Genomic DNA, 69,918 nt, shown 5'->3' with positions numbered 1-69,918 from the left:
AATGTACAATTAAAGCCCATAATAAGACGTAAGATATACATTTTTTTTCATTAAGTTTTGTTAAAAGGTTTCCAAGATATAGCACTTTAAAGAAAGATATGTATGACGTTTTCTTAAAATTTAAGTTTAGTGTAAATAGGCAACCCTACGTCATATCGACAAAATATTCTGCACGTATATTCATGTCACCTAGACCCTCAATCTCTTCAACTTTCATCCAAATCCTGAGAGGTCGAGCACCGAGTTTGCCGCGGGGACATGAAATGCCTCTTATGTTACATTACCCATAGTGTTTGTTACCTTTATTTGGAATATGCGACTTTTTAAACGTGGTTTTAGCATCGGCGGAGTTTCAGTGGTTGGCAAATGATTTGTAAAATCGCAGTTTCAAGTAAGCAACAACAAAAACTTTTTAAAACAACAAAAAATTACACCTTGCTAATTGAATCAATGATTTCGACAACCGTACAAGTCCAACGGTAACTATTCGTACTACATAAAAACAGCCGCAATGACTGGAATCAGGAAGATTTCGGGTACTTGCAGAGCTTAAGTGTCTTTAAGGATGGGTCAAAGATGGAATGCGGGGTTGGTGCTGGGGTTTTCATTGAGCAATATAACCTAAAATTATCCTTCCGCCTACCAGACTATGCAAGCGTTTTCCATGTCGAAACGTTTGCTATTAAGGAGGCAGTAACGTACATCAAAGAGAATGTACCAGCGAGAACGCAAGTGAACATCCTCTCGGATAGCCAAGCGGCTATTCAGGCACTAACTCTGTTAAATCTCAGCTAGTGGATGAATGTAGGAGGGAACTGGCCAATATTTCTGATCAATACGAAATTACCCTTATATGGGTCCCAGGACATAGGGGCATCTACGGAAACGAGGCAGCGGACGAACTAGCAAGGAGCGGCTCCGCACTGGATGTGTCTCACGCGGTGGACATGGGCGCCTCGCTTAGTGAGATTAAGACAAAAATTACCGAAATTTATCATTCGAAGCAAAGGCAGAGGTGGAACTGCACAGGATCCTACAGGATTGCCCGGCACTTCTGGGTGTCCTACGACCCACTCAAAACCAAAGATCTCTTAGGAATGAGCAAAACAAATGCCTACAAACTTACTGCAGCATGCACAAGGCACTGGCCCGTTGGGGTACATGCCGAAAGGATAGGACTGCCCTTCAATAGGTTCTGTCGCAGCTGCGATGACCCGGGCTTAAAAGAGACAGTCGAATACTTGCTGTGCGAGTGTCCAGCCCTCGTAAGGATGAGGCTAAAGACACTCGGCAAACCATTCCTGCAGAATATTTCAGAGTGCAGCTGCCTCTCCCTGTATGTTTTCACATAACAATCCCCGATTTGAACTTTCATACAGGAAATGCCAATAGTTTGACAAAAAAAAAGTTTCTTTCTTGGAACCAGTGCATCGCGTGCGACACGTTTTATATAGTAATCAGGTCACCAGAATTTGCCTCACAGTAAATGGTTGCATTTACGTTTCTGAAATTCCGTTTTGCGCAGCCAAATTCACGGTCACAGGTTATACACGAAAAGTAATTATAGATTTGGTTGAATGTCTTAGTAGCCCGTAATGCTAAGACGAAATTCCGCTTGCTTGGTTGTTTTTCATATATATTTATATAGTGGCATAGTCAGTGTAGCTTCACTAATTAGATGTTCACATCAAAAACCGTGCAAGTCCATGACATGTACGGTTTTTCTCATCATTCCTCATTTCTTGCATGTGCAATCAACTTTGGTACGTTAACGGTCAAGTATTTAGTAAGGGTTTTACAAATTTTAAACAAAATTTCTATCTTACTTTAAATCTCAACTTTTGAACTTTTACGGTTGTAGAACTCACCGATTCAATTATTCTGTGTTAAAATTGACCGATTAATTGTTGAACTTGATATTTATTTTTCCTTTCGTTACCTATGGTATAGGCTTGGGGAGCTTTTGAACTAAATAGCGAAAGAGCCAGCTCTTTTATTTGAACTAGTTCATTAGTTCGTTCATTAAAGTGAAATAAACCTTTCTGAGCCAACACTCCAATGGAAATGGAAATGTAATTTTAGCACATATGACATATCGTTGTAATGGCATAAAGATATAAGTGAACTAATCTTTAAAGTGAACTAAAAAATCCAACTCTACTATGGAATGATATTATCTCTATTTCTAGTGTTGGGCTGTATCGATACCAAAAGTACTCAGAAATCGATTCTCAAAAGGATCGACAGCACCCGATTTTAAAAGTAGCGATACTGAGTACATACTTCAAAGAACTCAGTACTCTGAAAAGAATTCGAAAGTACTCAGTACTCCAAAAAGGAACTCGAAAGTACTCAGAACTTAAAAAAAACCCGAAAGTACTCAGTACTCAAAAACACTCTGTTGCAATAATCGCTTTGATACATTTACTCAGGATCGATTCAAAGTGCTTAGTATTAAGTGTCGAATAGGCTAAAAAAGTACTGAGTTTTATTTACATTTACTGGTATTCAGAAATGATTGTACTTAATTTACAGTTTCAATAATTTTCAATTCCAATACTTGTACCCAGTATCTACAGTTAGGCATACATTTCACGTAGTTTGGGATTCATATATTAATTTGAATAAAATACTGGCAGCTTGTGAAATTTCTACACTAAGAACTGAAATGTTACCAACATATGTATATTTAAAAAAGTACTCAGTACTCTGGAAAATACCCGATCCTTAAAGGTATCGATACCAAAGAACTCGACCCTCACAAGTACTCGATACTTCCCAACACTGTCTATTTCTATCTTGGATTTCAAACCACCGAACCACATTCTACGAGAATACAGATAAGAGTATTTATTTTTCAAAAGCACTGACGAAGTATGTAGTGAGATCGTCGAAAATTCGTTTAAAATAACCTTTTTTTTGTGCGCTGTACATATTTACCACCAGGCTCGGATTTTCTCCCGTACATAGTCACGATTTAGTATCGGAAAATAAGTTTTTGTTTTACAAATTCAACGAAACAATTACTCATTGATTTTGGGGTAATCTGCGAACAGAGTATATTGAATCAATTAGTCATCCAAAAAGTGCAAATTCTTCTCTCTATTTAATTCGGAAGAATGTTATTTAATTTTTTCTCCTATGGTGATAGCGAGCAACAAATAGTATTTAAATTGTATTTGTATGTATTTGTTTTTTCTTGATAAGTGACGCCTATTTTATTCATAGAAAAATGAAAACAAAAGAAAATGCAAATGTTTACAACAAAAATGGTAGACAAGTGCAACAATTAAAATGAACTTCCATGAATTGAACTATGCGAAATTGCATACTTAATGAATATAATTCAAACGTATGTAAGTTTACATATAGGTATATATGTAGCATGTTATAGCATGTCATTGCTTCTTAGCTCAGCTGTTGTTTGCTGTTGTGTTTCTGCAGCATATTTTTAATACTGTTTAATCCTGCCTTGTATAAAAATGTATATAGCAGGGGTGGGCAAGGCCGAGGCCGAAAAGAGCCACATCTAAGTTCTAAATGCTACAAAGAGCCACAAAAAAAAGAGCAAGAAAAACAAAAATTTTATTTTTAAATAAAATTGTTATTAGAATTGAAAAACATTAATTTTATTATTATTCTATTGTACGTAAGATAGATATAAAAGAAAATTCAAAAGATCCCTTTGGCGAGATTTTCAAAATCTGGTTTTAGGTCAGTTAAAGCCGTTCGTAACAATTCTGTTAAATGTTGGATAGTCAATAGGTACGTTCGTTTAAAATCTCCAGTAAAAAATGTCCAACAGCGAAATTCCGGCGAAATATCATCTGTTCTCTTACAAGAGAAAAATATCCAAAAAAAGTACGCGAACAGAAAATTTGCAGAAACTTGCAAGTTAGACGAACAGCTGATAGAAATTTTGTTTACATTAATAGGTCTATTCTGCACGTTACCGAAGATTTTGTGACCGGAAAATTCTATTACCAAACAAGTAAGAAAATCTAAGTTCGGGCGGAGCCGAACATTAAATACCCGGCGCAAATATTAAATACATATATGTTTTTCACCTTTCCGAAAGCTACCGCTACATGGTAAGCCGGGGTGTATCAATTTTGAGTAAATTAGCGTCCTTAAATTTCGAAATATTGAAGTTTCAAGCACTTCTAAAATTTAACGTTATATGAAAAGCCGTAGTTTTAGTCCGATTTCAACGTTTTGCTTTTATGTGGCAAGCACAATAACCATACCGAGTTTGGTACAAATTGGTAAAACGGTTACCGAGATACATATATGTGATCATAAGTGGGCGGTGCCACGTCAATTTTGCGTAATTTACCTTTTATATTTACTGATTTATCGAAGACTAGTGTTCGCCCAGCGGTTGAAATTCAGCCGCCAAAATTAAGGATAGTTTATGTGAGTTGAGTTGAACTGAAATAACATTAGTTGGAATGGGTTAAGTGGAGGGGAGTTTAGCTTAGTACTTAGCATAACATAACATACCATAACATAAGATTAAATAACATAACATATGTAGCATAACACACCATATATAACATCGCATATTCTTCAGTTGCATTTCCTTTTTATCCCTATCACTTTCTTCCTCTCTATCTTTGTCTCTATCGATTTTAATGTTTATGTTTATGTTTATCTTCACCTTCATGTTATGTTTATGTTCATGTTCAAGTTCATGTTCATGTTCAAGTTCTTGTTTATGTTCATATTCATGTTCATGTTCATCTTCATCTTCATATTCACCTTCGTTTATATTTAGGTTTCTTTACTTTTATTCTAATCTTTACCTTTATCCCTTTCTTCTTCTACATATTCAACTTTACCTTCTTCCGCTCCAGCCATGTACATGTACGGCATTAGTATTGGTGTCAATTTTGAATTGATTTTTCGCTTTATGTTAAACCAATTTGAAATTTGAAAAATTGTCTGCACATCTGCATCAAAATACCTTTCTAATGATACATAATTGTTTATACCTTTGAGGTATAGTTTAGCCGTAAAAGGGGTGTAAAGAAAACATGATTGCCTATTTGTATATAAGATAAGATACCAAAAACCAAAAAACATATGGAAACATAATTATATTGGAATATATTCGGGGTCTTCATCAAAAGTGATAAACTGATTTAATTATCATTTTATCTCGTTTATCCGAAGTTTATCAATTTATATGAACGCCGCTATTATTTTATATTTCATTATATAAGATTAAAAATCGTGTTTATTTTGGTTCACTTGGGCCAAATGATGTTGTCATTGATGCCACATCAAGTGATATCATGACAAGTGGTGAAATTGGGTGTGGTGAGTTGCGGTGCGGTGGAATTGGGTGTGGGAGTAACGGTGTTGTGAATTCAGGTGGGGTGGGCTTAAGAGGTGTGGTGAATTTAGTTGTGGTGAGTTAAGGTGTGGTGGATTTAGGTGTGGGGAGTTAAAGTGTGATGAGTTGAGGTGTAGTGAGAAAGTTGAGGTGTGGTGAAATAATGTGGTGAATAAGGGTGTGGCGGATTTAGATGTGGGGGTTAAGGAGTGGGGAGTTGAGGTGTGGTGAATTAAGGTGTGGTGAATTAATGTGGGGTGAGCTCAGGTTGAGTAAGTTTTTAAGCGGTGGTGAGATGAGTTGAGGTGAGTTAAGTTAAGTTAAGGGGTTATGATCTTTATCCTTATCTTCATCTTCATCTTCATCTTCATCTTCATCTTCATCTTCATCTTCATCTTCAACTTCATCTTCATCTTCATCTTCATCTTCATCTTCATCTTCATCTTCATCTTCATCTTCATCTTCATTTTCATCTTCATCTTCATCTTCATCTTCATCTTCATCTTCATCATCTTCATCTTCATCCTCATTATCATCTTCATCTTCATCTTCATCTTCATCTTCTTCCTCGTCTTGGTCTTCATATTATTCTTCATCTTTATCTTTTCCTTTATCCTGATCTAAATATGTCCATTATTTTCTTCATTTACATATTACACCATTGTTATTAGGTTAGGTATTTAAATTTTCCTTCCTCTTTCTTCTTCTCCATACTCAACTTTACCTTCTTCCTTGTTTGAGTCTAATCTATTCATGTATATACGTACATACATACATACATCTTATTCCTAAACTGCTGCTTAGCACGTTTCTGTAATTCAGTATCAATATTAAAGCATACATTTAGGGGGCATTTCCACCCCAACCATGTACATGTATGGCATTGGTATTGGTGTGACTTTTGAATTGATTTTTTCGCTCTATTTTAAACTAATTTGAAATTTTAAAAATTGCCTGCACATCAGCATCAAAATACCTTTCTAATGACATATAATTGTTTATACCTTAGAAGTATAGTTTAGCCGTAAAAGGGGTGTAAAGGAAACATGATTGCCCATTTATATAATTGATTTCGTATTTCTCCAAATTACCCTTATATGGAATATGGGCGTGGTTATTGTCCGATTTTAAAAATTTTGGTATGCCGTACCAAAGCCAACAACTGTGCCAAGTTTTGAAGAAATCGGTGCAGCGGTTGCCAAGATATACACATGTAACCATAAGTGGGCGTGGCTACGCCCATTTTTAAAAAATTTACAATATTCTTATTTTTCGTCTTAAAATTATTGCAAATATAAATTTTGAGTGAATAATCTTCAGTAGTTTTTAAAATATCGCAGTTTTCGTATTTCTGAAAATTACCGTTATATGGGAGGTAGGCGTGGTTATTGTCCGATTTTACCCATTTTCAATACCATCCGTCCTACGCCCGAAAGAAGTACACGTACCAAGTTTCGTTAAGATATCTTAATTTTTACTCGAGTTATCGTGGGCACAGACGGACGGACAGATGGACGGACAGGCAGTCACCGCTTAATCGGTTTCTCTTTTCATCCTGATCATTTATGTATACATTTGTCTATATCTATCTCGATTCGTTTTGCCTGTTACAAACAACCGTTATGTGAACAAAGTTATAATACCCTTGTGCACAAGTGCGCTCGGGTATAAAGATGTTACCACTTCTTGTCACCGCGATTCTAGGTACGTTGGTAATGCAGTGAAAATATTCAGCAACTCAGCTATGAAGATTTGTGGAAATTCCTGTATTGCATATTTCGCGGGGCAATATTTTGTTACCAGCTTATGAGATGGTAACCAAATTTACCGGTTACAAGAGAGCACAGAATGCGAAAAAGGTTTAAAAATTGACAGACACTTTAATTAGCGGTTATAGAATTTATGTTACCAGCGCAGATTTGCGTAAATTCCAACCAGCTCTTCTTGATCAGCTGTTTTCTTGTTGGCAAATTGAGGTGGGCTAAAATATGTATAATATGTATGTATGTAAAATATGTATGTATATGTGTAATATGTATGTATATGTGTAATATGTATGAAATATGTATTTTAAAAAGTAAAAAATTATAGTTTAAAAAACTTAAACCTCCCTATTATAATTGCCATTCGTACTGTCATCAGGTATGTAACTTGAGAATAGAAATCGCTGCATCTTTTAGGCGCATCAATATTACATAGTTACATCCCGAGTTAATAAAAGGAAGGTAAAAAGAGCAAAAATGTTCTAAGCAAGGAGAAAGTAAAAAGAGCCGAACTCTGCCAAGCAAAGAGCCGCATTTGGCTCAAAGAGCCACGTTTGCCCACCGTTGGTATATAGATTTTTAATTAGATAATTGTTTAATAAATTTTACTAAGTAGGAGCTTGAAAATTCGGAAAATATCTTCCCGTATATACAATGTAAATAATAATGCTGAATATGTTGCATGTGCTTTTTTTGTTGACATGCATAAATTTGATGCATGGTTTGATTTGAATTTATTCGGTAATGTCTTCATATATCACTTTCAAACATGTATAAGCGACATGATATAAACTGGCACTTGCATGATGTGTTATATGTCGCTATGTTTTGTAGTTCAGGCCTTTAGTATCTATATATAATTGCTCAGTCATACGACTTAGTTAGGCCGATCTGTAGCAGCCACAGAATTGAGCTATATATCAAACTAAAGTGCAAGCTGCAGTTGCAGTTGACCGTGTTTATCAAGAAAGTAAAAAGCGGCAGAAAAGTCGATAGTGAGTAATATAATCTATTGAAAAATATTAACCATATTTCCGTGGAATTGAGATTCGGAAAAGTTATCAGGTATTATTCATAGTTTTGAAATATATTTCACGAAAGCAAAAAATAAATATAGCTGAGATCCCTTTCTTTTTTAAACACCTAGGACCCTGAATGGCCGCAAACCTCAAAGCATTACACATTTTTGTATGTGAGTTTTAAAATGAACGATCCAAAATTAGCCGGTATACATATTTAAAATTTTTTGGAACCAGTGGTTGAATTTTTGTACTGAAAGGGTTAACCCCAAAAGTATAATCTACGTCTGCGAGGCGTATACGGAAATGGGCTTTTTTTTAATTTTAACACGAAATTGACTTTTTATTTTGTTGTTTTAAATAAATGTGCTTATAGTTTTTATTAATAAAACTATGTTTTATTATTAGTCAAACTCACAACTTCAATATTCTTTAAAAAGTAAGGCAGGACTAAGTATATTTTAACTCACAGGTTATCTTTTAAGTAAATAAGCCTCTACGGCGTATGTTAAGGCTTTACGTTACTCCCAAATAGATTAGGCTTCTAGGGTTAAGAAAACTTTAGTTTGAAAGTGTGATGAAAAGCATTTAATTTTCACCATAAACGGCGCCAATTTTCAATGATTATTGCGTTTCAGATTAAGACTAATACCACATATTGTGAAAGGTTGGACTATACCTTAAAGATGACGGTTTTCTCATGGCCCACTACACGAAGCTTAGAGTAGAGTAATGTCTTTTAATAACTTAAAAATTATCCTGGGTTATCAGGTGTCTTGCAATACAACAATAATTTCGCGAAGTTCTTTGAATAAATTTTGAGTTAAGAACTCACCTGTATTTCGGGGGTTACTACTAGTTTTAATAAATTGTTAGTTTAATTTCCTATAAAATTTACCTTAAGGTTTATACATTTTAAGAATACATCGAAAATTTGTTTTAGAGACTCAATGTGAAATAATTGCAGAAACGATTAACCGGTTTTCTGAGCAACCGAGACGTCTGCTTTTTAAATAATTTTTGTAAAACAAATCGGCAAGTACATATCGTCCCCCGCATGCCAGAAACATGAATGTGTAAAGATGAAAATTTTGGGATTTTTTTTATATGTCGGGCCCCCCCTAAATTCGATCCTGGCGACGCCCATGATTTCGAACTTTATACAAAAATTGTGAAAACTCCACAAATTTTTCGTCCCAATTCCAAGAATTTAAATTTTTATTTTTGGAATAATTTTTGGTATGCGGTAAAAAATCGCGTTGATTTGTGATAATTTTTTTTCTGACGGTGTTATGCACTTTTTTCCATATAAAAAATTACTTTGTATGTCGTGTTCATTAGGATGGTCCAAAATGAGTAAAATAGGAATTTTAATGCTCTCACCCATTATGATTTTTCTATATCGAAAGAAATATACCCGTATTTTTTAATTTTGAAATCAAAAAAATATTTACAGGTCGCTCAAAGCGCTCAAAGTTTTCCATGAATTTTATGTATATGAGGAAAAAAACAACTTTTCGCAGAAATGGTATGAAATTCTTGAAAATCAATATTTTTCGATCGAAAACTCTGGTTCGCTTCAGGTCTCCTGACTCCAATAACAATACCCAATTGTTTACTTAACGAACTTATTAAATAATTTGAATGTAACTTTTTAAACCAGGTGGCAACTTTTTTCGAAAAAATAAAACCAGTTTGCACATCTACAGACCAAGCGCTTTAATTTGACACCTCATTTTTTAAAATAGAGCGAACGGTACAGATCTTTTGTCCTGCGTGTTATACATATACATAGATAATTTGTTACGAAATAAAAAATCACAGACTTATTATTTTTGAAACGTAAATCTTAATTTTAATGTTCGGCTTCGGCTTCGATGCTCGGCCGAATATTGAATAGTACCTAATATTCGGCTTCGGCTTCGTCCGAAATTCCAGCTTCGGTCGGACAATAGAATATACTTATTTACATTCATATATAGTCCTGATGCAGTAATTTTTCTGTAAAATCCTGTAAAAATATCAAACAGCAAAATTACTCTCTGTATTGAGAGTAAAAAGGGGGTAATAACAAAAAAGTACGAGAACACAAAAAAAAAAAATCCTGTTAAAAAGTCAAAGAGTTTTCTTTCAGTTAAAAAAAAAAAACGAAAAAATTGAAGGCAATAAATTAAAAGTTGATTGCTCGCCAGGAACATTAAATCGCATACGAAACGGTAATATTTAAGGTAATACTTTTATTATTTCGCTATCAGCTTGACAGCGTACAATCTTTGTTTACACAGTTGATCGCTTGACCCTTCATGATTTTCCTAGAAGAAAAAGTTCGGATAAAATCTTGCAACTTCATTCCAGGGGTTCCCAAACTTTTTTCACCACGGCACCCTTGTTGTGCTAAAAAAATTTCGCGGAACCCTTACTCTTCATATGTCTACGAAAACAAAAAAAAACACAATGCAAATTTTATGCTTCTTTAGCTTTAATGTGAGGACTGAAATTGTTTTGATGATTTCATTATTTCCTTTAAGTTTATTGGGAGCTTTGACAATTTTACTCTGAAATCATTTGACGATGAAAGCTTGCTGGTGTATTTTTTTTAACCGACTACTATAATTCTTTTTTTACAGGAAAGGTGTTACCTCAGAGGTGGCCCCATTCTAACTTAGTTTAAATCCGATTATTGGAATATGAAGAGATTAACGATAATCTTAAATTTGTATATGTGAACTGAAGTCGGTTTTGTTTTTTGCTTAAAAATTACTTGTTTATGTAAGCATTTGTTGAAAATTAAGTCTCATAGAAATGTAAAAGTAAAAGTCACTAGTATTTTTAATGAAATCTTGCCAACAGCAGTGTTTTCTGCATAATCTTGCATCCAGAACTCTCTTGGCTCCCTTCGTAGTATTTAATATTCAAAGTGATGTCCAGAAGGTTTCCAAAAGCTTAATTTGCCATATCAGTAGGTTTACTTTTCGGGTCATATGAAAACGGGTTTGTTATCCAGCTGTAGACATCCTCAGAGTCAATGTTAGGAAAATATTCGACAATGGTTTTTTCTAAACCTTCCAAGTTAACGCTGGTAATGCGCGTTAACGCTAAGAAAATAACTTTTACAGCCAATTTCACAATTTACGTGAAAAATGATTTTAGTTTATTGAATTTTATATGGAAAATGACAGAAAATAAAAAATCATTTTCCATTTGAATTGCAAGTGAAACCGGCTGTTATCGATTTTCTTAGAGTTAACTTCGAAGTTGCATACGTTTTTCTGATTTACTTTGTTTATTTATGGGGTTTTCATGCAAATTGCTAGAAATTCTAAAATATACAGTCCCCAATAAAAAAATCTCGACGTGCTAGAAAAAACCAAAGATGTATTTTAATTTCGCAGGCACCTGCTATCTCCGCAGTGTCATTCAATACGGGTTTTAAATCTAGTGGCGGCATCTTCCCAGTCGCCAGGGAATACAGACGGATCATACAGTGACTTCTCGTCGCGTTTTCTGTCTCTTGCTTCATCCTAGACATCGCTCCTTTCGTTTTTGCAACCACTGCAAATATCCGCACACTTGCTCCATTTCAACCCATTTTTTTGTACAAATTTGTCGATAGCTTTAAAAATTTCGTCGCCAGTGGTGTAAGTCTTAAGTACTTCGCTTATCAAAAGTTCTTCTTCGATTTGCATTGCGAAGAACATTAAGTCCCACTATTTACGTTGGCACTTTCGTCAAAAAATTTACAAGTTTTAAAACTTCTTATAAGTTCGTTCTCGACTGCCTCTAAAATCGTGTTGATTCGCTCTTTCACAGTTTTATTGTGAAGTTCCAAAGAATAAGTAACATATACACTTGCGCGAAGCTGCTGCGCTTGTTGCGAGAACAACACAGTCAGCAAAAAATCCGAAAACGGGAAGAAAAGAGGATGAAACGCGATTTAGGTGCTTTTGTATACACCTAAAATGGTTGTGAAAAGGGTACGTTTTCGGCGATTTTTCGGAAAATTGTCTGATTAAATTTTTCGTTGACAAAACGTACTGGGGAACTACGCTTAAGAGTGAAATGCACCACCCAAGCAGCTTGACAAATCAAGCGAAATATCCCTTTGCTGCAAACCATTTGTGTTTTGTATGGGGTTTGACGAGCCGCTGAAGGTAGTTTTAATAAAAATCAAAATTTTTGATTTTCTGGCCGCCATGTTGAAGTTTGATTAAACCGCTTGCGTTGTATATTGAAAACTTAAAGAATTTGCCTGCACCACTAGTATACTCTAGCCACTAGCGGCACCCCAGGCATACGCTCGCTACACCCCAGGGTGCCGCGGCATCCACTTTGGGAAAGCCTGCTCTACACAACTCTCTAAAAATTGCTCTCATTTATAGGATTTTGCAGTACGGAAATATTTTTTCCTGTAACTCCGTGTAAAAACCTGTATGTTCATGGAGTACAGGAACAGAACTTATGTATGATAGAAAAGAATGTCGCGTACAACGTTCTATACATTACATCAATACCCTATATGTAATATGTACTCCTATATTGGCAGTACGAAGTATAACATATCGACTGCTGAGTGGAAGGCCGATCTATCTCGGCAGCCAGTTCGAAAACGCCCTATTTGAAAAAAACTTTTTAAAGACATCCCATTGCAGAATTTGGTTGAAGAACGCCCTATTTCAGAATTCGTTTCAAAAACACCCTATCTCAGCACATTTTCAATATATTTTGAAGTGAGATAGGGCATTTTTGAATCCAATTCTGAAATAGGGCGTTCTTCAACCAAATTCTGAGATAGAATGTTTTTCAATAAAATTCTGAAATAGGGCGTTCTTGAAAAGTTTTTTGAGATAGGGCGTTTTCGAACTGGCTGTCGAGATAGGTCGATCTTCCACTCAGCAGTCGACATATGATCAATACTTTCATATTTACATTAGGGCGGGTCAATTTGTATGGGAGAGTTTTCCGACTATGCGCGTATAGCACAGAAGAATTCTACGTGTAATTGAAAGAAAATTTGCCTAAGAAACCATAGGTATAAAATCAATTTGGAGTTTGAAAATTGCGAAAATAGGTTACATGGCATTTTGCTGTAGCGTCGTAAGGAAGTGCTTAAATTTTATTTAAAAACATGCAATAAGTAGTTTTTTGGTATGAAGAATCCATTTCTGCACTTATCTTTTTCTTAGGGGGCGCCAACGGTGGCTAACTCCAAATTGATTTTCTTCGGCTTTCTTTGGTTTCTTCGGCAAATTTGTTTAGAATTGCATGTATGTAGAATCTTCATATGCTATACGCGCATAGTCCAAAATTGACCCGCCCTAATGTACATATGTATGTATGTGACTACATCAAGCTAATGACTGGATTCCAATTAATGAGGGTATTCCAATTGCTAATGAGACAGAGTAGTTTCATAGGAAATATTTCACTATTTGAAGATCGGTTATTGTGCGTCATTTGATTGCAGTTGCACAATCATTTTCTTCTAAATAAGCATCGGTTTATTGCTTGGAATTCCATGATGATTTTAATGTTGCAGGAGGAGTTCACAACGGTTGCAGTGTATCTCCTCTCAGCCTTATGTCCCTCTTGAATGCCTACCCGATTTTGGCTGAGGCTAATAAAACACGACAGTCGTTTCTTTTCTGTACCAAATGGCGCCAATTGGAAGTGCCAAGTCCTTCTCCACCTGCTTTTTCCAACGGTTTTCTTCTTCTGTTACCAGCATCGTGACCCGCGTTGAATACTTTCAGAGCAGGAGCGTTTCTGTCTATTTGAAGGACATGACCTAGCCAGCGGAGCCGTTGAATTTTATTTCGCTGCACTGTGTCTATATCGTTGTAAAGTTCATACAGTTAAATCGTCTGCGGTATTCGCCATCGTCCACGCGTAAAGGCCCGTAAATCCTTCGCAGAATCTTTCTGTCGAAAATTCCAAGAGCCGCTTCATCACATGGGCTGACTTCCAAAACGTATCAATACAATGTTTGGAAACTGTTATACTGCGGTATTCAAACTGTTTTTATATGCAGAGCTGCGCAACATTGCAACCATATACATTGCATATTTTAAATATTCAATATAGCAATGAACAATTTTTCAGAATTTTCCATTTCTAATACACCAATGCTAACCAATAACAAACAAAGCATCAACTCTGTTTCTGATGCGCTGATTGCTCTAGCGATGCGTTTCGATAACTTTTCGGCTGCGTTTTGGAACAGTATACATTGTCAATATTTTGTAGTTCGACGTTATGGAACCCTATACTTTGTACGTATGCAAAGCAATTGACGTTTTGGAATTCAGCCATGTTTTCATTTTCCATACCTCCGCTACACACCAGAACAGCCATGATGAGTGACTTATAGAGTGTAATTTTTTACGACGAGAGAGGACTGTACTTCTCAATTGCCTAAGTACTCAGTCCAAAGTAGCACTTGGTGGCAAGAGTGATTTTCTGTTGGATTTCTAGGCTAAAATATTAATGGTGTTAGTGCTGGTTACCAAATAAACGAAGTCGTCTACTTTTTCAAACTTGTAACTGGCTGAAAATTTCTCAACTGGACCTCGGATTTCAGTCAAGCTCGAATTTTTGCGTGAAAATTTGTGGGTAGAGAGGTTTATAGATGTGAAAGGGATTCTGAGAATTTTTTTGAAAACTTTTAATTTTTAAAGTTTTTATAAGCAAATATATTTTTAAGCAATTTTTTTTTTTAAACTTATTTTCTCTTTAAGTATTTGACGAAAGTAAAAGAATTTTTTTTTGCAAGCGTAGTGACATTACAGATTTAAAAAAAATATTTTCATAATTTAGATTTTTTTTTATTTAAATTTAAACATTATAAATATTCAACGGCCTAGAGCTCAATATAAATTGTTAAATATAATTGATATAAGGCCAAAAAAATAACATAAACAAATAACTTAATAACGAGCACACCTAAAAGTTAAATATTCTAAAATAGAATTATTAGCAAAAACCAACAAAACCAACAACCACATGATCAAGTGAATTGCAGCGGAATAGCTGCGCTTGATTGTGTTGGCATAACAAAAAATGAAAATAGTGGAAAAAAGCAAACGATAATTTACGAGGCGTACTTAGCACGGTGCATAGGCAACTGGCTGGAATCCTACTGAAAGAAGTCTGATGAGGAAATGTGGTGATTTCCGAAATAGCTATCACTTCTACCATTTTTTCAAATTATTGTTGCTTTTCCACAATAAATTTTCATTTAAAAAACGGCCTCGAGCTCAATATAAATTGTTAAATATAATTGTTATAAGGCCAAAAAAATAACAAAAACAAATATTCAAGTTGCATTAAAAATATATTCTCAATGGGTGTTTTCTATTTCGTTTATATTTTCGAAAACTGCATTTATTGAAGAAAATATTTGTAAAAAAAAAATTGTTAGATCTTTTCTGTTTTTGACTAACAGCAATATTTGTCACAGCGCGCACGCATCGTGAACCATACACGCTCACCGCCTATGCACGCAACGAGTTAACTAGAAAGCGCGTACAGGAGCAACTAACAATTGGCTCATATTTCCGACTTTTAACGTAATCTCATATAATAATGATGGCATTTATGGTATTTTTAAGGAATTTTTAGGTTAAGTTTTGCATAGGAGGTATGTGGTAAAATAATCCCATTAATTCCATTTTTTTGTAGTTCACACACAACATTATTACCAGGGAACGGATTTTTAGGACCTAAAAACCTACAAAAAAAAGGGCAAAAAAGAAAATAGGCAGGAAAAGGCACTAGAAGGCAAAATAAGGCACTAAATAAAGAAAAAACCAAAAAATAATCAAAAAATACATTTATTTTAGAAATGTTTATTTTACAAGTAAAAAGAGAATAACTATGAACTAGTTTCATTATGGCTGCATTTCTTTATTCATTCTGAATGTTTGGAATAAACTTTTTTGTTTACTTATTCTTTAGAACGTTCCTGATGATATGTTAACGTATATTTCAAACGCATTCTGTTTATTCCGGTTGTGAAATGGGATTATCCGGAATGTATAAAGAAACGCAGCCAATATGAAAAATTTGTACTTTGAATCTTTGACTATTTTATCCTTTCGAGTTTCTAACTCATAAAACTTTAATCTGTATAGTTGTAGTAACACTGAATCACAAGATGCATTTTGAAGTTTTCTGGCAGCATTTTTATTAGATGTTCGCGAAGAAAAGCCTTGAATGTACTAAACGTGCGCTCTACGTGAGTGATACAAGTGGCGCCCAATTTAAATATGGAACGTTTAACACTTTCATATTATCAGGAATAAGGGCTTGCCTTTTACAATTAAAGTTAGTAAAGGCGAGAATCTTAAAAAAGGCAACTTCAGATCTATATCTGGAATCAGGGAAAGCTAAATCGTGGTCATTCTTAATCGAATATACTCTCTCTCTTTAGCAGAAAAAATGCAATTTCCATAAAATCCGTTCCCTGATTATTACAAACATATGGGCAAAATTTCGGAGTTATATATGCATCAGTGCACTTTTTATTGCATTTTTAAGACATTTTTGACATTTTTCCAAAAAAAGGTATGGGGCTGTACCACTGTGCGACGTTGAACACTTGAACAATCCCAATAAAAAAAATTATTAGACATAAAATTTACATACTTATGGTTGACTGATGACGCTAGAACCATACAGTTGCGTGTGAACTCCAAAAAAATGGACTTGATCAGATTATTTTAACACATTCCAAGCTTAACCTAAAAATATCTTAAAAATACCACAAATGTTATCATTATTATATAAGGTTATGTTAAAAGTCGCAAATATGAGCCAATTGTTAGTTGCTTCTGTACTCGCTTTCTAGTCAACACGTTCCGCGCATGGGCGGTGAGCGTGCATGGTTCACGATGCGTGCGCGCTGCTGTAAGTCAAAAAAAGAAAAGATCGAACAATTTTTTTTTCAAAAAAATCTCAGAATCCCTTTCACATCTATAACCCTCTCTACCCACAAATTTTCACGCAAAAATTCGAACTTGACTGAAATCCGAGGTCCAGTTGAGAAATTTTCACCCAACTGTTAACGGTTTCGATTGTTTTTATGATTTTTTAATTTTTGTCGCTTAAAATTAATAATTACTATTGAGTTTTATTTTTTCGCTCATAGATAATAATTATGATTAAGTTTTATTTTTCCGCTTAAAAATAATGATTATTTATAAAATTCAAAGGTTCATAAAGACGCAACCAACTTTAAATTTGGCCTGCGAATTTTAGGACTTATTCCTTTTATTAGGGTGTCGCTACCTCTGAAAAGGATACGTCGGAAATTACGCTGGTATAGCTTTTGATTTTTTTGAATAATCGTTATTCTTAATTGAAAAAATAAAACTCAAATATTAATTATTTTCTTTTTTATCTTTATTGGCTAAACTCGAAAAAAAATCATTGTCGGCATAGTTAAAACTGTTTTACGACGATTACAACTTGTTGATTTTTTTGGTTAAAAACCAAGGTTCGGTAGCCAGTTGGCAACGCAAATGAAAAAGAAATTTGTATTACGAATAGCAACTATCGTCAGTCGCTGTAGAGTTATCGATAATCGAAATTTTACAGTACGGCAACCAGCAAGTGGTTGTAAACAAGCTGTGCTCGTAAAATGAAATTATGAAAATAAAAAGTTTTAAATAAAAGTTCAGTGAACTATTTTTTGAAGAGGGGGAGTAGCGCATGAACCAGCCGACATTTAAGGGATAATTCCAATCGTCTAGACTCTAGAGCTACTTCCTGCACTGTAAGCAACAGTTAATGCTTTGAAGGTTTTTCATTTATTATCTGTTTCTGTTTAGATGGAAAGCATATTCCAAACTTCCAAAAGAAGCTGTAGCATGATGTTTAATACTAGGGATGTTAATGGTAAAAACACATCGATGTATTTCTTCAACTCCATTCATGGAAATGTATCGAATTGCATAGGACTTTTCAGATATCATTTAACAGCAAAATATCCCGTTACCAAAAGAGTACAAAATTTCAAATTAATTACCGTAATTGAACCAATTATGTTTCCAACGGAATTTTATGGAGCCATTTTAATTTTCACTTCAAACTCATTTCTCTTTTTTGCACAATTGAAAAACTGCAATGACTGTTCGATGTGCTAGAGATGTCAGTTTTCAAAAAACATCGATGTATCGATACATCGACTATTTATACATCGAGTGGAAAATATCTGATGCATCGAATCAAAATATCGATATTTTCAATGCTTTCCCGACATCCCTAGATAATATACAGAAGAACGAATTCGTTCAACTTCAATACCTCCGCTCCTTAAATGCTTCCGCAGCTCTTAGATATTTCGCAAAAGGAAGTCCCACGGCGATGACTTCAATTTTGAATATGTCGGTAGTTTTGAAAGAGGTGCCTGAGTTGATAGAGGAACAAATTTTCAATCAGTGTTCGCTTTTGTTTTACCAAAAGCGCGTACTCCACGAGACTAAAATTTCAAGTTATTGTTTTGTTGTTATTTTTACAATATTCTGTAAATGCAAACTACATTGCAAAATGTTAATATCGTTGAAACTATTAAAAACTAAAATATTTGACAGTGTTTTCAATTTTCGTTACTAAATATGCTCAAGAACCTTTCCAGCAACCATCAAAATGTAGTTGCCTGAATACACACTTTGCGGCAACTGCAGTTGCCAGTTGAGAGTTGCCAGTTGCCATCTGTAAAATCGTTTCGGCAACTAGCAACGCAACTGACGTTTGATTGCTATCGATAATTAATCCATTAAAAAATAATGATTATTTTCCGTCCCTACTATCTAATCCCGAGAAGGCAGAACGTTTGTACACATGTATATTATGGCGTTGTTAATTGACTTGATTGGAAAAAAACTGCAATATTTTATTAGCCACATATACACACAAACATACTTATGCGTGTACTAGGGATGTTAATTTTTCGGCTTTTTCCGATCCCGGGATTTTCGGGAAGGCGTTGTCACAATCCCAGGATTCCGGGATTAGTCCCGGGATTTAGATATTCATTACTTTTCAACAACTTGAATCGAAAAAATTGCTTCTATGTTGTTTGAGAAGCTCTCCTACCATGAAATACATAATAAATAAATGGGTTTGAAACCTACTTTTTTATTTAAAGTGGCGTTTTTATTTTTTTTTTCTGTGACTGCTGGATTTATTTTGAAGGACTTTGTAATTTCAAAGATATGATTAATCCCAAAAATTATTTAAAAAATTCAATGCAATTTAGAATAAAAAATATGGGTAACAAATGCAATACGAAATTTCTTTAGAATTTAAAAAATTTAAATTTTTTGGATTCACAAAAACGAATAGGTAATTTTTTACCTGACAAAGTTAGAAGAACGAAATTCGAGGATGCTATCGAGTTTATATAAGCCCTTAACATATAATTTTTTCAAAAACAAATATTGCCAAATTTCAAGGATGAAATTTCAAAATGATATTTTCAATATTTACCAGCCCTTCTCCACCAGAAACTTGGATCTATTTAAATTCTACAGGCTCTCCTCATTAATTTTATAGCCATACTTCTTCTCTTAGCACATTTCTCTGAATTTTTTAAATCATTTTTGAATTACTGACGTCAAAGTGAAAAACTAAAAACGCAATTTTACTATATTTGGTCCATGGTTTCGCGAATATATTTATATTTGTGTATAAAATTTACTATCGTGCGGTGTTAGGGGCTGTCCATATATTACGTAAGACCTTTGTGGGGGAGTGCGGGTCTAGAATTTTCTTACTTTTTCTTTTATGGGGGGAGGGGGCGTCCCGTAGATTCTTACGTAATATTATTTTTCTTGTATTCTTATTCAAAATTGTTCTTTATAAAATACAATTAAAGTACTAAATTGCATTGAAATGAAAAATATACATTAAATACGGAGGATATTACAATTTTTTACAACTTTTGCTTTAATATTTCTATTTTTCTAAAAAAAAAAAACGTTACTCTTCGGTGTCTATTATAACCGAAAAATGCAGCTCGAACACAAACAGGCGAAAACTCCCTTACGTAATATATGGACAGCCCCTAAGCATTCACAAAAAGCTTCACTTGATCTTTTCTGAGCCTCAGCGTCGAAGAGCAAAGAGGATAATTTCACGACGCGGGCGAGAGCTATTGTGTGTCATCACAGAAAATGAAACAGAGGATATTGTTGAGTGGGTGAATCAAGAAGAAATTTCAGTGGACTGTGAAAATGAAATACCTTTGAGTGAAAAAGAAGTACGAGTTATCCCTGTGGCTACTCCTCTTTCAGATTGGCTGGCTGGACCGTGGGCCAAAGAAACCGACAACAAAGAATGACTAGTATAACTATGTAATGAAGTTTTTAAGACTTACTAGGCATACATCTTAAATTTGTTTGATGGAATTATATAGTAAATATTTTCTAATGTTTAATTGAAAAAACATGTCTAGGGGATTTTTAACCTTACGTAAGATCTGCAGCGGGGGAAGGGGGATTAATTAAATCTTACAATTTATTACGTGAGGGGAGGGGGGAGTTCAAAACAGGCGAAAACTCCCTTACGTAATATATGGACAGCCCCTTATATGTATAATGAGCTACACGTTTATAAAAATATTAATTATTAAATAAAAACAGAAATATAGCCAATACTGGTCAAGAAAAGGAGTTTATATTATTGCCATCAGTGAAAATTTCAAATCCCGAAAATCCTGGGATTACTTGCCATGAATCCCGGGATTTTTGAGACCTTAAAAAGTCCGGGATCCCGGGATTAACATTCCGAGCGTGTACATATGTACATACTAGGGATGTTTCGAATGTCATATTTTTCACATTCGCGAGTGCGAATGCGAATGGGAATGTTCGGGATGCGAATGTAAATATAGGGAATAACATTAAATCAATCATTATAATCAACTTAGTCATCGTTTTTATTACTAAAATTTTTTTTAAATTATTAGAACATTGAACGAGTGCTTAACCTATGCATGTAGTAGTCGAAGTTTAAAAGGGGCATATTATATTTTAAATAAGTAATTTTGCTGCTTTTTCTCCCATGAGGCGATTTCTTAGAGGCTCGTATATATGGCCGGCTGCACTGAACAATTGCTCACTTGGAACGCTGGCGGGTGGAGCGCTCAAATATTTGCGGGCCAGATCTGTCAATTTGTCGTATTTCGGTTTAGTTTTAAACCAATCGAGAGGATTTTCATCGAGATGAGCTCGTTTTTCTTTAAGATAAGCATTCAATTGAGCTTTAAATGTGAACATTTTTTAATGTTTCCAGATTCTACATCCTTCGCTTTCGCTGGAGGAATATAAATTATATCTAGGTTGCTTATAAGACTTTTAGCAGTACTTGTTGTATGCCCATCAATGTTGCTTGATATACTACTTAACCGTTTAGCGCCGAAGCTAAAAGCCGGTTATTGTCCGCACCCTGATTAGACAGACTTACCGCTCAATTCTGTGTTTTCTTGATTAATTATATGTAAAGAAATTTTTTCAAGATTTTTATCAAGTAAAAGCGCCCATCGCATTCTGTGTCAATATTTATTAAATAAAAAACTCTACGATTTCCACAAGAGGGGAACTGATTTCATTGTCACATATGAAAAATATGAATTTAAAAGCAAAACAGCTTTTGACTGCCGTAGCCGAGTAGGTAGAGATGTCGGCTATAAATTCTGTGTGTCGCAGGTTCAAATACCGGCACTTGCAGTGTTTAAATGATAGAAACAAATTGTTTAATAAGCAAAATCTATAATTTTCATATGAAATTTCAAGTTGTAAACACTTGTCAGTAGCATTTCCAATCTTGATCATTTATCAAATCAAGAAAAGAGCTTCTGATTTCTGTGTTAGAATTTCAATTCTTGATAAATAATAAAAAATTTACAAATTATAGAAGTGTTGTATTTATCAAGTGCACAGAATCGGGCTGTTAGAGCCATTTCGACAATATTAGGGTGATGCGAATGCGAATGTCGAATGCCAATGTGTAAAATGATGAGAATCATTCGCATAACGAATGCGAATGCATATATTCGCAACATCCCTGGTACATAGAATGTGTATACATATGTATACATACATACATATGTACGTGTGTTCACATTTTTAGTAATTAACTCTATATTTTTAATAGATAACTCAGTTGTCCTACTACTTTTAGCATGTAACAACGTCCAATTATTAACTTATTCGATTATAAATTGTGGATAAGAAAATTCAATAATATGATTTATATTTTTAAAATGTTTATCAACTGCAATTAATACAGCTATTAAAATTGCCATGACTGCGTGACTTTTATAAAAAAAAAACCGAAGCAGTAGACAAATTGCGCTCCCTAATCTAAAACATTGCAGTCATAAATAAAATATAATACATTTTTAGCGCACACATCGGACACCGTCTTCAAAAGAGTCACAACTTAAAAATTTACAAAGACCTTCTATTTACCTTTTAGCAAAAGCTGGAGCAAATTTTTGTTATAATTTGTTAAAAAAAACCTAAGGCAACGTCACCTTAGCCCATATGATTATCATGTGCTTAGAAATAGTTTTTCGCATTTTCTGACGCACGTGTAATTTTGAGTTGCGACGCTTTTGAAGACGGTGTGCGACATGTTTAGTAAGGGCCGGTTGTTCAATGTCTGGTTAACACAAATCGGAGGTAGAAGCTCCGGTTAAATACAACGACTACTTTATCGATCACATGTTATATGCATGATGTCGAAATCGTCGATTATTAACATAATTATGTTTAACTGGGAGATAGTGATACCAGACTTTGAAGAACCGGCTCTAAGTGTGGCTTGGTATTAAGTTATGAGAAGTTTTTTCATGGAAGAAATGCACTTGTGCTTTTGCCCAGAGATGTTAAGTATTTCAAATACAAGTATTTAAAATACACAAACAAAATACAAAACATGTATTTGTACTTTGTATTTTGAAATACTTTTTTCCACTCTTCATTATTCGTCATATCATATATATCGGTGGCTGAGTGGAAGATCGACCTATCGACCTAGAATTTTATTGAAAACACCCTATCTCAGAATTCGGTTCAAAAACGCCCTATCTCAAACGAAAATACATTGAAAATAAGCTGAGATAGGGCGTTCTTCAACCATATTGTGAGATAAGGCGTTTTTCAATGAAATTCTAAAGTGGGGCGTTCTTGAAAAGTTTTTTGAGCAAGAGCGCTGTTGAATAATTTTCTGAGATAGGCCGTTTTCGAACTGGCTGCCGAGATAGGTCGATCTTCCACTCAGCAATCGATATATAGTTTACCTTTTCAACAATGTCATTAATTTTATTGATATTTGCAATTCTCTTATTCGGTTTTCCAAAAATGCTAGGGCATGCAAAGCGCAACACAAAAATTGGTGCAAGATGGCGCTCCAATTTAACATTTTTTTTTCTAACAGTGTTGAACATTATTGAAATTTTTACGAAAGTTTTTGAATTTTGTTTTAAATATTAATAATAATAATAGATTGGCGCTTACACATATGTTAGTGTTTGGCCGAGCTTCTCCTCCGATTTGTGGCGTCCGCCTTGATGTTGTCACACAAAGGGAGGGACCTACAGTTTTACGCCGACTCCGAACGGCGATTGTATTTTTATGAGAAGCTGTTTTTCATGGCACAAATACACTCGGAGGTTTGCCATTGCCTGCCGAGAGCCGACCGCTGTTAAGAAAAAACCTTTTTTCTAATTTTTTTTTGCGATGTTGCTTTGACCAGGGCTTGAACCAAGGCGCTGCGGAGTGGAAGCGCGCTCTGCCTACCACTACACCACAGCGGCCGCAAAAATTAAATTAAATATTGCTCAAAGTTTTAAACTTGGATTCATAGATACGGTTTTCACAAAAAATGAATTACATATCGTTGTTACCTTAATTCAAAAAGGCCCTTACCAACAATTTCTTTGTTTCACATTATAAAAAGAGTATCAAATTTAGAAAGTGGCACGTAACTCTGTTGTTTTTGGTACTAACACTTAAAAATTTTTATTGAAACTGTACTTTAATACATCCTACCAAGATCTGTGAAAAACGCAGTTTTGAAAAAAGTGTTGGTTAGGGCGTGTGTCAATTAAGGTGACGATATGTATACATATGTATTTAAATAAAGAATACATATATATATGTATATTAGAGAAATTAGAAATTTCAAGACCCCACCTCCTAATTTTATTCGGTTTGATGAGAAAAACTTATTGCCTATTTTTATAGATTTTTTAAAGGGCGACCTGTCGATTTAGGTCAGAAAATACGATTTTGTAGATTTATGAGTTTTTGAATGACTACTTTTAATTCGATTTCAAAGATCGAATATGATCTGAGAAGAGGATATATAGGCCTTTAAAATGGTATATAATAATCTATTGTCGGACTTCGCTTGTTGGGATTTTTTATCGGGTAAAATAAAAACCAAAAAAATATTTCTCTTAATTTTTTAAATTATAACCATCGATAATTTTCTCAATTTCAAAATGTGTAGTACTTTCTAAAATAAAATATAAATTTTAAATAAACTGATAGCTCATTTATTGCAAAAGCATAAAAATTGTCGAAGTTAGGCGACTTTTCTTAAATACGACCTAGAATTTATATTGTGTATGGTAAAGTGGTTTTTCAAGAAATTTTAGGAATTTTAGGGCTGACACCGCCCACCTACATATATAATAAATGCGTATCTCAAAAATTACTTGACCGATCTCGACCAAATTTGGTATACACAGTATGCTCAGTAGGGTGATCCAAAAATGCAGGATTGTTCTATAACGAAAAAAATATACCCTTATTTTTTTATTTTGAAATCAAAAAATATTTATAGGTCGCTCAAAGCACCCAAAGCTTTCCATGTATTTTATATGGAAAAAACAAATTTTCGTAGAAATGGTATAGAATAGTTAAAAATCAATATTTTTACCAGAAAACTCTGTTTATCTGAAGGAGATTCCAAATAATACTTGCCAATTATTTATTTAACCATTTTTTTATTGCAACTATAATTTATAGGTTCGCCAAAAACCCACAAAAACCCCGAAAAATGCAGTGGGGCGACCAATAAAAAATCGTTTGTATTAAAAAATGGTTAAATAAACAATTGGGTGTTATTATTGAAAGTCTCCTGAAGAGAACCAGAGCTTCCCGATCGAAAAATATTGACTTTCAAGAATTCTATACGAAATAATTTATTTTGCCCATATAAAAGTACGTGGAAAACTTTGAGCGCTTTGAGCGACCTCTAAATATATTTTGATTTAAAAAAAAAAAAAGAGGGGTATACTTTTTTTCGATATAGAACAATCCTAGGGGATGAAAGCATTACAATTCCGACTTTACTGTTTTTGGACCACCCTAATACTTAGCCTCCTTAAGCGCCATATTGACAATTTTTGAAATCGGACAAAAACCACGGGCTATATCTCAGGTGGAGTAGGTGTTTTCCGATTTAAAAAATATTCAAGATAGTACTTAAGGAGGCTAAGCGCAATGCGTATGCCAAATTTGGTTAAGATCGGTCATAGCCCGACCACTTTAGAATAAAATCGACGTAAGAAGAAAAAAAATTCCAGGAAGAAATTTTTTGACGCAGTTAGGTGTTTCCTGTTTAGGTGAACACAAAATGAAAATTTTTCCCCTAATTGCGATATGGGAAATGTCCGCCATCTTGGATTTTGTGTTTTTTACGATTTGCGCGCGAATTTTGCATTTCTCTCGGAAAAAGGTAGAGAACAAATTTGTAGAGAATTCGATTCCCTACAATACTCATGTGCCTATAATTTTTTAAACAACTATTTATTGCTAATAATATGCAAAAAATGCCCAAAATTAGGTAAGCGGCGCGGTTTTTTCGAATTTTGAGCGGTTTATATTTGAATTAAGTAGCACATTTAAATGGCAAGGTTGTAGAGGACAAAATTTCCAATAAACGCATTATTTATATGTTCGCGTACAGCGCACAGTGGAGTAATTGATGTCGATATTGCGTATTTATTCAAAAAATGAATTTCAAAATACAAAGAAGGGTTTAGTACTAAGAGACAGTAGATAAAATTCTACATCAGTATGCAATCAAATATTTGCCCAAAAATTTACCGTTTTCTTGCAATATACTCTTAAAGGCGCCACTTTTTCCTTTGAGTGCGCGCGAAGTGAAAAACGTGACTTAATATTTCAAATTTCCAAGCTATATCTGAGCGTTCTTTAAAGATATATCAAAAACGGCAACGGAGCCTTCTTGTTCAGGTATTTAGGCAATACAAATTGATTTTAGTCTTCTTTTACTATGGTTCTAAGTATTTTATTTTATTTTTTATCGTAAGTCTAAAAATAAGAGGTTTTTGGCTATATACGTAGACATATAGTTGAGAAGTAGGTGCGATCAAGCAAAAGTGTAATCATTTACATATACCTTGGACCTTATAGTGTCATTCTGTAAAAAAAAGTTGCGGCATGTCTGCACACTTTCAGTATATCGATTTATATAATATAACCTCGTTGGTGAAATATACATAATCTTTACCTACTCGGCTATGGCAGTTAAAAGCTCTTTTTCTTTTAAATTTATGTTTTAATATCACAATGAAATCAGTTCCATTCATTTCGAAATTGTAGAGCTTTTTATTTTATAAATATTGACACAGAATGCGATGGGAGCTTTCACTAGATAAAAATTTTGATACAATTTCTTTACAAATAATTTATCAAGAAAACTTAGAAATGGGCGATATTTCTGTGGTCATAAGCAATAACCCCGATGACGAAAAACTTGAATTCGAGTAAAAACGCGTAGAAGATTTGGATTGTAATGTAGGCCTTATGGGTGTTACAAAATAAAAACGATTTTGTCTTGGGCAGGACAGATATTAAACTGGCGTAGAACGCTTTTAAAATCAAATAAGCTTTCTAATGTAATGGTTTTCCACAGCAATATGTAAGTGTTTATATGTATTGTTAACGTTCTTGTTTTATGTAGGAACTCGTTTAATTCGACACCTGAGTGGAAGGTCGACCTTTCTCGGTAGAAAACTTTTCAAGAACGCCCTACTTCAGAATTTGATTGAGAATTATATTGAAAAACACCCTATCTCAGAATTTGGTTGAAGAACGCCCTATCTGAGCTGCCCATTCAAAAACGCCCTTTCTCAGCATATTTTCAATGTATTTTCAGCTGAGATAGGGCGGTTTTGAACCGAATTCTGAGATAGGGCATTCATCAGCCAAATTCTGAGGTAGGGGGTTTTTCAATAAAATTCTGAAATGGGGCGTTCTTGAAAAGTTTTCTGAGATAGGGCGTTTTCGAACTGTCTGCCGAGAAAGGTCGATATTCCACTCAGGTGTCGATATTTAAATGTATTCGTCAATTGAACTATATTAACTAAAGAACTAGCTTACTAAGGTGAACGAACTACAACTGAACGGTACACTCAAAAGAACTAAAGTGCCCAACACTAGTACATACTATAAATAAATATAAACAAACACACTTTTATATGAAATTATTTCGAAATACATATTCCGTCGTTCATGACTTTGTACTAAGAGCGCCAAAAGCGTTGCAGTAACGCATCTCTTAAAGCCATCAAAAGCTTTATTACCGCTAACAGGGTCAATGTGAGTGGAATTCTCAGTTAGCAGCTGATTATCTAATATGTATACAGTTATATGAACACACATATTTGTAAAGTGAAACATGTGGAACCAGTCTCATTTACTACTAAGTAGTTCTCTCTTACCGGCCTTGACTTTGTCTCTCCATCAATTACTACAGCTTATTTCTGTATATTTTAGCTATGTATATAGTATATATGTATATGTAATTGTTTACATACATATTATATATATATATAATTATTTACATATATACATATACATATATATATATAAATATTAACGCCTCGGCATGTATATAAAGTAGTTTTCTATATGGCATCAGATTGCCTGCGTTGGTTAGAACTTTTGCTGGGAAACATTTCAGTACACTTCCGAGAGTTCTACCGGTTAGTCATGACGAGTTTTAGTGCTCTGTCTCAGTGTAATTTTAAATAAATTAAAAAATAATTAATTGTTCAATATATATAATTAATATAAGAATTTATATTAAAATAAATCCATTGAATATATTGAGTAGCCGGTTCATAATAACAAGCATACCGTATTCCAATACTCTTGTGCGGCTAAAGTGATTCACCTGTATTTCGCCACTTCGTCATTCTCAATGAGCATGCTGAGATTTTTTATTTAGTTGTCAGACTGGCGATTACCATAACAAAAAACAGAAGAAAAGTGAAAAACAAAATCGAAGGCGTCAGTTGCGAGCAGTTATTGCTGAATTTGCGTGAATTGTAAATAAATAAAAGCGGTTCGAAGTTTAGATATGCGTGCAAATATTGAAGTAGTGAATTCATAACGCTCAGGGTGGTTGCTAAAATGCTGATTTTATTCAATATTGTGATTATTGATTTGTTTTATACTACATCGCTCGGTGAAATAAAGGAATAGTCCTGGGAAAAAAGTTCAGACAGGTAATACAGTTTCCAATATTACATTTTACTGTGCAAGGCCGTATTTAGGGAGGGGGGGAGGGGAGGATGTGGGGGTTCTGACCGCAACCTTCCCCCCCCCCCCCCCGCGAAATATAGAGATGTAGGTTTTTAAGGCACTTAAACTTGAAAAGGGCAAAACGAGCTTCAAAAAAAGGCAAAAAAGGCATATATTTTTTTAATTTTGTTATGTACTTCCTTTATGTACTATGTGAAGGTCCAATTAAAGATACAAAAAAATACATACAGTGGTCAAAAAATTATAAACGAACCACTCTTTGCCAAGTTTTAACGTATTATATTTGTTGTTATTGAACTTTTGTTATATTTTTAAATAAAAATATAGGTAGTTCTTTAACAAAACCCGTGGAAATTCATGTTTCCAAATTTGAGCAGTCCACTTGCAAAGGCGCTATGTAAATTTATTTAGATTTTTAGTTTTTGGTGAGTAACGTACCAGTATTTAAAGTAGTTTCATGTCCACTAACAATACAGTGCAAAACCTTTCTATTTTCTGAAAAAATAGCATCAAATGTTAACTACTATTGCAAAAGTCGCTATAATACTTATTTATACACTTTCAAAAGTCTCCATCTTCTGATGAACTTAGAAAACTGCAAGAAAACGTGGTAGTTTCGGCGCCTAGTGGAAGGCGTCGTAAAAAAGAAGCAGACCAATCTTCATGGAAGAGTGAACGCGAAAAGCAAAAAAAAAGATAGCTATGTAAAAGTTACTGTTCAAAACTCGCGCACTTGTGCACAAGGGTATATTAATTTTGTTCACATAACGGTTGTTTGTAACAGCCAAAACGAATCGAGATAGATATAGACAAATGTATACATAAATGATCAGGATGAAAAAAGAAATCGATTAAGCCATGTCTGTCTGTCCGTCCGTCTGTCCGTCTGTCCGTCCGTCCGTGTACACGATAACTCGAGCAAAAATTGAGATATCTCAACGAAATTTGGTATGTAGGTTTCCCTTAATCCAAGGTAGGTTGGTATTGAAAATGGGCGAAATCAGACTTTAACCACGCCCACTTCCCATATAACGGTAATTTCCAGAAATACGAAAACTGCGACATTTTAGTAACTACTGAAGATAATTCACTCAAAATTGATATTTACAATAATTTTTAGACGAAAAATAAGAATATTATAAATTTTTGGAAAATGGGCGTAGCCACGCCCACTTATGGTTACATGTGTATATCTTGGTAACCGCTGCACCAATTTCTTCCAAACTTGGCACAGTTGTTGGCCTTCGCATAACATACCAAATGGCCGAAACTTTTTAAAATCGGACAATAACCACACCCACATCCCATATAACGGTAATTTAGAGAAATACAAAATCTTCGATATATCATTAAATATTGAAGCTAATTTATTCAAAATTGATGCTTGCAACAATTCTTTACCAAGAAATACGTTTATGGTAAAATTTTGGAAAATGGGCATGGCACCGCCCACTTATGATCACATATAAGTATATCGGTAACCGTTCTACCAATTTGTACCAAACTCGGTATGGTTATTGTACTTGCCACGTGTAAGCAAAACGTTGAAAATTATTGAAATCGGACTAAAATAACGGCCAATTCTCATATAACGGTAAATTTAAGAAATGCTTGAAACTTCAATATTTCGAAATTGAAGGACGCTAATTTACTCAAAATTGATACACCCCGGCTTACCATCTAGCGGAAGGTTTCGGAAGGGTGAAAAAACATATATTTAATACTTGCGCCGGGTATTTAATGTTCGGCTCCGCCCGAACTTAGACTTTCTTACTTGTTATATATAAAATTTGCAAAAACTACCAAATTGTCATATTGTTTTTTAATGTTATTAGGCTCTTGTTTATCCAAATTTTCAGATAATAAAGAGAAATATACAATTTGGATGTTACTTGTTGTTGTAGACGTTTTTTTTTTATTTATGGATCACTATTATAAAATCACATAACGCTGTTTGCAAGTGGACTACTCATTTGTGCAATATTAAAAAAAATTCAACAAACTTTCGTACAAATTTCGAACTTTTAAAAATTCTAAAAAATCAATCGAAATTTTTAGCCATTTGAAACGTGTACTTTATTCTACTAGAATTCAATGGGCTACAAAACTGCATACTCAGAATTTGATTAAAAAACTCGAAATTTTAACGAAAATTTGTAGAATTTTTTTTTTTAATTGCATAAATTTTTAAGGCAGTGTCACTAGATTGGTACGTGTGTACAGATTTGTAAATTTTTATATTGGGCTATTGGTAAAAAAAAGTGGGACATTTTATTTTGCATTCAAAAGATTGAAACAATACAGCGATGTTCTATTGAAAAATTTCAATAAATTAATTTTCGTGATTGGGATAGTGAAAAATATTTTGGGTGTTCAAACAATTGGGATACGATTTACACCAAATTTTAGCAAATACCTAATTGTGTGACACTGCCTTTAAACTTGTATTTATACGGATGTTGGTAAAGAACGAACTATAAAAAACTAACCGAAATTAAATAACAACAAAAATAATATTTTAAAACTTGTCAAAATTTGGTGCGGATATAATTTTTTCGACTACTGTACATAAGTTGGCTATGATTACTCGGCCGTGCTATCATAGTAGCACAATGCCACTCATATTTGACTTACAAACAAACTACGGGCAGGAATTTCAAGATTTCAACCCTGTTTATATGAAAAATTTTATTTTTATCAGTATTTTTCTTTTAGTCAAAATATGTTGAAATAAAAGTGAAACTAAAAAAAATTTTGCCAGAAAGAATTTTTCAGAACCGTGGTTAAATTTTTGTACTGAAGGGTTAACCCTAAAAGTATAATCTACGTCTGCGAGGCGTATACGGAATGGGTTTTTTTTTTTAATTTTAACACAAAATTTACTTTTTGTTTTGTTGTTTTAAATTAATGTGGTTATAGGTTTTATTAATAAAACTATGTTTTATTATTAGTCAAACTCACAACTTCAATATTCTTTAAAAAAATAAGACAGGACTAAGTATATTTCAGCTCACAGGTTATCTTTTAAGTACATAAGCCTCTACGGCGTATATTAAGGCTTTACGTTACTCCCTAATAGAATAGGCTTCTAGGGTTAAGAAAGCTTTAGTTTGAAAGTGTGATATTAAATGCTTTTCACCATAAATAGCGCCAATTTTCAATGATTATTGCGTTTCAGATTAAGACTAATACCAGATATTGTGAAAGGTTGGACTATACCTTAAAGATGATGGTTTTCTCATGGCCCACTGCACGAAGCTTAAAGTAGAGTAATATCTTTTAAGAACTTAAAAATTATCCTGGGTTATCAGGTGTCTGCAATACAAGATTAATTGTTGTCTTTCACGGAGTTCTTTAAATAAATTTTGAGCTAAGTACTCACCCGTATTTCGAGGTTACTACTAGTTTTAATAAATTGTTAGTTAATTTCCTATAAAATTTACCTTTAGGTTTACGCATTTTAAGAATACATCGAAAATTTGTTTTAGAGAATCAATGTGAAATAATTGCAGAAACAATTAACCGGTTTGCTGAGCAACCGAGACGTCTGCTTTTTAAATAATTTTTGTAAAACAAATTGGCAAGTACATATCGTCCCCCGCATGCCAGAAACATGAATGTGTAAAGATGAAAATTTTGGGATTTTTTTATATGTCGGGCAAGGTGTAACTGTAACTGAAATTATCTACCATTACCGAGTGTTGCCGTGTGCGGCGATTTTCGGCGAATATGTATGACATTTTGTAAATGTTCCGTCACATATAAAACAGTACTTGTAATTCATTTGTTCTCCTGGCATGAACTACTTAAATATTAAAGCATTGGACATTTTGCGGCTGTTTTATGGGTATTTAGCATTTTTAACCAATTTTTCAGAACAGTAATTTTGTTATAAGCATAAAAATGTCTTATAACATAATTGAAAGTGCAATTGTCTGCATTCACCGTGTAAACAGACAAAAATTAGTATCGGAAAGTTTGATTTTCCGAAATAAAAACTGCTTTCGAAAGCCACTTTAAATGCAAGGTGTAACTCCTGCAATCTCTTAAGTGTGACAGACTTTAAAAAGGACTTGCACCTGCACATCTAACTGCTACTTAAGAAAGTAACTCTTTGTAAAACATTAATTCAAATAAGTGGGCTAAATAACACCTATCGTACATCTATAAAAAAATATTTTTTCGATAATACATATGTACATAAGTAGGTATATTTGTATGAACACATGCTTATCAAATTAGGTATAATTAAGTATGTGATAGCATCCAACAAAAAATAGTATAAATGATATGTACATACATATATGGTCGCATTGCTACAATCATAATATGTATTTATATCACTTTACATATACGGTGACCATCCGTCCTGTATTATACGGTTCAGTAAGTCCTGGTAAGTTTTGTTGTCCTTGTAATTTATTTATTTCATACGGGGCGCCAAATGTTCTGTATTTCTTTTAATGTTCCTTATTTGTCCCGTATTCGGTATTTTGGCGCCTTAACAGCTCATAAAAATGACATGCCTATGAACCAGTTTTTATTTTTATACCAGGACGCTTGTGATTCGAATCGAGGAGCACATACATATGTTGATGGTTTCTGAAGTTATAATTTTGCGTCGAAAAACTGGGTATGAATAGAAATTAGACGTTAATGATTGTTGTTAAAATTTTTAAAAGAAATTTCACTAATATTTGGCTTTTCAAAGGTTTTTTTTCAACGTATTTCACATTGAATATTCTGTGTGGCGCAAAGCATATTGAATAGGTAGCAGCCGTGGAGAAGCTGATTTTACTTTTGTCGCGAATTTCGTCTTTAAATTGTGATTTTTGTTTAGATTTTTTTCTAAAATTTCAAACTTTGTTTACGTATATGGATTCCAAAACCAACAAGAAAATGCACGCCGCTTGCTGTACTATTTCCTGTCCAAAGTGCCGTGGCGTGGAGGCAATTTTAAAATTTTGTGAAGGGGAATATGTTCATTAGGCGAAACGACGGCAAAAAAATGTGTGCTTATTGTATGAGGGATTGTATCTGCGACATGAGAAACTCCAAATGAAACCCTTCGATGGTACGCTTTGCAATTCAGCTTGTTCCGGATGCTATTCACTGCATTGTGCTTGGCCGAAATCCGAGTCTGAAAATAATCCGTTGAATAATCCGTTTCAGGGCCAATAAATCTAGGATAATTGAAAAAGATTTTCAAATACTCTAGCTTTTGTGGGAAAAATTGGCAAAATTATTTTTTGTCCCGTATTCGGCTGCCATAAATATGGTCACCGTACTTACATATATATATGTATGTGTATTATTATATCTATATGCACACACATATGTATGTATGCGCATAGCTTTCTCAATGCATAAGCACAAATGTACATTTGATTGAATGTACATATACATATAAGACTGCCCAAGAATATACATATGTATGTATGGAAAAAAGATTTCTTAGCAAATTTTGTGCTTTATAGCCTAAATAACTATGTATACATGCAGTTTTATGGCCGTAGGATATCGATAACGCGTGCCGACTTTTAATTAAAGTTTTAGTTAATAACTTCAATTAAGGTTACCCAATCGTCCATGGAAACTATGGAAATGCAAAAAAGTCGACATGTTTCCCATGTTTGATCGCATTTCTAGTTAATATGCATCTTTAAATTTTTAATCGGACGGCAGGATTTCTCCCAAGGACATCGAAAAAAATTGTTAGGGCTTTGTTAGGGTGTACCTATTACAAGGTTGCAAGACGATGTGTTTTCTAATAGAATAATTTGTGTATGTCCTGAAAATTTGCAATTGTAGAACATTTTTTTAATTGGTCTGACATGATGAACATTAAATTACTAAATTAAACCTTTATAACAAATTCTTTTCCTCCTTTAAAAAAATGGCTTTTATAATACTAAATAAACAAAATAAATTGTTTCAGTGTTTGACATGTCTTGATTAAGGAATAAATTTGGAAGTATTAATTAAATATCCTTTGAAGTTTTTATCATTTAGTATCCTTATATCTGTGGTGATAAGCAATAACCGCCTAAGTCGAAAAACTGCACTTCGAGAAAAAACGTTTTAAAAATTTGGATTGTAATGTTAACCTTATGGGGAAAGCAAAATATGTTCGTCTATAACTTTTTAAATAGCCTAAATGGCGCGATTTCACATACACATATAATCGTAGTTGCAGAATACGATAGCATATATAACTCAATTCTTTCTTAAGTCGATTTAGGCGGTTATTGCTTATGACCACAGATATATATTCGTAGGATTTAAATAAAAAAAGATTCTTCAAAAGGCATTCAAAACTAAACCTCGTTTTTAAAATACATTTTTGACATGTTCCAAAAGGATAATTGAAAACAAAAGTTATAAGTAGTCTTGTTTCGTATTCTGTCTGCTACAGAAGTAAAATTAAAAAAATTAACAAAACGCGCGAACTGTCGCAAGTCGGTACGGGTTGCCGTGGTCCGAATTGCATACATTTTATTCGGACAGTTTTTAATAATTTCATTAATAAATATTGTTATCTTGAAAATAGTGTTATGAGGTGGGTTTTATCGAAGGCTGAGGTAGCTCAGCCGCTCCAGGGTTGAGTGGAGGTCCCACTAACCCCCACTGAATAAAATAAACACAGTAGTTAAATATAGCGAACACAACCACACACACACGCGGCCGGCTGCCGGTACCCTGACGTCCACGAAGGGAGGGGGGAGAGAGAGAGCGACTAACTGGTCGGCGGTCGGCGTCGTGGCTCAGAGAGCGGAGACTGTCTAGTGGCTAGTGACGGTGGCGGTGATGTTGAGCGCGGTGACGGTGAGAGCGGTGATGGTTCGGTGATTAATGACAGTGAGAGCGGTAGCGAGCGTGATTATGGTAAATGCCCAAAGCACGGGTACTGCAGCCAATGAGAGCGACGATGCTGATCGTGACGGCAGTAGCAGTCCCTTTAGTATTGACGGCCCTGCGGTGATGTTGACGGTGGCCCAAATAGTGGTGAGGGCGGTAGGGACCTCCCGTAGTGAGAGCAGTATTGGCGGCCCTAGTTATAACAACGGGCCTCTGATGAGTAGCGGCGGTGGCAGCGGCCCTGGATGGCGATGATGTTAGCGGCAGACAGCAAGTAGCGGTCCTCGGTAGCGGTTTGGCCTAGGGGGCGGCAATGATATTGGCGGCCCAATGGTGAGTAAAGCGGCAGTCCGGCCCTAATGATGCACGACGGTGGCAACGGCCCTGGATGGCGATGATGTTGCTAGCGGCCCTGAAAGGTGGCGGCTCTTGGTGTTGCTTTCGGCCTGGGGCGGCAGCGATGCTTAGTGGCGGCCCGATGATGAGGAAGATGGCCACTCGGCCTTAAGAAGCGGTGGTAATGATGACGGCCCTGGATGGTGATGATTGGGCTAGCGGTCCTCTTTAATGACAGTCGTTGGCGGTTCCTCGTTGTGGTCTTGACCCAGGGCGGCACTTAATATTGGCGGTCCGAAACGGTCACGGAAGTCACCTACGGAAGCTACGGAAGCTGGTCGTTAATATGTTCTCACAAACCACCAACCTGTCCCGTAGGCAGAGCCAGGGGCGCTCGAGGTTACACGGCCTAATCCGTCCCGATGCGCTCCGTGCCTACCTACGGCAGCTTGGCCAGTCTGTATTCCCCATGTGCAGAGCCAGGGGCGCTCGAGGTTACACGGCCTAAGCCGTCCCGATGCGCCCCGTGCTTACCCATTGGGGTGAGACGGTACGTATTCGATCGTGGTGGCTTGACATTGTGGGGCGGTTTTATCCACCGCACAATGCCCGCTCGCCACGCGGTATCTAAGTGGGCAGGAGAGTTCGTCTCCTGTCCACTGAGACCGTTTTTAAAATAATGGGTTTGAGGGTCTGTGCAAGGGGTATTCCCCCTTTCACAGGCCCCCCTCAACCTCTCGGCCTTGCCCGCAGGACAAGCCAGGGCGCTCGAGGTTACACGGCCTAAGCCGTCCCGATGCGCTCCGTGCTTACCTACGGAAGCTGGTGCTGGCTGAGTTGGCGTTAATCAACTTAAGTCGGTTGTTGGATAAGCAGGTTGAGAAGCGAATGAAGATCGTGATTTTTGGAATGTTTGAGCAACGAATTCTCGCTGAGTATTGGTGTGTATGAATGCTTTGCACTTTTGCGTGCTTCCCTTTGGTTGTTCATACGTATGGGTGTATGTATGTATGGTTGTATGTATGCATGTAGATCTGTATGTATGTATATAAATATGTAGCGTATGTATGGCTGGATGTGGATATGTATGTACGTATGTATGTACGTATGTATGTACTTGTGGGTTTTATGTATGCATGTACGTATGTCTGTCAGTGTAGCGTAGGGGAGCTACGTTACAGTGTGCATTCCAAAACATCAAAGTACAAATCATCAGTCTCTTTTATTTCTAAACCTCAGGAGATTGTAATGCTAAATGTGTGCAACCATTAGATGCTAGTTTTGAAATAGGTTGCGCAAGTTAGACATTTTCTTCTAGTGCGGTTTAGAAATATTCTATATATGGGTCATTCCATACAATATTTACACCTCAATATTTTTTTTGGGGTGAAATATATATTTTGACATCCTTTATCATGATAGTCGAAAATCTCGAAAAAAAAAATCCCGAAATTTCGAACTCACGGAGAAATATCTTTTCTCAATTGTTTGCAGTTGATAAACTATATGTCGGAAAAAATCAGTTAAGGTATTAGTATGAGATCCGACAAGGACACGACCTTCACCCATCTGTTTAATGGATGAAATGTACTTTGTATGAAATTTAACGTGGTAGGAAATATTTTGCGAGTGGGTTGGCTGAAAAAATCCTGGCCAGGATACTTTTAATTAATTATTTAGCAATTATTTATTTATTTTTTTAATTTTGCACTCATTTGTTTAATGAACAAATTGCATATTTACGAATCGAAATGACTAGTATTACCTACCTGTTCATACCTTCCAACCCGATAGGTAGGCCAGAAAAAAATAGCCAACCCAACGTTTTCACATTCTATAGGCTTAACACCTCCGATTGGTATATAATTTGTTCATTAAACAAATGAGTACAAAATTAAAAAAAAATATATAATTCTTTGATATCTAATTAAAAATATCCTGGCCAGGATTTTTTCAGCCAACCCACTCGCGAAATATTTACTAATACGTTAAATTTCATATACAAAAGATTCCATCCATTAAACAAATGGGTGAAGGTCGTACCCTTGTCGGATCTTAGACTATATCAAAATGTGTGTAATTACCCCGGCTTTCCATGAGAGTGTGAGATAGATTATAATAAAAAAAAATTTCCATTAAAAAGTTGCATTTTTAATTATTACATATAAATATAAGTCGGTCGCTGTGGTTTAGTGGTAAGCAGTGCGCACTTCCACTCCGCAACGCCTGGGTTCAAGCCCTGGTCAAGCAACATCGCAAAAAAAAAATATATAGAACAATTTTTTTTTTAACAGCGGTCATCCCTCGGCAGCAACGGCAAACCTCCGAGTGTATTTGTGCCACGAAAAACAGCTTCTCATAAAAATACAATCGCCTTCGGAGTCGGCGTAAAACTGTAGGTCCCTCCGTTTTGTGTGACAACATCAAGGTATACGCCACAAATCGGAGGAGAAGCTCGGCCAAACACTAACATATGTGTAAGCGCCAATCTGTTATTATTATTATTATTAAATAAATATAAATACAATGTAAACATTTATTTAAGTGGTTTTCCTTTTAACAGTCATAAAATAAAAAATAACACAGGTTTTCAAAAAACAGTGTATGCACATTAAACCAAACCTATGTTATTCGACATGCTGAATGCGAATCCGAGCTCCGTTAGCCCCGATCACATCAGGTTCGTGTTCATTAGAAGGTCAAGTAGGGAAAAAATGGAATGAATAAACCTGAAAAGTCAATACAATTCTTCAGAATTTGTCCTTTAGATGACCTTGGCATGATCTCTAGACGACCTTGAGGAATCAAGGAACCCCCATGTTCGGATTCGCCGAGAACAAAAACAAAAAATTTTATTATTGAATAAATATTGTGTCCTATTTGGCCCTCGAATGACCTCGAAGCTGACATTATGGAAGTTAACGGACCTCGGGGTCTCCCACCGTAGCGTGTTGGGCTACCCACTGGCACCGCAATTCTGCATGTCTTCAGATGCAGGAGCCCGCTGCTAGGGCCTCGCGACTGCTCATTTGTAGGGACGTTTCATTCGGGTGTCCTCAGTACACATCCATCCTCTCGTTTGCAGCGGAGTACGAATTTCACGTATCTCGCAACGGCTTCCCGCTTGTCTGCACTGGAGATCATTACCCCAATTATGTTGTTCGCAGTTATGTCTACGTATCTTTCTTCCAACATTCTGTGCGAAATCAAGAAGTGTTCGCAAGTGAAGAATGTATGGTGCACGTTATCTTCGACGTTTCCACAGTAGTGACAGAACGCTGAGTCCACCCTTTCCATTCTATGAAGGCCTTCAGGGCTGCCCTTGCTGAGGCTAAGACAAAGCTTGGGAGAATATGATTAAATTTATACAAGGCAATATGAGCAGGAGTAGGGTAGCTGATGACGTGCTGGACCAATTGGTTCTTGTACAAAGAGCAGACGCTGTCATCATCAGTGAACCCTATAGAACAAAGGAAACCTGGTATGTTCACCAATAAGGCTCGGCCGCGATATGGGTTGCTAACCCTAACCATCGCCCAGAGAGCAGCGGGGTCGGAGCAAAGCCTCGATGCCGCAGAGGAGAGCATGGTTAGGTAAAAAGCAGGTATACTGGTGGAATGACCGAATTGCTGAGCTGCGAAGGGCCTGCCATAGAATGCGGAGACTCGCAACGCGCGCTCGTGGTAGACCCGAGGCGCTGACCAGAGTAGCAGCCTACAAAAGCGCCAAGAAAGCACTTGGGACCGAGATACAGAAGATTAAACGGAACTGCTGAAATGCGCTATGTGGCGAAGTGCATCTTGATCCATGGGGCCAGGGATATAAAATAGTGATAAAAAAGTTCCATACATCATCGCAAGCGATGGATGAGGCCCGAGTTAAGAATATAGTGGATGCACTATTTCCCATACACCCATTAAGAGCAGATACAGTGTTCGTCGAGGAGCAAGCCGAGGCACCACTGTTTTCGACAGACGAGCCGAAGTTAGACCTGCGAAGCATGAAAGCCGGCAAGGCTCCAGGCCCCGATGGCATGCCGGCGGAGGAAATCAGGTTAGCAGCGAAAACGAGCCCTGATGTCCTGCTTAACATGTACAACAGCTGCCTTAGGGCCCGGGTCTTCCCAAGCCAATGGAAGAAGGCGAGACTGGTGCTTATACCCAAGGGCAAAGGGGACCCAAACTCTCCTTCATCTTTCCGGCCACTCTGCATGCTAGACACAGCAGGCAAGGTGATGGAGAGTCTGCTCAAAATACGCTTGACGTCAGCCATAGAAAGTGAGGGAGGCCTTTCACCCCAACAACATGGCTTCAGGAAGGGACACTCAACTATAGGAGCAATTAGCGAAGTAGTCGAGGCCGAAGAAGCCTGACATCAGGCGCGGCCAATACTGTTGCTAGTCACACTGGACGTCAAGAACGCCTTCAGCTCGGCAAGATGGTACGACATGCTGGAGGCCTTGGAACGGTCCTTCAAGGTTCCAACATAGTTGCTAGATATGATCCGGGACTACCTCAGAGACCGTTGGCTTTTGTACGACACAACACAAGGTCAGAGAAAGAGACGTATAACTGGCGGAGCGGCACAGGGATCTGTACTTGCGCCTTCTTTGCGCCTTCCTTGTCGCCTTCGCGGACGACGTAGCCGCCGTCATAACAGCAAGAAACGTCCAGCTAGCACAGCTCAAGCTAAACCAGGTCATGCGCAACGTCAGTGGATGGATGAGCGATCACGGTCTGCAATTGGCTACAGCCAAAACAGAGATCGTGCTCCTCACCAGGAAACGGATCCCAACAATTATAAACATGATGGTCGGACCTCAACTCGTGACAACTTCTAGGTCTACAAAATACCTAGGGTGAAGCTTGACAGCAAACTCACATTCTGGGAACACATCCATGGAGTAAGTGAAAAAGCTGCGCAGAGCACGGTGGCTCTAAGCTGGCTGATGGCAAACGTGGGCGGCCCGAAGCCATGCCGCAGGAAACTTATGATGACAGCAGTCCAGTCGGTGCTCCTGTACGGGGCAGAAATATGAGCTGACGCAACAAAACTGGAACGCGAGCACAAAAGGTCGATGGACGCACACCCTGATAGCCGACCGGTCATGGTTACTTCCGAGAATATCTTCATAGAATGGGAAGGGTGGACTCAACGTTCTGTCACTACTGTGGAAACGTCGAAGATAACGTGCCCCATACATTCTACACTTGCGAACACTTCTTGATTTCGCGCAGAATGCTGGAAGAAAGATACGGAGACATAACTCCGAACAACATAATTGGGGTAATGATCTCCATTGCAGACAAGTGGGAAGCAGTTGCGAGATAAGTGGAATTCGTACTCCGCTGCAAACGAGAGGACGGATGTTTACTGAGGACACCCGAATGAAACGCCCCTAAAAAAGAGCAGCCCCGAGACTCTATCAGCGCGCTCCTGCATCTGAGGACATGCAGAATTGCGGTGTCAGATGCGGTATTCAGGCGCGGGCGGTGGAAGTTTGGGTTTTAGTGGGTAGCCCAACACGCTTCGGTGGGAGTCCCACACTCGGGGAAGGTAGTATAGAGACTAGCCCCCCGGCCAGTGCATAAAGCATTTCCCTCTCCTACGAAAAAAAAAATAATAATAATAAATTTTTTTGTAAACCTGTGTAATTAACACATTTTAGTTAAAGATTCCAGGGCCGTCACACATTTTCAATAACTATTCGCCCCTTTGCATCAAAAAATTTACAATTTTTAAATTTTACAGAATTTTCTCTTTCTTTTATTCTGTTATTCTACATTGAACTGAATTTTTTGAAAAAGTTTTGAAACTAATTATATATCGTCACCTAAAATGCAAAAAGACATAACAAACATATCGTTGAAATGCAAAAGTCACAACTAATAAAAAATTCAAAATCACTTTTTGATTTATATGATGGATTTCATCGAATTACAACACCCCACATCATTTTAAGGAAAAAAAATATTAAAATATTAGTCAAGACTTTTTCCATTTCATGTACGATATTGTTACGTCTCTTTGCATTTCAGGTGACGATATGTATGTATGTATATATTTGAAAATTCAAAGTACTTTAAAAAAATCATGACGCCGGATAGAAAAACTAAAAAGGCGGTTTTACTATATTTGGCTCCTAGTTTTATGAGTAAATTTTTTGATGTAAAATTGATTTTTCCTCGGTATAGTCAATGCTATCATTAAGTTGATTTTTTTAGTGACTTATGCCCCTTTCAAAATAAACATCTGATTAATAAAACTTCCCTCGAACAAAACCTCAGTAGTTCTCAATTTTTCTTTTTTTTTTAATGAAAAGATACAGTTAAATTGTAATTAGTGTTATAGTTAACTCGATTTTTTTTAAAAGGTGACTCATGACATTTTCAAAACAAATGGCTCATATATTAATATATGTACCTATGTATGTAAATGTATTTTTGTATGCACAATTTTTAACTTAATATCTTTGTAATGTAATACCCAAATTCATAAAAAATTAAACTACAGATCGACAATTTTTATTAAAATGTCACTTTATAAAGCCTTTAAAACCTACTTTACTTTTGATGTTTAAAGCCATAAGAATAAAACAAATAAATAAAAAAAATTAAGGACTCTATACAAATTAATGTGTCTGATCCATGAATAATCTATATATGAATACATATCCATCTGTATCCGTAAAGTTCAAAGTTTATTTGGTTAAATCATTTGAAACAAGTGACGAGTATTGTGTAAATACATATATCTTATATATATGAGAATGAAAAATACAATAATTACCTCAGTTAAATGGCCATATGTATATACAGTGGCGAACAAAAGTATTGACACAGCGAATTTTTCGCAATATATGCAAAGTTTTTTATTATTATTCGATAATATTTTATAAAAATATAGTTCATACTACACCAAAAAACATAAAAATAAAACCTCTAAACTTTGTGCAAATCTCAGGAAAATTCAACAAATTTGCGTACTAATTTGCAACTTTCTAGTCAGATTTTTTAGTTATTCAGTTTTATAGCCCATTCAATTTTAGTACAACAAAGTGCAAGTTTAAAGTTGCAGGAAAATCGTATTATTTTTGGTAATTTTTTTTAGTGGAAGGTGTTGCTCATTTTCTGCATACAATAATAATTGTCGAACATATGTACATATGTACTTTGTATGGAATAAAACAAATAAGCAAATCTTATTACATTAAACGAGCAATTCTTGTATATATACATATATGTATACTCATAGCGTTATCGTAAACGGCTCTAACGATTTTGATGAAATTTTGTGCGCAGACAATGTTTTGGATTTTAATGTTATCTGAATAGGCACTATCTCCGAGAAGACTCGTATAATGTTGCCACCTATTCGAAATTAGTTACAAATTAATTAAAACATCTTAATATGGGTATCAAATGGAAGGTATTTTAAATATTCCTAATTTAAAAATGTTTTTAATAGGGCTGCCACCTATTTTGGATCGCATATTTATTTAATTTTTTGTTATAAAAAGGTAAAATATTACTATTCATGGGTACCAAGAGAAGGTTCTTATACAATGCTTTCCCTATATACAAAATGTTATCCCTTAGGATAATATTGTAAGGTTGCCACATATTTTCAATTCTACACAATTTATATAAAACATGGCAATACGGATATCAATGATGATGATTGTTTTCCATCAGGGTTGCCACGCTTCTATGTAATAAAAATTTTTATTTTGTTTATTTCAAGCAGCATTTTTTTTATGTATACACAGTGCATATATGCTGAAGATATGTACCATTCATTCCAGCGTATTTCGGAATAGGGTTGCCACCTAAACTTTGTAGTAAGCAATTTACTTAATAGATATCGAAATGCAATGTTTTTCCAAAATATTTTTTTAAAGCTATCCAAATATTGAAAACTTTAAAAAGAACCTGGTACTAAAAATTAAATACATCATCGGGTGCCAAGGACTTTATACAAGTGAATGTGTGTGACCCATGAATAATCTATGAATGTATACATATCCATATGTATCCGTAAAGTTCAAAGCTTATTTGGTTGAATCATTAGGTGTGTATAGTAACAAGTAGTCAGTAATAATTTTTCGGGAATTTTTACTGGAAAAGTGTATAATAACCCAGAAAATTTGCAAGGGGGCATTGAATTGAGAGCGTAACAACACGGGAGAGTTGCATATTCTTGCCAGTGAAATTTTTACTAGCAGAAATTAGCTAGCAGAAGAAGAATAAAAGTCAAAATCCGCCATTTGTTCAATTGGTTTAGCACAAACAAAAGTAAAATGAGTGGAAATCAAAATATTAATGATGTACTGAACTGTTTAAGAGCTTGTGTGTAAAGCAAAGAGTTTAAAACTGATTTATAAATAGTAAAATGTTTAAAGCAGAATGTCAAAACGGTGAAACAACTATTCACTTGCAAGTTTTTACTAGCTTTGTGTTCAATAAATTTTTCTGCTAATTTTCTCTTCTCAATTTTACGCTCTCGCCGCAATTTTTTACTTGAGAAGTTACTATACACACCTATTATAACGAGTGACCAGCAGCGTTGCCGCTTAGGCCCAATTGGACCAAAATTGGTAGCTTCAGCTTCCTTTGGTAGTTTGGTTGGTTTGATGAAGCTTTTGGTAGGCAAAAATGTTTTGAAAATGCTTTCCTTCTGCACTTGAGAGATGCTTTTTCATAGTTCGAAAAAATAAATTAATTAAGGAAGTACCTGACGGCATCGAACACGCCACTTTCTGAAAGCTAACAAATACAAGAACGCTATTCTGCACGCTCAGCCACGCCGCTTGAAAAACAAAAATACAGGTATTGCTTTCAAATAACGTCCTCATTTTCGAACGTTTTCCAGATACAAATATGAACGAAAACTGTAGTCATTTTCAATGCGTTTCTGGATACAAAAAATTGTCAGTGAAATTTACATTTCTCTGCTGACTGGGTTACTGCGTTTTCACGTTAAAAAATTTCTTTAAATTTTGTTCACACGTAAGAGTTGTCACAAGTATGAGTTTTCTCCCTTTTCAAAGACATGATTGGTCAGCTGTTGAAATTTAACGATAAATTGCCTATCTTGGGAGAAAGATTCTAATTTTTACTGCTAATTTGTGTAGCTAAAAAATCCGTGAATTCATGAAATTTCGTTTTAATGATCGGAAAATTTTTTGGTAGTTTGGATACTGATTTGGTAGGCATTTTGGTACATAAAAATATTCTCAAGTGGCAACACTGATCCATATAAGCAAAGAAAATTGGGTTGGCAATGGAAGGAAAAATTTAAAAAGTGTGGTTTTTAAAAAGTATTCGATACTACGAAAGTATCGAGTAAAATCACTAAATAAGGTATCGAGTATTAAAGTACTCATTCTTATACTCTCAGTATCGATATTTACTCAATATCGATAGTATCGTTCGAACCCTAAACATGCCTTTTTACAGTTCCGCCGATGCCATCGCATGCCCCTTTCCCATGCGAAGTAGCAAACAAATTTCATTCGGCTTTAATTTTATAATCAGTCTCATGTGCATACAAATTGCGAAAGTTGAATCTATTTTTATACTGGGCAGCTGCTCCATCCCAGCAATATAAAAGCTTGTTTTTTACTTACATATGAATATAATTTCAAGCAAGATAATAAAATCGAAACGGACTCTAGAGTTAAAAATACCAATCTTTTCTTTCTGAAATATGAAAACAAGAGTACAGAGCATATTAAGTGAAAATTTGACAGAAATCGCAAGCCTAGAACATTTAAATAAATAAAATTGTTTTTTGCACTTTTATAAAAATTGCAGTAAATTTGGAAATTTTATTTTATAGATATATTCATTGTAAAGAAAGTAAATTTTACAACTCAAAAAAATTGCATTCAATAATTGCAAAGCAGGCCCGGGCTATGATCTTTCCTTTAGAATGTTGCGAATATTCTAAATACTGAATATCTTATAAACTATGCGAAATTAAAAAAAAACCGTTGAAAGTGCTTTTTTGTGTGATCATTGGGTACACATTTTCACAAATGTCATCAGTTTCCAGAAGATCAATGAAAATTCATTGACACAGTTGAGGTGGTTTAACTCAATATAACAAACGCTTTTATTTCCCATTTAACATGCAGATGTGCTCGTAGGTTAGCGAAAAAAATTATTAAAAATCAACGCGACCTCTTAGCCACTTGCAACTTGCACTTTATTATAACGGGAATTCTCAGTTTTACCAAACTTCGCGCAGACTATCTTTGACATGTGTACTTTTATCTCAAATTTTTAAGAATTACTATTTTTTTTTCTCAAAATGGCGGACCAAAATATCCAAAATTTTGCATACAAATTTGCAACTTTTTAACCAGATTTTCTAGAATAATTTCGAGTATGCAGTTAACTAGATTTTCTAGAATAATTTCGAGTATGCAGTTTTGTAGACCATTAAATTTTAGTATAATAAAGTGCAAGTTTCAAGTTGCTAAAAGTTCGCGTCGATTTTTTAGAATATTTTTCTTTTTGCTGACACGGTTTTCCATATAAAAAAAAATGTCGAACATACTTTGCATGGGAAAACTGCGTGGCACTTTTTTATAAACTTGCAACTTGCAAATTGTTATACTAAAATTGTATGGGCTACAAAGCTGCATACTCGAAATTATTCTAGAAAATCTAGTTAAAAAGTTGGAAATGTGTACGTTTTTAGAAATATTTTGGTTCCGCCATTTTAAAAAATTGTAGATGAACGTAAACATGTCGAAGATGGTCTGCGCAAAGTTTGGTGAAAAACAAAATATCCGCTTTCTTTTCTATAATAGCATTCAATTGTGAAAGGAGAACATTGCTCGTTATTATACTCCGCTTATTGCATTTTGAGACACAAATTATAAATTTTCAGAAAAATCCATACAGACTATTACTTCGTGTTTTTTTAAACACTCTTTGAAAAATTTTGATTTGATGATTTTTGATTTGATTTCTTCTCTCCATTTTCGCTCGGTCTGTAGTAGTCCAACAATGAAATGTTATTTTGTCAATGAAGTTTTTATTTAAACAATCTTCTAAGTGTTGTTGAAGTCTAATTGTATTTGGAAAATTAAAATTTTCACCCTTACAATTGAGACACTTTCCACCGTAGCAGTCAAAAGAGTTTTTGTCACATACTAATAAGTCACAGTGCAGTCTTTATAATCTTTTAAATGTAAATCAGTATTTATTTGTAAGATCACAGATATTTAAAACATCTAGCATTAAAACATCTAACATTAAGTTTATATTTTCGTGATAAATGCAAACACAAATAGAATGTGTTCCATTAGCAAATTTGTTGAAATAAAGCGTGCAGTTCTCGAGATCCATCAGGTTTTTTAACTGATACTGTATCTTTCATTCCCCCTAAAAGTTTTCCATTATCATCACAATCATAAAAACCTTTGACTAACGCTACAGTTTTCTCATTTAACGGTTTACCTTTTCTTAAATTGGATGATGTAAAAATACCATTTTCCTTGACAAGGTCTTTAGATTTCTTTACTTGCCGCCGAGATGCATTATACAGGTATTGCTTTCAAATAACGTCCTCCTTTTCGAACGTTTTCCAGATACAAAAACAAGTAATTTTTAGCAAAAAAAAAACCGACTTCAACTCTCATATAAAAAAAAAATATATATATATATATATATCTCATGATATATCTCATGATCGGATCTTAACCAGATTAGTATGGGACCACCTCTGAGACACTACCTTTCCGATGCAAAAAGAATTATCGAAATCGGTTGACGTGGTACAAAGTTATGCGGTAACATAAATAAAAAAAAAAAATAAATAAAAAATATTCCGACGAACTGATAACCTCCTCCTTTTTTGGAAGTCGGTTAATGAACGAAAACTGTAGTCGTTTTCAATGCGTTTCTGGATACAAAAAATTGTCAGTGAAATTTACGTTTCTCTGCTGACTGGGTAACTGCGTTTTCACGTTAAAAAATTGCTTTAAATTTTGTTCACACGTAAGAGTTGTCACAAGTATGAGTTTTCTCCCTTTTCAAAGACATGATTGATCAGCTGTTGAAATTTAACGATAAATTGCCTGTCTTGGGAGAAAGATTCTAATTTTTACTGCTAATTTGTGTAGCTAAAAAATCCGTGAATTCAAGAAATTTCGTTTTAATGTTCGGAAAATTTTTTGGTAGTTTGGATACTGATTTGGTAGGCATTTTGGTACATAAAAATATCTCAAGTGGCAACACTGGTGACGAGTATGGGTAAATACATATATCCTATGTATGAATGTATGTATGCAGGCATGAACATAGTTACGTATATTCTATGCAGCCGAAAGAGGTTAACCAATAAAAAGGTTAAAAAAATAAAAGTATTACCTCAGTAAAATGGCCATATATATAGGGCTGCCAGACGTCCCGGTTTTCCCGGACATGTCCCGGTTTTAGACTATTTGTCCCGGTGTCCAACCTTAAAATGTCCCAGGTTTCGTTTTAGTGTCCCGGTTTTCGTTTTGATTATACAAAAAAATCACTACACTAAGAGAAAAAAACGCGTTGTAATATTCGGAAAATTTTATGAACTCACTGAGGGAAATAACGCACAGTAAAAATGAATATTTTTTATTTGATTATCGTTTTAAAATGTTCGTATTTTAAAATAATATTGTTGATTCAAACTCAACATTTGAATGCACATTTACATACATGTCTGTACGTGAAGATGCTTGCCACAATTTGCTAATTTCCAGAGGGTCAGGGTCAAATCCCATTACAGGCAGCATGGAATTTAAATATTTTTTTAACTTAATTATGAAAAAGCAATCCTCAAAGGAAGAATTTGAATTGAATATTTCTGTACTAAATTTGTTATACTTAAATGAATTACGAGTTGGGATGGTGCTCTTTCATATGCGCATTTTTTTAAATTTAGCACGCTTTCTTAATTGTAAACAGCCTCCGGAATTTGCTCCGATCGCCTAGATTTACTCCGATTTCTTTTTTAAATTTAAAATTTACTCCCTACCCTGCCGGAAATATGCTCAATTTTTTTTACTTTTTTCCATTCACATTAGGTATATATTTCAAAATAATTAACTTTAAAAATTTTTGTCCAATCACTTTTGTGGCACCAAGATTTTGTATAGAAAGGTGTGACAGAAGTTATCTCTTTTACTCTTTAACCCTTTTTTTGCGGAATCACTTTTTTATTTTTCAAAGCAAGGGATTGATTAAGGACCAGAAAAATGTTTTGTGTATGTGTGTATGTTTAGCAATTTGGCAGAGCTTATCATTAGCTATTTTACCACACAGTAGTGCTGCTGCCGAAACAAAATTTTCGGAGATGAATCTCATTAAATATAAATACAGGAACAGGCTTATTGTCGAATCAGGTGAAAGCTTAATGTTCGCAAGAATTCTTATTAACAAAAGGTCAGGAATTTATACGCCGTCCGATAATTTACGTTTTTTTTTAAACATTATAAATCAGTTTATGGAAAAACTACTAGCAAAGTAGGGGAAAAATGGGAGAGTAAAAACGGTAATCTCTTTGTCAGAAACAGCAAAACTTAACCCAAATAATTTCTACTGACGTTTGCTTATAATTTGCTGTATTTGCGTATAATTTAGCAGATCGCCAAATGACAAAAAACTGCCATGTAAAAAAAATGGCGTCCACGGTGTTTTTAACAGTTTTACCAGTTTTTACCAGAGAAGCGTTCCCGTACTTTTTGGCTTCTCTCTCTTTCTCTAAGAGCTATTTTCCTTTTTGACGGTTTAACAGGTTTTATTCAGAACAGTTTAGGAATGAAACTAATTTTTTCTTATACTATTTCGAATGTTAATCTGCTCCGAAAATTTCATTTTTACTCCAATTTTTCGAGTCATTTACTCCCGAGTAGAGTTTCAGTAGTCCGAACGCTGATTCTAAACTTCTTTCTCTCAGTGCACCGATTTCATTTTTGAAATATGTAGTTACATCTCCAGATAGTTGAACTTTGCACAAGCAATAAATGATTAATATATGTATGTACCTAAATACGTTTAAAATGTCGTGCACAGAGTTTTACAATTATACTAAGGAAAAGACAGAAGTTTTGAAGCAATTTCACAGCAACGAAAAATATGATTCGATATTTTAATGTTATCTTCTACTTTTTTTGTAATTTTTTTCTTTCATGAAACCTAGAGTACTTAACAGTGCCGTACAAAATTATTTTCTCGGAGGCTCTTTCATCAGATCACAACTTCCAATCAGATCCTTTAGAAAAATTTGAAAATGTAGCTTTTGAGCCAATTAATAAAGTGCAAGTCTGAAGTTGCCAGAAAATTTCGTTGATTTTTAGAATTTTTTATTTATTTTTTTGCTGACAGTGTCTTCCATATAAAAAGTATTGTCGAACATAGTTTGTATGGAAGAAATTCTCAGTAAAACCAATACCAAAAATCAACTAAAATTTAATGGGCTGCAAAACTTCATTTTTAAAATATTTATAAGTCTGATTCGAAAGTTGCAAATTTGTATGCAAATTTATTGAATTTTCCCGAGTTTAGCACAAAGTTTAGAAATTTTATATTTATGTGTTTTGATGTATTTAGTATAAACTGTATTTATATAAAGGATAAAAAAGGTGCGTGCATTGTGAAAAATTCTCTCTGCTTTAGTTATGATAAGTTGTTTTATTTGTTGGCTTACGTTGTAATGATCTCATGATCTCATGATTTTATGTTTTTGTTCTTGTCTGTCAAAATAAAATTTTACTACATCCTTTCGCGCGTAATTTTTTCGAAGCGAAAGGGAAGGGAGCGAGAGGCCCCTCCCCCCCCTTTTTCCCCTAAAGTGTCCCGGTTTGGCAACAGAGATATCTGGCAGCCCTACATATATATGTATGTACAATGCTTCTTTTGGAATTTTTTCGTAAAGCTGTTCATGCAAATGTGATAAGTTAGAATGAGTTGTTCGTGTTCTACGTAATTTTTCATTTAGTTTTTATGATTAGATTTTTGCATATGAAATTAATTTTACAATTTGTAATTTATATTAGAATTGAAATAATTGACTTACCTTACTACCTCCAACTGGACTCGAACCAGCGATCTCAGAACAAGAAACAGCAGTCTTCACGCGACGCCACAGCCGATATTTGCCAAGAAAGCAATTAACTTCGTCTTAACAGCACTGACAAAATTATTACTTATATTGAGTAAATTTATTTCCTCAAATGAATGACGCACTATTTTTAGATTGAACCTGAATTTATGAAAAACTTTTCAAATTGAGTAAATTTTTCGTAATATTACAGAAAAAAAAACAGTAACTCTATAATAAAGAAACTGGTTTCTTGTTTTAGGGAAATGCTTTTTTATTTGATATCGATTTTTAAAATATTTATGTCGCCGAAAAGGTCGCGTTCACGACCATAGTTTGCCATTAAACAGTTGTGGCATTCAAACCCGTTTTAAGTTATTTATACCTTCACTTATTTTGGAAATACCATCCCTAGATTTTTATTCTTATACTATAAATCTATAGCTCTCATAAAACGATGACGACCTTACTAAAAAAAGAGTTAGGCTTTATTCAGAAACAAAAAAGTTCCACCGGGGTTTTTGGACATACATATATAGGCGGTTGTTTTGAAATCTTAATATTTCGAATATAGAACAAACCGGTCTTTTCATTTCATAAAAATCTTGACTTCTCAATGAAAATTTTGAGTTTTTCGACGTTTTCAAGGCTTTTTCCAGATTAAGGAAACGCCTAAATAGTTTTATAACTATATCCTAAGTTATTTGGGGATGGAGAGTATACCATATGGGCAAATCCTAGCGTTCGGACGTTACGTTCGGACGTTTGTTTTTATTTTTTTGTTTGCAAAAAAATTATGTTTAAAAAAAATTTTATAGTATAAGGCAAGGTATATGCAACTTATATGCGAGAATTTGAATGGCATGCATTTTTTTCATTTATGGTTGACTATTTCTCGGATTTACCCATATTTTATACCAATAAATGAATGTTTGGCGTTTAAATGTTTTCTATGTTGGCCGAGCTTCTCCAATTCGTATTGTGCTTCTTGATGTTGTGACGCAAATGGAGAGATCTACACTGTTATTCCACCTCCGAAAAAGATATTTTATGGCAGAAGTACGCTCGGAGATTTGCCATTGTTTTCCGAGGTGCGACAGCTGGGACCAGAAATTCAATCAAAGACCTCTCGGGCGAAAAAGTCAGAAAAAATGCAATAAAGTATTTAAAAAAAGTTAAAACAAGACTAAACATCAATTTTGCACAAATTGTTTAGTTGTTTTACTTTTGATCTAAAAACACTTGACCTTATTTTGCTTTGCTCTTTTCTAAATCAAAGCTATCTTCACTGTTAATAGTAAAACGTAAAAAAATGTTTCCCTACCCGAGGACTTGAACCCCGGACCTCAGGAATAGGACATTTGCTCTGCCGGCCATTGTGACTGTTGGAGCGCCGCGAGCAAAATGACATACTTATTCATTTCACGAGGGATGAATTGGCATACAATACGATCAACTGGTATGATGCTACTAGTATTTCTATTGGTAGATGCTGATGCATAGACGACGAAAATCCCTAATTCCCTAATTCCTATATTTCATTGAAATCTGTCAAATAGGGTAGAAGGGGGAGGCTTCGACATGAGGGAGGCTTCGACTTTTTCAAATCTGGCAGTCGTTATTACTGCCGTTGTTCTCATTCCTAGAACAAACAGTTACCAAATTGACTGTGATGCTGTCATGAAAACTATTCAGTGCTTGTTGGCAGACGATAGTGTGCAGACGTATTTTTTATTTTTGAAGTGTGTTCATGTAAAAATTGTATGTAAGTATTCTTGTGTAAAGTGTGCAATCTATAACGTATTCGTTCCGTTTTTTCCCCATTAATATTTTAATAAAATTGTGTTTTGTTGGTTCTAAAGATATTTCAAGTAACAATAAGATGTATTTCTTTAAAGAGAAAAATTTGGCATAAGTGCAAAAGGGAGGATCCGACAACCTCTTTTGGGAGGTTTCGACAAATTGTCGAAGCCTCCCTTCTGTTCTTTTTCACTTAGCAAGCAATATTTTACAGCTATCAAGATGCCAAATATTTATAAAAAAAAGTTTCCGGAGAAAATCATCGACGAAGATAATATGAAAAAAAGCCATCGAGGACATAAAACAAAAGAAAGAAACACCAACAAGCGCTGCTCGAAAATATGGCTTGAAGCGTACAACACTATTATCTCGAATTGCAAAAGAGCAAACAAATGTGGGAACTGCTAAATATTTCCAGTCGAAGTTTTCTTCGAACCAAGTACTTACAGCTACGCAAGAAAAGGAATTAACGCTTTACTTCAAAAAGTGTTCAAATCTACATCATGGATTGACGTATGACTTGGCTAGACGGTTCGTTTTCGAGTTTGTTTCTACATACAAAATAAAACATCCACCAAGTTGGGACAAAGAAAAACAAGCTGGAATTGATTGGCTAAAATGTTTTATGCATCGAAATAAAGAAATTAGTCTACGCAAACCTGAAAACACTAGCATATCACGCATTTTTGGATTTTCTAACCAAGCTGTTTCTTTATTTTTTTCAAACCTGAAAAAGGTATACGAATTACACCACTTTCCCTCTGAGCGAATATACAACATAGATGAGACTGGAATAAGTACGGTGTTGGATTCTCCAAAAGTAAGCCTTGTTCCGATTTGTTGTTGCAAATAAACTTCATGTAAGTATATACAAATTTACAGGTCATAGCTGAAAAAGGAAAACGAACCGTTTCTCAAGCCGCATCCGCAGAGCGGGGAAGTTTAGTTACAATGGTAGGAATTGTTAACGCATCTGGAAATCACATTCCACCGATCTACGTTTTTCCTCGCAAGCGAATGAATCCAAATTTTCTTAACGGATCAGTACCAGGCTCAATAGCACTTCTAGCCAACAACGGATGGATGAACTCGGAGCTTTTTATAGATGTTCTTATCCATATTAGAAGTCACGCTCGTTGCACTATCGACGACCCCATACTACTTTTGATGGACAACCATGCTTCTCATTGCAGTCTAGATAGCGTCATTTACAGTCGCGATAACGGCATATGCTTATTGTCTTTCCCACCGCATACGTCACACAAACTTCAACCACTTGATGTATCGGTGTTTGGACCTTTCAAGAAATTTTGCAAACATTCCTTTAATGATTTTACAGTCAACAATCCAGGAAAGAAAATCGAGATTTCACTTATTGCAGAACTTACGAGGACTCCATTTTTACGAGCTTTTTCTCCAGATAATATTGTAAAAGGGTTTTCAGCTACTGGAATCCTTCCATATAATTCATTAATATTTCCTCAGTCTGATTTTTCCCAGTCCGAAATCGAAACAAACTCTGAGATTGCTATTGAAACTAACCAAAATCAAGCCGAAAGTTTTGAGAATATAATCCTACCATCTGAACCGAATTGTTTCTCTCCAGAGGTTATCCGTCCACTTCCAATAGTGAGGAAAAAGAGAACTATTACTAAAAATCAAGGCAAGTCAAGAATTTATACGGATTCTCCAGAAAAAGCACGCTTGGAGGAGTTGAAAGAACAAAGCATAAAAAAATTGAAGCTACCAAAAAAGCTAAAATTTTGTAAAAAAAACAAAAACATTGCGAAAACTAAAAACTAAAAAACAACGAAAGATAAGTTCCTCATCATCAAGTGAAAACGGTTCTTATAGCCTGGCTGATTCTGATAAATCATATGACTTTGGTGAGGTTGAAGAGCACAACAATGAGCAACCAGAATTGGAGGTTACTGACGGAATTCATGTTCAGAACGAAGAGCACGAGAATGAGCAACCAGCGTTGGAGGTTACCAACGGAATGCATATTGAGGAAAATAGATTTGTGCTAGTTAAATTTACTGACAAAACCGATTTCTTTTACATTGGTGTAGTCGTAGAAGTTGAAAGTACTACGTGCGTCGTGAAATTTCTCAGGCGCCAAAGTAAAACTCAATATTTCTATGAACCAATTGTTGAAGATACAAACCTGGTTTCAAAGCAGGACATATTACGTATATTGCCCACACCTGAACATCCACCAGGAACTTCACGCGCGCAAAGCAAATTTGTTTTTAACTTCGACTTCTCAAATTTAGATGTTCGTTAAAAGTAAAGTTATACTTCATTTTTATGCTTAAGTTGTTTATGTTTTTGTTCGAAAAAATTGTTATTGTATTGAAATAAATAACATTTATGAATTGAAAATCGTATTCAGAGTTTTTTCCAACGAAGTCTTTTTCTATTTTGCATGTTTAACTGCCATGTTTGATAAATGTCGAAACCTCCCACCCAATGTCAAAGCCACCCAGATGATTGGCGAAGCCTCCCGGAAAATGGGAGGTTTCGTCACATATTTTGTTCCTAATTATTTGATTAGAACTTTGAAATAAAATTAAGTAGTACATTAACGACCAATCTGAAGTGTCACAAACATACATGGCATCAGTAATTGTGAAAGGAGATGTTTGTTTCTTATTCTACTTTCTCTAAAAAAAAACATTTTATCTTAACCTGTCGAAGCCTCCCCCTTCTACCCTACAGACATATGGAGTAAATAACAAGCTTCATAAAAATTTATACATTTTTGAAGAAATCGTCCGCCATATGGGATTCGCCATTTTGGTTTGCATTGCGAATGGGTACCTCACTTACACGAGAAGAACATGAAGTCCCACTATGTCAGTATTTTCGTCAAGTTGCAAAATAAAAAATTCACAAGTTTTCAAACTTTTTATAAGCTCGTTCTCGTCTGCCTCTAAAATCGTATTGATTCGCTCTTTCACAGAGTGATTGTGAAGCTCCAAAGAATAAGTAACATATACACGTACGCGAAGCTGCTGCGCTTGTTACGAGAACAGCCCAGCCAGCAAAAAATCCGAAAACGGGAAGAAAAGTGAATGAAACGCGGATTAGGTCTACAAAAGGACCGAAAATGGTTGTGAAAAGGGTAAGTTTTCAGCAATTTTTCTGAAAATTTTCTGATTCAATTTTTCGTTGACAAAACGTACAGGGGAACTATGCTTAAGAGCGAAATGAGCTGCTGAAGGTAATTTTAATAAAAATCAAAATTTTTTGATTTTCTGGCCGCCATGTTGAAGTTTAATCAAATCGTTGCGTTGTGTATGGAAAGTTTAAAGAATTTGCCCGCACCACTAGTATACTCTAGCCACTAGCGGTACCCAGGCATACGATTTCGGCACCCACTTTGGGAAGGCCTGCTCTAGTATATACCTTTTCTGATGAATGTAACACGGGGCTTTCATATAAAAAATGGTGATTTAGTCCAGTGATTCCCAAAGTGGTCCAGGTGGACCCCCAGGGGTCCACGGGAGACTCGACGGGGGTCTACGTTGGCGTGAAAAAAAATATGGGGGTCCACGAGTTGTAAGTGGGGTCCACGAAAATTTGTCTGGTTTCGATAGTAAAGAACCAAACTGGTTGCATTACATTAATTAATTAATTGGTTGGTTTACATTAATTTTTTTGAGTATTGTGCTCTTGACGCACTGCTACACTTACCGTCGCTTTGTGTCTTCATACGTGGGGAAGCCTTAAATTCCACCTGCAGACTAAAAAGGAGCGGATGTTGGACTCAGTCGCCTCACTCAAAAAAATTGCTGGCGACAGAGATTTAAGCACTTGTGTCTTTTCAATGCTACAGGATAGTACGCCACCATTACCTTTGGTGAAGAGATTCTATAATATTGAGTAGGGATGTGCCGGATAGAGATTTCCGGTTTCGGATATCCGATCGGATATCCGGTAGACTGCTGCCCTTAATAAATTTTACAATATTGTTATATTAGGTTTTCTTTTGTTTAGCTAGATTATCTGCTTTTTCGAGCTGAACTATCCAATACGTAATTAAGAATACATATTTCTGAAATCCAAGTTATGATATAATCCTGTTTTAAAAAGATAACTTTTCTGTCTGCCACCCGGATTTATCGTTTATTTTTGGAAAATAGAGGAGAAACGTCAAAGACAAAAGATAAACAACAATGAACGCCGCTAAGAAAAAACGCGTGATTGATTTTTTAAATTTAAAATGTGATGAAAATCGAACTAATGTGCATGGTTACATATCTTTTTGCTTTCCGAATCGCCCCGTAAGGCTTCATTGTTGCAATATTTTCTGACACACGTTTCAAAACTCCATTTCTTTTCTGACATCAATAAATCTAAAAACTGGGTAGATGGTGAACTAAATAATTCGAAAATATAAATCAGTTAGCATAGGGAAACCTGCTGAATTATATGAAAAACGTCGAATTCTAGTGAAATCTTCTATTGAAGAGCGAAAGCAGGATATTTGGTAATGCTTTGAGGAAATCGCCAACGGCTTTGATACTAATTCCAGCTTTTCTAGTGATGTGGGTAGCCAAACGATGGAGAAATATTTACAGCTGCCCCTTATACCCAGACAAGAAGATCCTTTAATTTGGTGGAATCATAGACGGCTGCTGTTGTTGTTGTAATTATTGTAGCGGCTACAACAACCCCGCCCAGATCGGCTAGTATCTCAGTCGTTGTCGTAAATTTCAACTAACGGAAGGTCCAAGAAGCGTGCAGCCTCTATACGGTCTGTCCATAGGGACAATGGAGTTAGTTTTGTGAGGTTTTCCGGGCATACGAGGAGATCTGTAGAGTCGTGGGGTGTCTCTCCGCATGCCGGACACTCATTTGGCACATCTGCATCTAATCTGCTCAGGTATGAGTTCAACCTGCTGCAGTAGCCAGAGCGAAGTTGGGCTATCGTGGTCCGAGTCTCCCGAGGCAGACGAAGCTCCGTCTCTTCTACGTCAGGTAGTTGTGTGCCCAGACGGCATTCGCAGGTCTCGAGTTTACGTAACTTGAGACTGACTCCCTGTGAATGCCGCTCAGGGCTTGCCCATATGCTGACGGCTCCAGAGGTTGCTTTGTGAACCTCTGGACTTCGTCCATCAGACGGCCGCTGTAATGTAGCGGTTAGCAGTGCGCGCCAACATTCCGCAGGCCTGGGTTCAAGCCCGGTCCAACGCAACATAAAAAACAAACGAAAAAGTTTTTTCCTAATCGCCGTTCGGAGTCGGCGTAAAACTGTAGTTCCCTCCCCTTGTTTGATAACATCAATGCGCTCCCACAAATCAGAGGAGAAGCCCGGCCAAACACTAACAAATGTATAAGCACCAATTCCATTATTACTATAGTCGCAAAGAATTTCCAAATTTGTTTACTTTGGAAATGAATTATCTCTGCGAACCACCTTCCGCAGTGAACTCAAAAAGAGTGTTTAGTGCATCGGGTAGCATTTAGGTTGAAAATAGAAATGGGTTCTTGACCGACAATGCGGAAATGCTTCTTTCCATAAAGAAAAATATATAAATTTTTAACTCTATTACTAATTAGATACTATTAAATTTGATTATAAAAATATAAAAAAAAATCTAAACTAGATTTTTAAATAAGATCTGCTTCATTTGGAATTTGGCAGCACTATACATAGCATAACTTTGTTATCGACTACTCGATCAGCCGTATATTTAGTGCGCTGATTTTGCTATCGTTGTTTTTTATTACACTTAATTTTCATATGCGTAACTTTAAAAATAAATGATGTGGAGAGCAAAGAACTTCAGCAAAGAAAATTGATTTTGGACTCCACACATCTCCCAATGTCGGTTAGTAAAATTGCTGAAAATTGGAAGGTCGACGGTACAAAATGTATTGTTAAATATCAAGAAAAAATGCAGCATTGAGAGAAAGGCGGAAAATCAGGCACTTATAAATAAGATAGTGGAGAAGGATGTTCCAAGGACTTTGAAAAGGAATCCGAATCTCTCTGAACGTGTTGTTGCACCTGGAGTATTGTTCTGAGAGCCTGTATTGTTTTGACCTGATTTGGGTACAGGCCGTTGTGCAAAAAAGCGCAAGAGTTTTATACACAAAATGGAATCAACATTGTACTAAAAGAGGCCGATCCTCCGAATTGTACAGAGCTCCAAACAATCGAGCGTTATTGGGCCTATATGAAATCAAAATTAAAAGTAAACCAAATGCACACCTTTAAGAATAACGCAGTTCCGCAGAATGTGGCGAAAACAGGCTCAATCGATCAACGAAAGGGATGTCCAAGTATTAATGGCGGGTGTCATCTCTAAAGTACGGGTATTTTGGCGTGGAAATTAATTCTAATAATATTTGTAAATCTTTCATCTAAATAGAAATAAAAGAAGGTTATAAAAAAGTTTGGACTGAATTTTTCATATTTAAATTAGTTTTTTTGTTACTTAGTTCCTGCCAGATTTCAACTGAAGCAGATCTTTGAATCTTCTATAATCAAAATCCGGAAATCCGGCCGGATACTGGCCAGTATAGTCGGATATCAGAAAAAAGGCCGGCTAAGCCGGATTCCGGATATCTACCGGATACCCGGCACACCCCTAATGTTGAGTTCCCTGAGGCTGTATGCTGGTTTAATTCCAGTACTGTACCCGGACTCACACATTGTGGAATCGTCACTGATGGCTACAAAACTGATTCTGGGTCAGGATCTGGAGTGTTTTTCTACGTTAAATTGGATAAGCTTCCATCTTCCAGGCTGAGGTATTCGCAAACCTCAAAGCCATGGACTAAGTGGTGGAAAATAGGTGGAGGAGTTTACGTGTCTGCAGTGACAGCCAAGCTGCCCTGAATACATTGGCCAGCCCTCTATCTAAGTACTTCCAAACGAGTTCGGCAATGCAAGTCTCGACTAAATTATGTTGGTAAACATAACGATCTTGCTTTACTCTGGGTGCCAGGCCATTACCTGGTAATGAGACATCTGATCATTTGGCCACAATTGGTTTAGACCAGGCATTCCACGATCCGCAACCAGTTACAGCACTCCCGACTTTGGGCTTCGACGTCCCCATCAGAAACTGGGCGAATACATCGCAAAGCAATGACTGGGAGGCATCGAGGGAATCTCAGAAGATATATCTCGTTTTTTGCTCTCACTGAGTAGGCGTGGACCGTAGACAACTTGTTGGACTGCTTTTTCTCTCTCTTTTTTCTATTGTCAGTTTCTAAATTTAGAGTTTGGCGTAAAAAGTTTTGCGGTTTTGTTGTTTCAAGTTTTGTGCAAGGCGAATTAATATAAGGTGATAGCAGTAGTACGAAAACAAAAATGTACATGTAATTTGTTTTTGCTTTGGCGGCATAAACTGTCAAAATCTATAAGAGTGTGTGCGGAAATGCAAACAAAATTTTTCAATTTGACATTCGAAGCCGTGAGGCGAAAAACATACACCAAATAAGCTAATCTAGTATCTAACACCACCTTATTTAAATTAGCCTTGGTTTTGTGTTCTGAAAATACGAGTGATAAATATTTTTCTCATCACCTTAAAGCAGGAGTCACACGATTTGTACATTTGTACCGATCTGTACATTTTGGCAGCCACAGAGTGGTGCTGTTTAGAAATTTTAGTTCACCCCAATAAAATAAATTCCAGACAACACCAATCTGTAACTTCCAAAATGTAGAAATCATGTGATCTCTGCTTAAAACTCGGAGCGATATAAATGAAAAAGGTGCCCTCAACACAAATAAACTATTTTACAAATACGCCACATACAAATTTATGAGTGAGCCGAACATGTGAGGAGTTTATGGTGAAGATAGTGTAAATAACGCTAGCGCTCGGAATGCTCTTAAAAAATATAACTCCTTAGAAGGAGAGAGTACTTTAATAACTTTACGAGCTCTGTTTCTAAAACTTGGAAGTGTGTAATCACCAGGGAACGGATTTTATGGAAATTGCCTTTTTTTCTGCTAAAGAGATATGAGTATATTCGGTTAAGAATGTCCACGATTTAGCTTTCCCTGATTCCATATATACACATTTGATTTTGCCTTTTTTTGCCTTTTTTAAGATATTTGCCCTTTCTTGCCTTTTCTACCTTTAAAAAATCGATTATAGCATTTACAATTTTTTTTAAGATAAAAAAATATACACATGCCCATGGGGCTTATAGAAGCGCAGGGACCTCTTGCCAAATTGGTGTTGGAAAAATTCAAAGCCGTTTTCTCAGCTAACGTAGGCTTGGAGACAATAAGGGGTGTGGATAAAATTGTAAAGGGCGCGGAAAACGCCCTTATTCCTGATAATATGAACGTTTCAAACGTTCCATATTTAAATTGGGCTCCACTTCTATCAACTTACGTCGAGTGCACATTTAGTACATTCAAGGCTTTTCTTCGCGAAAATCGAATGAAAATGCTGCCAGAAAACTTCAAAATGCATCTTGTGGTTCAATGTTACTACAACTATACAGATTAATGGCCTTATTCATAAAAAATAAAAGAGCTTTAAAAAAGGTTTATAAACTGAAAAATGTATGAAAATGTCATTTTATAAAGCCCTTTAAACCTACTTTATTTTTTATGAATAAGGCCATAAAGTTTTATTAATTAGAAACTCGAAAGGAAAAAATAGTCAAAGATTCAAAGTACAAGTTTTTCATATAATGAAACTAGTTCATAGGTTTTCTCTTTTTACTTGTAATATAAACCTTTCTAAAATAAATGCATTTTTTGATTGTTCTTCGTATTTTCTGTCTTTTTTAGTGCCTTGTTTTTCCTTTTTTTTGCAATACCTAGTGCTTTTTCTTCCAAAAAAGGAGGAGGTTGTTATCAGTTCGTCGGAATATTTTTTTTTTGTTTTTTTTTATGTATGTTACCGCATAACTTTGGACCACGTCAACCAATAATTCTTTTTGTAATGGAAAGGTAGTGTCTCAGAGGTGGTCCCATACTAATTTGGTTTAGATCCGATCATTGAATCATGAAATATATGTATATATATACATTTTTTTTTTAAGTCGGTTTTTTTTGCTAAAAATTACTTGTATTTTGCCTTTTTTGCCCTTTTGCAATACCTAGTGCCTTTTCCTGCCTTTTTCGCTATTTTATTTTGCCTTTTCCACCCTATTTCGTTATTTTATTTTGCCTTTTTTATAGGTTTTTAGGTCCTAAAAATCCGTTCCCTGGTAATCACATTATTTTAATAAATAGAGCACATGAAAATATTTTATTTTTATTTTTACCACTCCGAATTTAGTTTTGGAACTCACTCGCGATGCAAATTAAAATCGTTGGATACAATCTTCATATTTTTTGACGAGCTTTGGGAATACATATGTTAGAAATGTTGCAGCAGGGGGTACACCGAAACCAGTAAAGTTTTGAAAGTAGTCTACGAGAGAAAAAAAGTTTGGGAACCTCTAATTTAGTCTTTCTGCATTACCTGCATACAAATAAAACTTTTAAAAGGAAAACAACGAGGATTATTTTCGTTTTGTCCAATTAACCAATTTTTGTACTACTCTTTCTAGATTCCTTGAAGTATTTACGAAACTAGTGAACTACCCGGAATTAGAGTACTTTAGGAACTAGTTTTCTACCGACCAAAACTTAGCTTTTTTGGTAACAAGTGGTAATTTTGGAATATTGCGCATGCATTTGCCTTTAGTTCCAAATATACAAAGTATTACCAGAAAAGTTTTCGCTTATGTATTTGTTGTTGTGTTTTTTTTTTTAATTTTCAAATCAATTCTTGTCCAATATAAAATTCTTGTCCAAGATGCATACATATGTACATATGTATGAGATCACATATGCACTTTTTTAATAATTTATGTATTTACATATTTTAATTTTTTAATTTTAGGTTTGACGTTTAAGATTTTCTAAACTTTTAAAGGATCAGTCGCAAATTACTGCATTTACTGCCTCGGTTCCACCCAAATATACATACATAGTACTACTTATACATACATTAATACAGACTTCGATACAACAGAGGCTAGTGCATCATTACAGCACGCCATGGATGCGTCCAGTAATAATATGAAAGTAAGCAATTGGGAAAAATTCAAATTGTTGTTGTGGAAAAACTGGAATCTACAATGGAACCACAAAATCGAACTAGGCGTGGAACTATTGCTGCCAGCGGTCTTCTCTCTGCTGTTGGTATTGGTGCGGGTGTTGGTGGAGGTGGACTCGATGGATATTACCACTTATCCACCATTAAATATCTCGAATTTGGACTTGTTCAAGTAAGCACTTAATAAAATATAATGAATGGAAGTTTTTGAGTGTATGTAAACGCATACATATGTGTATGTACCTTAGGTTAATCCACAGGAAAATCATATTTTAGGAATTTTCCTTCTCCCACCATCCAGAATTGTATAAAACGGTAAGAACAGAAAACCGTATTTTTTACATTTGGAAATCGTTTAATATTTAAGGGTGATGCCGGGCTTCGAAGTTTTCCGTGTATTTTACATGGGAAAATAATTTTTTTTCGTAGAATTGCTATAAAATCGTTAAAAGTAAATATTTTTTGATTTATTTTGGAACGAATTTGCGTCATCCCTTATTTAAAAAAATAGGGACTTGGAAAGCGGTTTAAAAATTGGTTAAAAATAATAAAAACAATTAATTTTTTTGTTGCATAATTTGCCGTTTGGCTTGTTTGTTTGTTAAAAATAATAAAAACAATTATTTTTTTTGTTGCATAATTTGCCGTTTGGCTTGTTTTGTGCATTAAAACTGTTTTTGATTTTGTCGTTTAATTGTTTTTTGTTTAAACAGCCTTATTTAAAAAAAAAAGTAGGGACTTGGAAAGCGGTTTAAAAATTGGTTAAAAATAATAAAAACAATTAATTTTTTTTTGCATAATTTGCCGTTTGGCTTGTTTTGTGCATTAAAACTGTTTTTGATTTTTTCGTTTAATTGTTTTTTGTTTAAAAAGCCTTATTTAAAAAAAAAATAGGGACCTGGAAAGCGGTTTAAAAATCGGTTTAAAATAATAAAAACAACTAATTTTTTTGTTGCATAATTTGCCGTTTGGCTTGTTTTGTGCTTTAAAACTATTTTTGATTTTGTCGTTTAATTGTTTTTTGTTTAAACAGCCTTATTTAAAAAAAAAATAGGGACTTGGAAAGCGGTTTAAAAATTGGTTAAAAATAATAAAAACAATTAATTTTTTTGTTGCATAATTTGCCATTTGGCTTGCTTTGTGCATTAAAACTGGTTTTGATTTTTTCGTGTAATTGGTTTTTATTTAAACAGCCTTATTTAAAAAAAAATTGGGACTTGGAAAGCGGTTTAAAAATTGGTTAAAAATAATAAAAATAATTTATTTTTTGTTTTTAAATTTGCTGTTGGGCTTGTTTTGTGCATTAAAACTGTTTTTGATTTTGTCGTTTAATGGCTTTTTGTTGAAACAGCCTTATTAAAAAAAAAAATAGGGACTTGGAAAGCGGTTTAAAAATTGGTTAAAAATAATAAAAATAATTAATTTTTTTGTTGCATAATTTGTCGTTTGAATTGTTTTGTGCATTAAAACTGTTTTTGATTTTGTCGTTTGATTGTGATAAGAAAGCTTCTTAATTTTTTGAATTTTAACCATGGCGATTGTTGTTTGTTTAAATTTCAAAGTGGTACATAAAGAAACCGGGTTTGCTTTTCTATTATATTATTATCCTTTTCTTCTAAAAATTATTGAACATTGAAAAAAAAAAAACAATTTTCTTCAAAAATGTTATAAATATTTTTACTAAACCATTATTAGAATAACATCTTTTACTGCAAAATTGGCCCAACAACAGCAACTTTTCCGAAATGTCCACAATTAAATATGTATATGGTCAAAATTTTTCTCTTTAACGTTACAGTCGCACGTATATTTCTGTTTATATTTCTGAAACGTTGAGTAAAAACCGAAAGTTTTTCATATACTCTGATAACGATCCCCAAAAGCTACATTTTATATACAGATATTTGATCCTATCTTTTGTTGCTTTAAAGATAAATGTGTTTTTTGGAAGTCAATTTTGGAGTAACATCACTCGTAAGGAAAACATGGCGAATCCTGCAAAGTTAAAAATTAAACTAAAGTATTTTAATAAAGATCAAGGTCCAAAGAAACTATAAAAATATTAACTTTTGAATAGTACACGTTTATAACAAACCTATAAACCGAAATATGTAGTCTTTAACGTTACTTACCATACTTGACTATATTTTCCCTCCATTTTGATCGCATGTGAGGCACAAGAGAAATGAACGTTTCTAGATGCCTTAAGATGTATATCAAAAAAATATATCAAGAGTTGACGGGTTAGTTGAAGAAATATTTTCCAAAATGTTTACCATATACATAAATATGCACATACATATGTATGTACATATGTACATATGTAGGTGTATGTAAGCATACAAATTTGGGATTTTGAAATTATAAAACTAGGAGCAAAAATGTTTTAAGTTTTCGATAAGAGAAATTAGCAATATAATTATTATTTTATTTTAGAGGCTATTTCTAAGAGGTGCATGATTGTTATTTAAATTGAAGTAGAATAAATAAAAATCTAATGTTCTGGAAAATAAATACCGTAAATATAAAATTTCGGCTACTAGTAAAATCTGCCAGTTTGTGAGCGGAACTTAGTACAGAGGAGTCGCATTTTCGCAAGTGTGACCACAAGACCGACTCCTAATTAATAGACAAATTTTTATAAAGCGCAAGCACATGTGTGTGAGCCGATTTGTAATATATTATATATTTTTAAAAGAAACTTTTTTATAAAACGTTGTTTTTTATAACACAATTCAATGAAAAGTAATATGTTGTTTGTTTTTTATATGACAGAAAACATATTCAAAGGTTATTTTAAGCAAGGCGAATTAATATAAGGTGATAGCAGGAGTACAAAAACAAAAATTTACATGTATTTTGTTTTTGCTTTGGCGGCATAAACTGTCAAAATCTGTAAGAGTCTGTGTAGAAATTCAAACAAAATTATTCAATTTGATATCAGAAGCCATGCGGCGAAACACATCCACAAAATCAGCTGAGCTAGTAATACCACCTTATATAAATTCGCCTTCATTACAACGCTTTTATCAACTTGCAATGTTGTGTGTCCAGAAACTTTCAATGTTGTGGATCCAGAAACTTTCAATGTTGTGGATCCAGAAACTTTCAATGTTGTGTGTCCGACACCATAAAAGCTTTGCTTTGAAAAGTTCATATAAAAAAGCATAGTGCATAGGGCGACATCTGTAGTGAATAGGGCGAGGTAGATGACATCTAGATGTCGCCCTATGTACTACGTTTGCTACAGCGGAAATAGACGACACGGCATTTCTTTAAATAAAATTGGTGCTCGTTTGTATGTACATACATATGTAAATGCATGTGTGTGCACCTTTCTATTAATATCGTTGAATTATTTTAATATCTATTGCAAAATTTTATTCAGACAGGACTAAAAAGTAGAAAATAAATAATATAAAAAAAACTTTTTAATATACAACGCTTTTATAAATGGACTAAAAAGTAGAAAATAATATTTCTCAGTCCCATAGAATTTGTTTTGATAACTTTTGATTTTGAAATTTTGGCAAAAGTCATTATAAACAATCTATGAAATTGAAAATGAAAAACGTGGAGCGCATGCAATACAAAGCATTCGATTTAATTGACAATAGTCAAACTACATAACGTAGACCTAAAATTTCTACAGCGAAAGTAGAGCTTTGAAATCGATTTTAAGCGGTCGTTATTCATATACCCACATACATACATACATATATTACTTTTCATATCAATTCAAGTGTATTACATGCGCCCCACGCTTTTCATTTTCAATTTCATAGATTGTTTATAATGACTTTTGCTAAAATTTCAAAATAAAAAGTTATCAAAACAAATTCTATGGGACTGAGAAATATTATTTTCTACTTTTTAGTCCATTTATATGTTGGAGAAGATAATAAGAGCTGCAGAACTGAACCGCTCAGGAACAATTTACTACAAGAGCGTGCAATTGCTGGCTTAAGCCGACGACATCGACATCATCGGTAACAAAAACCGCGAAGTCTGTTCTGCCTTTTCCAAGTTGGATAGGGAAGCAAAGCGCATGGGTCTGGTGGTAAACGAGGACAAGACGAAGTATCTCCTGTCATCAAACAAACAGTCAGCACATTCGCGCCTTGGCACCCACGTCACTGTTGACAGTTACAATTTCGAGAAAGTAGAGAATTTCGTTTACTTGGGAACCAGCATTAACACCGATAATAATGTCAGCATTGAAATCCAACGTAGAATCACTCTTGCCAACAAGTGCTACTTTGGACTGAGTAGGCAATTCCTCTCTCGACGTACGAAAACCACGCTCTATAAGTCACTCATCATGCCCGTGCTAGTATATGGCGCAGAAGCATGGACAATGACAACATCCGATGAGGCGGCTCTTGGGGTGTTTGAGAGAAAGATTTTGCGGAAGATTTACGGTCCTTTACGCGTTGGCGACGGCGAGTACCGCAGACGATGGCACGATGAGCTGTATGAGCTTTACAACGATATGGACATAGTGCAGCGAATTAAAATACAGCGGCTCCGCTGGCTTGGTCATGTCGTTCGAATGGACACCGACGCTCCAGCTCTGAAAGTATTCAACTCGGAACCCGCTGGTGGTAGCAGAGGAAGAGGGAGGCCCCCACTGCGATGGAAAGATCAGGTGGAGAAGGACTTGGCTTCACTTGGCGTTTCCAATTGGCGTCAGTTGGCACAGAGGAGAAACGACTGGCGTGCTTTGCTGAACTCGGCCAAAATAGCTTAGGCGGTTACAGCGCCAAAAAAGAAGAAGAAGAAGTCATTTATAAAAGCTTTGTATATTAAAAAGTTTTTTTTATATTATTTATTTTAAGATTTGAGTTACAATTCGAAGTGTTTGTTTTCTCTACGCAAAGCATACACATGAAGCACATCATATAAATACCCAACAAGCAAAATAAACTTAAAGAAAGTTTTTTCGAAGTTTTCAATTATAAACATTAAGCTTACAAAACGTTGATTTTTTGTTTATAAAACGCTTGAAAGTAAGCGTAATATAATCGAAAAGGAACATTGGTTATAAGCGTAGAAATATAAACTTGTAATAAATGTTCAAAAGAAAGCTTTTTATAAGCGTAAAAGTGTAAACTTATAATAAAGGTTCAAAAAAAGTTGTTTATAAGCGTATGAATATAAACTTACTAAAAATTTTCAAAAGAAAGCTTTTTATAAACATTTTTATAACCCTTTATTTAAAGATATTTCATTAAAAACTCATACATAGATTGCTTAACATCTAGAAACTAAACGAAATGCGAATTTTCGGCGGACTCATCTACAGTCGCGAAAATATAAATAGGGAATAGACATTTTGGCATACAAATTCACGATAACACACAAAAATTAAGCATACAAAAGTTAATTATTACATCTTGTTGCGTGCTTTCAATTACATGCGGCTATTGGCAAATTGGAAAAACGACATCGATGCAGCTATATATTCCGCTTCATCGCAGCCATTGATAAACTTTTCTGAAAAAAAATGTAATACATTTTTAATTGAATATTAAACTAAGAAAGGATAAAGAGAACTCATCATTTGAAGACTCGAATGCTCCACCGATTAGGGCAGCGGGTCCTGGATTGGATTTTTTTTACCACATCGGTTTTATTAAATTTTTTCTTTTAATAATATATTTTAAAAAACGTAAACACGTCACTTACGATTGAGAAAATGTTATATTTACTACTTCATGTCGTTGGCATTTGCATTTCATTTATAAGTTTAAGTTATTTATAAACATTCCCTCTCAAAACTTATTAAAAGTTTATTTGAAAAAACTTTTAATAAGCTTAATATTAAAAATGCTTATTTAACGCTTATTATAGCAAACTTACTTTAAGTTATTTTTAAAAACATTTACTGAAATGCTTGTTGGGTAAATATAAAGTACACACATGTGCCTGTGCTTTTTACCAAACGGCACGCACATGTGCGGTGAGCATTTTTTAAATTTTTTTATATGCACAGCACACGTGAGTAGCGTAAAATGTTAGGATGTGCTGCGCATGTGTGTACTAGGGATGTTGCGGATGTGGAATTTTAGACATCCGCGGATGCGAATGCGGATGCGAATATCTAATAGCTAATATCCGTGGACGCGAATGCGAATGCGGATGTCAAGAATTTTTGAAAAAACAATTAGAATCTAGCATAATGGCGAGATCGTTGTTTAAACAGCGCTTACAAGCCAAACCAGATACATATGTCATGTTGTTTCAGAATTTGGAGAACCTGTAACTTTATAAGCACTTTTCGATTTTAGTTTCTGAATTCATTTTTAATACTTTCTTCTGCGACTGCTTTGAAAAATTTGTGCTTATAGCGAGCTAAATAGGTGGATATGGAAAATAGATTATTATTTTTGAACAAAATTCTGTTTTCAAAGCCGTGGCTACCAGCCGAATCGGATCAGAATATTGTTATTTTTTTTAAAGCACCCCGTTTTTTATAAGCATTTGAATAACAGATAGTTACGTAATTCCTATCTAAGTAAAGGTCAGACCTATAGCTTTTTAATTATTTGAGCATCGATTCTCTTTATAGCTAGACGTTGATCATTTCTACTGGAAACCCCTATTGAAGGTGCTTACTCATTGACTTTAAATAGCAAAGAAGGGACAGTTTTACCACCGAAGTTTTTAGCCAAGGATCCAATGTATATCCCTATGGAAAAAATATTATCCAACATGTAAACAAAACTCCTATTTTTTAAATTTTTGCTAAAAATAAATTCCCCAAAGAGCCCCATTAGAAATTATTCAAACGAATAAATGCAATAGGTGGCATACGCGGTAAGTCTGAGTCGCGAGTCATTTGTATACGTGTTCACTCGCCTTCGACTACTCACAGTTGAAACATTCAGAGTCATGCCGGGAGTCCTGTTGGTGTAACTAACACATACTTATTTTCACAAACACATCCAAACCGACTCACGAGTCAGACGCACCGTGTATGCCGCCTATAACATCAAACGCAAATCACGAAAATGTTGTTAAGAATTACAG

General features: G+C 35.0%; 1 protein-coding gene and 1 long non-coding RNA gene across 2 annotated transcripts; both read left to right on the top strand.

Annotated features, from left to right (window-relative positions):
* Positions 1-28,118: 28,118 nt before the first annotated feature.
* On the top strand, positions 28,119-62,927 carry LOC118751304. The gene is made up of 2 exons (XR_004994509.1): positions 28,119-28,671; positions 62,671-62,927. It is a non-coding gene; the product is annotated as an uncharacterized LOC118751304 (long non-coding RNA).
* LOC118751303 lies at positions 52,557-55,207 on the top strand. Its single transcript, XM_036486084.1, has 2 exons — positions 52,557-53,615; positions 53,678-55,207. The coding sequence occupies exons 1-2, from the start codon at positions 53,421-53,423 to the stop codon at positions 54,596-54,598; spliced, it is 1,116 nt and encodes a 371-aa protein (XP_036341977.1). The 5' UTR covers positions 52,557-53,420; the 3' UTR covers positions 54,599-55,207.
* Positions 62,928-69,918: the final 6,991 nt, after the last annotated feature.

Source organism: Rhagoletis pomonella, unplaced genomic scaffold (genome assembly GCF_013731165.1).
Source record: "Rhagoletis pomonella isolate Grant_MI unplaced genomic scaffold, Rhpom_1.0 Rhpom_scaffold_00644, whole genome shotgun sequence".
In the NCBI taxonomy this organism is placed as follows: Eukaryota; Metazoa; Arthropoda; class Insecta; order Diptera; family Tephritidae; genus Rhagoletis; species Rhagoletis pomonella.
The sequence above is the reverse complement of the archived record's forward strand: the minus strand, read 5'-3'. Positions and strand labels throughout refer to the sequence as shown.

Coding starts and splice junctions, on each gene's coding strand:
- LOC118751303 (XM_036486084.1), top strand. CDS start 53,421: ATGCATCGAAATAAAGAAATTAGTCTACGCAAACCTGAAAACACTAGC. Junction 53,616..53,677: donor CGGTGTTGGATTCTCCAAAA/GTAAGCCTTGTT, acceptor ACAAATTTACAG/GTCATAGCTGAAAAAGGAAA.